Consider the following 56,861-nt stretch of genomic DNA (forward strand, 5'->3'; position numbering starts at 1 on the left):
AGGGAATATTGAGTTGATCTAGTAAAAAAATCTTTCTTTACAATACTTGATTAAGTTGAGTCAAATTGTTCATTTTTTGATTGAGTTGGGTACTGAATTATCCATATTTTTTTTAATTTAATTATTAATGATAAATCATCATATTTATTTTTTAAAAAATGACACAACATTAATTTTATTCAAAAATTTAGAGTAATCTATTTTTACTATTTTTTTAGCAACTAATATATATAAATATACAATAAATGAGAATATCAAAATCATAAAATTGGTCATAAAATACTTTCATTGCAATGATCAATGTAGCCAAAGTTTCAAGGTTCCTAAAATTGCATAAAAGGCTTATAAATATCAAAATAACTAGAATGCAATATCCTAAAATAACCAAATTATTTTAGAAATTTGATCATTTTGGTTAAATGAATTGAGTCTAGTTTTACTCAATACACAATTTTTTTGAGCGCTTTGTTATTTTGTGAAATTAGATTGCATATTCACACTTATTTATTCGAATCAAACTATTTTTTTGGGTCGATCCGAGTCAGGTTGGTTGGGTTGGTTAGGTTGACCCAGCCCATGTTCAACCCTAGCCAAGGCTACCACAAATATGAAATTTAAAAAAAAAAAATTGTACAATTACAAGTAGGGGTAAGGTCGCATCTTAATTTTCTTTGCATCGTAATAGTAATTAAGGCATTCTCCAAATTTTCCTTGTAAAGTAGTGGAGACTTAAGCTACACTAGTGCATTTTTTTACGAACAAAGTAGTAGTGACAGCTAAAGTTGCCACTAGTGTATTTGTGTGGGATGAAAGCTCCACTATTTTTCCGAGTACAACGAGTGCTAAAATTATCGCTATTTTCACCAAATTTGTATTCTATAAAATGTGGGTGCCAACTTTTTGTTGGTAATTTAATATTTTTTTTGTAGTGTATGTCATTGAATGGTTGTACAACTTATTGCCTTTATAATGTGAATCATAGCCAACAAAGACATATTCGATAATTTGATTATCAAACATGAATCTTTCTTGTTGTGCCATTTGTGCATATGCTATACCCCATAAAGACTCATAAGTGATTGCCTCTAAGAGTCTTTCCATTCTATGGTTCTTGAAGGGTTTGTTCTTTGATATTTGATAGTGATTGGACAAATAGACAACATAAACGACTACTTCAACACAAAATTTATTAGGCATCTTTATGAACTTTGGCATGCATCTCGTCATGTTTATAATATTTATACTATTTCTCTCAGCTGCTCTAATCTAATGCAACAATCATACAACTACTTAAGGACATCGACTTCCATGAGTTGGACATTATTTATTGAACTCCTATGAATTGAATCCACCTCCTCAATCATAGCTCAAAGCTTTGATGTCATGATTGTTGAGACAAAATCTCTCTAAATTGTTTTAATGATAACAAAATTATTTCAAAGATTATGATTATCCTTATTATCTAATATGTGCTCTTGAGTGTATCTAAATTAAGAAAGCAGGTTACTCATGATATCAAAGGAAGTGTATCTGATATGTCCTCTAAGCTAGAGGATAAACAAGTAGAGGATAAATCTTTAACCTCTAAGATAAGAGGATATACAATATCACAAAAAAGATGAATACACGACAAATTAAAATAAAGATAAATTTGTACATGAAGTCAGACAGTAAATGGATAAACAAATCAAGAGGATCCAAGACAAAGGATGAACAAACGAAAGAATGAACTACTTGTGTCATTCATCCTCTTACATAGGGAAAATCTAACAGTACCATAATACGAAAAAAATGTGTACTTAACAAGAAAGACAAGACCCTACAACTCTTGGAAATGGGAAAAACCAAAAGTACAAGTCATGTCATAACCTATGGAAAAATCAAACCTCATATACAAGGATGAACTGCAAACTCACCCTCCCAAGCTCTTGCACTACAAGGACAACTAAATGGCATTTTGGTAAATCATATTAATGACCATGGACAATTAAACAAACCTGTAACGATCACTTTATATTTTTCCTCATGGATGGAGCCTCACAACCTCTATTAAAGGAAGAGAAGTCTTTATCATTAAACACACAACTACTCATACGAGCGAGAAATACTCAAAACTAAGAAGAACAATCTCATTGTCTCTTTGCACTTTCTATAATCTTTAACTACATCTGTTAGAGCGTCCTCTTAGAAAATTTTGCAAAAGAGAAATAATCATACTCTCATCACAAACCACTAAATATGTAAATTCCAAGTTCTTCTAAACTTGGTAGTAGTTGTAATTCCAAAAGAAAAATAGTGTAAGCCTGGTGAGGCTGAAAAATGAACACAGAAAAGAACAGATCCCTTTAGAGGACAAGTCATTTTGAACTACAGTGAAACTCACAAGTTTGTGTAGAACTGGACGTAAACCATTTTGGGTGAACCACTATAAATTAAGCGTGTCCTTTTTACATGCTTTAAGTTTTTTTGTTTGTTATATTCATCCTCTCACAGAGGATACATTTTTAAAGCAGTCAACTAGAAATTTTAAAACCACAATATCTCTATTCAATCCCACTTCTAGTGATATTTTAGTTACTTCAATGATCACAAGAGTTTTGATTTCAAAATGGGTTTTCAATTCTTCTTTACAAGATATTTGAAATTTTTGAAAACAATAAGAGAATATGATTTTTGCTTTGAAAAATAATTCCAATTTTTCTACTAAATTCATCGATAAATAAATTGTATGAAATGTTTACTCTTATCAAATGATGGTTGATAATGTGCCCATACAATTAGGTATGCACAAGTTTTAGTGGCTTACTTGCACTTGATGTGACTTTTTTAGGAAAACTATTTCTAGTTAGCTTTCTAAGAATACAACCCTCACACAATTGATTTGAATTATTGAATGAGATCATTCTTGTCACCGTATTCTTTTCTCCCAAAGCTTTAAGGGCACCAAAGTTTAAGTCATTATACCTCCTATGCCAACTCTACGCTTCATCTGAAACACCAATCTTCAAACATTTTGTTTCAATGGTTCTTAGGTTCAAGATAAAGATTTTATCTCTCGACATAACAATCTTAGTGGTTAAACTACTATTTTGATCTATAAACCAAAAATATCTACCTTTCATGATAATTTCATATCCCTTTTCAAGAAGTTGACTCAAACTCAAAATATCACTCTACAATTTAGTCACACAGTAAACATTAATAATCAACTTATAATTTCCATCTTTATAAGAGATTAGAATTATACATTTTACTTCAATTTTTACTTTTGAAGGGTCTTAAACAAGTGTAACTACAAAGTGATTAGAATTTCAATTATACATTCTTACAAGTTCCAACTATTTTCAAGTGTAACTACATGGAAATTACAAAGTGATATGAATATGATGTGTCTCTTTTCTTAAACACTTTCTAAAATGATATTTCAATGATCAAGTGTAGGATTATAGAAAGTATAAAGAGATGATGGAAATTACTCTTGATAGCTTTAAGATACTTGATCTTTTTTTGCAATGTTGTTGTGTTTTGATGATGAAGAGCATAATGCCTTTTATAGAGACTTTGAGATGTCATTTCCAAGTGACAAATGCTTTATGACCGTTGGGGTCTTCAATAAAAAGTCCAAGGTCTTTCCTCATATTTACGGGAATGCCATTCAGTTATCCTTGGACTAGTTCAGTCCATCCTTTTGCACGAGGTTCAAAACTCCTAGGAACTTGGACATGAGTTGTCCTTTTCTTTTTCCTTTCTTCAAGACATGTAAGGGCTACATCTTTGTCTTGTTATCTACTGCCTTTTTGTAGGTTGTTCTGGGTCATTTTCAGCATGTGAGAGAGATATATTGGGTCGCTTTCAATGATGTTGACCATAGACCTATCCTCTAACATAATACAATCTGTCCTCGTACCCATTCAATTTGCCATCTGATTTCTTTATTTCAAATGCTTTATTTATTCATTCTTTAATACTGATTTGTCTTCTCTTTATGAATAAAAAAACATTTGTTTCAGTGAGGATGAGTATTTTGCAACTTTGAAGCTTTATCCTCTTACGAGGTCATCCTCTCATATTCCATTCATCCAGATTTGAATCAGATTTTTCTCCTTTTTATCTTAATGATTAATAACCTGTTTTCTTATATGAATTCACTCAAAATCACATATTAGTTAACCACAATCATAATCTTTTAAATAATTTTGTTATCATTAAAACCATTTGAGAGAGATTTTGTCTCAACAATCTCTCCCTTTTTGATGATGACAAAATTCTTTAGATTATGATTTTAAATATAAAAAGATTATGAGATAAAATGTTTATGCTCCCCCTAAATCATATGTGTAATATTTTTAAATTTTAAAAATAATTACTCCCCCTGAACATATGCCAAAGTTTTGAAATAATAAATTTGAACCATAAAGAGACTTCATATTGATGAGATTGATATTACAAAATGGTGGTTCAAAATACAGAAATATTAACTAGCATAAACAAGAGGATTGAAATAGTGGTTTCAAAAAGTATCCTCTTAAACAAAAAGTTGATTACAGGATGATCAAAATCTATCTCCTCCTGAATTTGTTAACCATCAAAAAAATTGGAAAGATCCATGCACCTATTTGGACGAGGAAAAATTCATCAGAGGAGGACGATGTTGAAGGACGAGGAGGATTGTTTGAGGAGGTTGATGTGGCAAGATATGAGGATGACCTCTTGGGGTTGATAAGATGGTCGGCGATCCACTCCAAGAGGAGGGTAAATGATCAGAGTTTTTGAATGATGAGAGTGATTTGGATGTTTGATCGAAGAATTTGAAGGATTTTTGTAGCCGTTGAAAAAGAGAGGAAAAAGTTATTAGGCAATTATTAGGGGTTAGTGTAGGTTTGAAGTTCCAAGAGAGAAGTAGCCGTTTAACATTTAATGCTCATTGGAAAAAGATGTATAGGTAGTAATGATGATAAAGTAGGCATACTAGGGGCATGTGAATGGTTGTAACAGTCATAAATATTTGTCTGCGCATTAAATGTTGGACAGAAGCCAAGGAGGCCGCGTCAAACAGACTGGCCAATGGATAAGAGGAGCGTGCGCAACCCTGGCAGTTTTGAAAAGAGGTTTGTTTCACCAAAAAGGAAAGAAAAAAAAACTTTCTGGTATTTTTTATCCTCTGATTTTTAAAGGTTCTTTTAAAGATCAGATTTGATCTTGCATCAGGAATAATTTGACCAATAAGCATAAACTAAAGTTAAAATTAAAACAATGATATTCAGGTTAACCAAACATCATCAAATTTTTCTCATCCTCTAGAGGAGAATATTTCTCAATTTTAAGATATGATCCTCAGAGGAAAATTTAAATAAATAAAAATTATTCATGAATAAAATTTAATTTAAATAACTTTGGAAAAATTAATGATGGAGAGTTCCTCCAAGATATTTTTGAACCGGTCCTCCAGGAGAGATTTGGTAAAAATATCAGCCAATTGATTTTGAGTATCAATGAAAATTAATTATATGTCCCCTTTTTGAACATGATCTCTTATAAAATGATGTTTGATTTCAATATGCTTAGATCTAGAATGTTCTATGGGATTTTTTGAAATATTAATAGCACTTGTGTTATCACAAAGGATGAGAATTTTTGCGTACCTTAGAGAGTAATCCTCTAGTTGGTTCTTTATCCACAATAATTGTGAGCAGCATTGTGCACCTGATACATATTCAGCCTCTGTAGTTGATAGAGCAATGGTACATTGTTTTTTGCATGACCAACTTATTAGAGATTTACCAAGAAATCGATAGGCTTCACTTGTGCTCTTGCTTTCAACTTTGTCTCCAACATAGTCAGCATCACAATAAGCTATGAGGTCAATATTTGAGCATCTTTTATACCAAATTCCAAGATTGGTTATGCCAACAAGGTATCTAAAAATCCTTTTTACTACAGTAAGATGAGATTCTTTAGGAGATGATTGAAACCTTGCACAAAGACCTACTGCAAAGACTATGTCAGGTCTACTAGCTCTTAAATACAACAAGGATCCAATCATCCCTATATACTCTTTTTCAGATATTGGAGTTCCTTCATCATCTTTGTGTAGTATGGAGGATGGGTGCATAAGAGTTCCCATACTCTTAACTGAATTCATGTTATATTTTTTCAATAGATCCTTGGTGTATTTTTCTTGAGAGATAAATATGCCAGTTTCTAGTTGTTTGATTTGTAGGCCAAGAAAGAATTTCAACTCTCCCATCATACTCATCTCAAACTCACTTTGCATGAGGTTGGAGAATTCTTCACACATCCTTTCATTAGTGGACCCAAATATCATGTCATCAACGTATATTTGTACAATTAACAAATCCTCTTTAAGAGTTTTCTTGAAGAGTGTGGTATCGATCTGTCCTCTTACAAATCCATTTTCTTTTAAAAAAGAACTCAACCGCTCGTACCAAGCTCGAGGAGCTTGCTTTAATCCATAAAGAGATTTTGAGATTTTTACCACATGATTAGGCTTATTTTCATCCACAAAACCAGGAGGTTCGTTAACATATACCTCCTCATTTAAGAAACCATTAAAAAATGCACTTTTAACATCCATTTGAAATAGTTTGATACCTTTATGAGTAGCATAAGCTAGGAGGATTCTAATTGCTTCAAGTCTTGCTACATGTGTGAATGTTTCATCATAATCAATTCATTCTTGTTGGTTGTATCCTTGTGCCACTAATATTGCTTTATTTCTAATGACCTATCCATCCTCATTCAGTTTGTTTCTAAATTTCCATTTAATTCCAATGATGGGTTTGTCCAGAGGATGGGGCACAAGATTCCACACTTTGTTTCTTTCAAACTATGACATCTCCTCCATCATAGCTTCAACCAATGATTTGTCACAAATTTCTTGATCAATCGTTTTGGGCTCAACTTGTGACATCATGGCCATGTTGTTAGTATTCTCTTTTAAAGAATCTATGGTCCTAACACCATCAACAGGATTCCCAATGATTAGATCATGAGGGTGATGCGTTACCATTTTCCATCCTCTTGGAGGTTGCTGAGAGGTTGGATCAAAATCATCATCTTCGTTTGTACTGTGTACTTGAGAGGATGAATGTTCATCTTCTTCAAATTTATCCATATTTTCTAAACACAAGTCATCAAACTTATCAAAAATAACATGCATGGATTCCTCCACAGTTTGAGTCCTAAGATTATATATTTTATAACCTTTTGACGATGTGGAGTATCCCAAAAAAACACTTTTATCAGATTTTGGGTGAAACTTTCCCAAATTTTCTTTATTATTTAGAATGTAGCAATAACATCCAAATATAAGAAAATAGGACACATTTGGTTTTCTTCCTTTCCATAGTTCATATAGAGTTTTGTATAAAAATTTTCTAATGGATGCACAATTAGAAACATAACATGATGTGTTGATAGCTTCGGCCCAAAAATATTTTTCAATGTTGGCTTCATTTAATATAGTCCTAGCCATTTCTTGTAAAATTCTATTTTTCCTTTCAACAACTCCATTTTGTTGAGGAGTTCTTGGGAAAGAAAAATTGTGAGAAATTCCATTTTCATCAAAAAGATTTTTAAAGGATTCATTTTCGAATTCACCTCTGTGGTCACTTCTCACCGAGATAATTTTTTTATCCTTTTTCATTTTGAATCTTTTTGCAAAAATGGTGAAATGCCTCAAAAGCTTCATCTTTATGTTTTAAAAATAAAACCCATGTAAAACATGTGAAATCATCAACAATTACAAATCCATATCTTTTTCCACTAAGACTTGGAGTTTTGATAGGACCAAAGAGGTCAATGTGAAGAAGTTCAAGAGGATGATTTGTTGAAGCAATATTTTTAGAGTGAAAGCTACTTTTAACTTGTTTTCCTTTGACACAAGCTTCACATACTTTGTCTTTATCAAAATTAATTTTTGGAAGACCTTTAACTAATTCTAATTTTGATAATTTAGAAATAGTATTTAAGCTTGTATGACCAGCTCGTTTGTGCCATATCCATTTATCTTTTTCAATGGATACAAAACAAGATTCAGTAGGTAAATCATCCTGATATAGTTCATATAAATTCTTTTTTCTAAACATGGAGAAGAAAACTCTACCCAAGGTTGAATGCTTAACCTCGCATAAATTAGGCTTAAAAATGACTTCAAATCCATTATCACATAATTGACTAATACTTAGCAAGTTATGTTTTAAACCATCCACATACTGAATATTTTCAATTTTAGCAGAATTATTTTTACCAATAATACATGTACCTTTTGTTTGAGCTCTATCATTGTTACCAAACATGATTGATCCTCCATCCTTTATATCCAAGGAAATAAAGCATCGCTTATCCCCTGTCATATGCCTTGAGCAGCCATTGTCCAAGTATCAAGGCTTTCTTTTGTTGATCAAAGGATGAACCTGTGTTAGAGTTTAAAAGTAACATAGGTACCCATATAGAGTTGGGTCCTTGTTGGTTAGTTTTTCCTCTTGTGAGGATTTTCTTTTTATGATAACAAATAGAATCGTGGTTCCCACGTTTACCACATAATTAACATCTTTTCTTTATGTTGCCAGCTTTCTTCTTATCATGAAGGTTTTCTTCGTAGAATGTAGCAATAACATCCAAATATATGAAAATAGGAAATATTTGTTTTTCTTCCTTTCCATAGTCCATATGGAGTTTTGTTTAAAATTTTTCTAATTGATGCACGATATGAAACATAACATGTTGTGTTGATGGCTTCGGCCCAAAAGTATTTTTCAATGTTGGCTTCATTTAAAATGGTTCTAGCCATTTCTTGTAAAGTTCTATTTTTCCTTTCAACAACTCCATTTTGTTGAGGAGTTCTTGGACATGAAAAATTGTGAGAAATTCCATTTTCATCAAAATTTTTTTTAAAGGATCCATTTTCAAACTCACCTCCATGGTCACTTCTCATAGAAACAATTTTTGATCCTATTTCTTTTTGAATCTTTTTGCAAAAGTGGTGAAATGCCTCAAAAGCGTCATCTTTATGTTTTAAAAATAAGACCCATGTAAAACGTGTGAAGTCATTAACAATTACAAATCCATATCTTTTTCCACTAAGACTTGGAGTTTTGGTAGGACCAAAGAGGTCAATGTGAAGAAGTTCAAGAGGATGATTTGTTGAAACAATATTTTTAGAGTGAAAGCTACTTTTAACTTGTTCTCCTTTGACACAAGCTTCACATACTTTGTCTTTCTCAAAATTAATTTTTGGAAGTCCTTTAACTAATTCTAATTTTGATAGTTTAGAAATAGTATTTAAGCTTGTATGACCAACTTATTTGTGTCATATCCAATTATCTTTTTCAATGGATACAAAACAAGATTCAGTAGGTAAATCATCCAAATATAGTTCATATAAATTCTTTTATCTAAAACCGGAGAAGAAAAGTCTACCTGAGGATGAATGTTTAAACTCGCATAGAGTAGGCTTTAAAATGACTTCAAATCCACTATCACATAATTGAGTAATACTTAGCAAGTTATGTTTTAAACCATCCACATACTGAACATTTTCAATTTTAGCAGAATTATTTTTACCAATAACACTTGTACCTTTTAATTGAGTTTTATCATTGTTACCAAAAGTGACTGATCCTCCATCCTTTATCTCCAAGGAAATAAAACAGTGCTTATCCCCTGTCATATGCCTTAAGTAGCCACTGTCCAAGTACCAAGGCTTTCTTTTGTTGATTAGAGGATGAACATGTGTTAGAGTTTAAAAGTAACTTAGGTACCCATATAAAAATTGGGTCCTTGTTGGTTATTATTTCCTCTTGTGAGGATTTTCCTTTTATGATAACAAATAAAATCACGGAGCCCAAGTTTACCACATAATGAACATATTTTCTTTATGTTGTGAGATTTCTTCTTAGCATGACAGTTTTTGAAAGTATGTCCAACTTTTTTCCAAAAGTTGCATTTTGGCATATCCTCTTGTTTTTAGGCAGGAAATTTTTTTCATATAATTTTCAGATTTAGATCCCATTATCTTTTGGAATATTTTAGTGGATTTAACAAAGTTGAAAATTTCATTTTTTAGTTCTTCAACCTCTATTTTCAAGATTTCCTTTTCTGTGTCATCTTTTGGAGGATGAGTTTTGACATTCTTTCCAATTTAAAAATATTTGTTGTTCAGATAATTCTTAATGAGATAACTGCAAATCTAGAATGATTTTTTTCATAATTCTCATTCTTAGCTTGAAGTTTCTCATTAAGTTTCTTTATTTCATAAAGTTGATTTTTGAGAAAACCACATTTATGAATAAAGTGTTTGAGTCATTCAAAACATTGTCAAATTCTATTTCTAATTTTTCACAAGTAGGACATAATTCTGAGATGACTACCTTTTCAGTATCTGATTTTGCCATGAGACAAATGTTAGCCTCTTTTTCCTTCTCTGGCTCAGAGGATGACTCGTCACTGTCATCCCAAGTAATCATCATAGATTTATTTTGAGTTTCTTTTGTTTAGAGGACACTCAGTTTTGTAGTGTGCCATCTTGTTGCATCCAAAACAAGTTATCTAACTTTTTCCAGTTTTTTCTTTTTGAGGAGATCTTATATCATGTCCTCTTCGATTTATCATCCTCTGAATTCTTCTGGAAATCAGAGCGAGTTCATCCTCATCCTCAAATAGAGGATACTATGAGCTTTCCTTTTTTATGACATCTTCAGTCTTCTTGGAGGATGAACTTTCTATTTGGCTGGATTTTAGAGCAATCATTTTTCTCTTTTTGCTTGGTTTGTCTGCCAGCAGCAATGGTTCATGAGCTCTTAGAGTTCCAACAAGATCTTCTAATTTCATGTTAGCCAACTCTATTGCTTTTGTGATGGCAGTCACCATTGGTCTCCATTCTTTTGGTAAACTCCTTAGATATATCAACTTAAATATATTTATTTCTCTTTATTATTAAATGTGAATATAAATTATTCTTCAAAATGTGATTTTTTGAGATAAAAGTGTGTTTAAAAAGAGCGGAAAAAAAAAAGTTTTTATTATTGTGCTTGACAAGAGTGTGATCTTGCTCCTACGTATCTCCCGGTGCAATGGAGAAATCAAAGCTACGTAGTTCTTGGTAGAAAATGTGGATGTGTTGATTAATTTTAAATAAATTGTATTTTGTTATTTAAAAAAAGTTAATTTTGACAAATACGTAGTTCTTGGTAGAAAAATGTGAATGCATTGATTGCTTTTAAATAAATTGTATTTTGTTATTTAAAAAAAGTTAATTTTGACAAACATAAAAAAAAAAAAAAAAAAAAGACATTTGCTTGATTTGAATAATTATTTTAAAATATGAGTTTTAAGATGATCGAGTTGTACTCGTGTCTAGGGATGGGAATAGGCTAGGTCGTCCGTTAGGGGCCTATGGCCGGGCCTACTTATGGCTTGGCCTGGCCTGGCCTATTTAATAAAAAGACTAGGCTCATGCCATTTTTAAAGCCTATTTATTTAAATAGGTTAAGCTCAGACTTATAAAAAAGCCTATTAGGCCTGACAGGCCAGCCTATATATATTTTATTATTTATTAATATTATTATTATTATAATTATATTTGTTGAAAATATATTTATATTTATTACATATCATGTAAATAGGGATAATATCTTCCATATTTATTTTTGTATTTATTGCCTTGAGCCTATATAAAACAGACTCCGTTGTGTAGTTCAGACACACGGTTTCACCATATGTCTCTCTCATTTTCTCTTATTCAACATGGTATCTAGAGCCTATTAAGAGAGACAACCCTATACCGTGATTACCCCGGGACCCACTGTCCTTCGGTGAGATTTTTTTTCGGTAAACCGTGTCTCAATTCCGGTTTACCCTTTCTTTGTCGCTTTTCGTTCATTTTTTTTCCAGCAAATCAGTCCACTGTTCATCGCGCGGCACTGTTCATCGTGCGCACTATTCATCGCGCGGTACTGTTCATCGGAAAAAAAAAAACATATTCTGCCACTGTTTCGCTGCTGGTTTTTAGGTAACTGCTTATTGATTATGGCTACTTATAAAGATTTTCTTCGGTGGAGAGAGTATTGTCAGAACTCGAGTTCCGCTGTTTCCGCCGCACAAAGTGATAATTCACCTGTTTGCATCTCACCTTCTCATAGCCCATGGATTCTCGATTCTGGTGCATCTGATCACATTACTGGTAATAAGACTCTTTTCTCCTCTCTCACAACATCTGGTTATTTACCTAGGATAGTCTCAGCCAATGGTTCCCAAACACAGTCTCAAGGGATTGGCACTGTCCAAATCCTCCCTACTCTATTAGTTAAATATGTCCTTTATGTACCTGGATGCCCATTTAATTTAATTTCTATCAGTCGATTGACTCGTTCTCATGACTGTGTTGTCACATTTACTAATTGCAATGTTACTTTGCAAGACCGAATATCAGGACGACAAATTGGTGTCGGATGTGAGTCTAATGGTCTTTATTATCTCTCAAACCCATCAACAGCGTGCCCTACCACATATTCTCCTCTTACTATACATGCTCAGTTAGGTCATCCGAGTCTTCCCAAACTTCAACAATTAGTACCTAATCTAACCAAAATATCTAGCTTAAATTGTGAGTCGTGTCAATTAGGGAAACACACTCGTAGTCATTTCACTGATCGAGCTAATAAACGAGCTTCCTCCCCATTTGCTTTAGTTCACTCAGATGTTTGGGGTCCCTCTCGTACTATTTCCACACTTGAGTCTAGATATTTTGTTACCTTTATCGATGATTTTTCCCGTTGTACGTGGTTATTTTTAATGAAAAATAGGTCTGAATTATTTTCTATTTTTGAACAATTTTATAAGGAAATTAAAACTCAATTTGGTGTATCCATTCGCACTTTGCGCAGTGATAATGCCCGTGAATATTTGTCCCATCAATTTCAAAATTTTATGACCTCTAACGGCATTCTTCATCAAACATCTTGTGCTCATACACCTCAACAAAATGGGGTAGCCGAACGCAAAAATCGGCACCTTATTGAAACCACTCGTACTCTCCTTCTTCATGGTAATGTACCATCTCGCTTTTGGGGCGATGCTGTTCTAACGGCGTGCTATCTTATAAATCGCATGCCTTCGTCTGCTCTTGATAACAAAGTCCCTCACTCGATCCTCTTTCCTGGTACCCCTCTTCACTCACTTCCTCCTCGGGTCTTCGGATCTACATGTTTTGTCCACAATCTCACTCCTGGTCTTGACAAACTTTCAGCTCGATCATTAAAATGTGTCTTTCTGGGTTATCATCGGTCCCAAAAAGGTTATCGTTGTTATTCTCCTACTCTTCGACGATATCTCATATCGGCTGATGTCACATTTTTTGAGTCTGTTACATACTATGAGTCGCTTCCTGATCCTTTGTCTGCAACTATTCCTCTGGACCTACCAAAGTCTATTTCACCTTCTCTTTTACCATTAGAGCCTATTACGTATGCCCCACCTGAGACACCTCCTGTGGCCCCTCCCACTGTCCCACTTGAGACTCCTCTTGTTGATCCTCCAACTGTACAACCTCTTCAGACATATCGTCGTCGTCAACCACCATCGGTTGTACATGTCCCTACACCTGTTCTTGATACCGAGGTCACTCCAGACGCTCCTTCACCGCCACCTCCTTCTTTATCGGATCCGACCCTTGATATTCCTATTGCTATTCGTAAAGGTATACGTCCTACTCGTAACCCATCCCCTCATTACATTGGCTTGAGTTACCATCGTCTTTCTCCTTTGCATTATACTTGTTTGTCTTCCCTGTCTTCTGTTTCTATTCCTAAATCTCCAGGTGAAGCTTTATCTCACCCAGAGTGGAGACAAGCAATGATTGACGAGATGTGTGCACTTCAGAGTAGTGGTACATGGGAATTGGTTCCTTTACCGTCGGGAAAGTCTTTAGTAGGATGTCGTTGGCTTTATACGGTGAAAGTTGGTCCTGATGGTAAGATTGATCGTTTTAAAGCTCGTTTGGTAGCAAAAGGGTACACTCAAGTTTTTGGCCTCGATTACAGTGATACTTTCTCCCCTGTGGCTAAGATGGCCTCTGTTAGACTACTCCTCTCTATTGCAGCCATCAGACATTGGTCTCTACATCAACTTGACATTAAAAATGCTTTTTTGCATGGTGACCTTGAAGAAGAAGTGTATATGGAGCAACCACCTGGGTTTGTTGCTCAGGGGGAGTCCTCTACCATGGTTTGTCGACTTCAGAGGTCTCTCTATGGTCTTAAACAGTCTCCTCGAGCTTGGTTTGGTAGATTTAGCACAGTAGTGCAACAATTTGGCATGATTCGAAGTGAAGCTGATCATTCTCTTTTTTATCGTCACTCAACCCAAGGGTGCATTTACTTGATTGTCTATGTAGATGATATTGTCATAACTGGTAGTGATCAACAGGGCATACTCCAATTGAAACAACATTTATCTCATCAGTTTCAAACTAAAGATCTTGGCAAGCTCCGCTACTTCTTGGGTATTGAGGTAGCCCAATCTAAGGACGGCTTAGTAATTTCACAAAGAAAATATGCTATGGATATTCTTGAAGAGACAGGTTTGTTGAATGCCAAACCGGTTGACACTCCTATGGATCCAAACGTCAAACTTCTACCTAATCATGGGGAGCCATTTTTAGATTCAGGGAGATACAGAAGATTGGTTGGTAAATTAAACTACCTCACAGTCACCCGTCCAGACATTTCTTTTGCAGTCAGTGTGGTAAGTCAATTCTTAAATTCTCCTTGTCAAGAACACTGGGATGCTGTGATACGAATCTTGAAATACATTAAAGGTGCTCCAGGAAAAGGTCTAATTTATGAAAACAGAGGACATACTCAGATAGTTGGTTATTCAGATGCCGATTGGGCAGGCTCACCCATTGATAGGCGAGATGCTGTGATATGAATCTTGAAATACATTAAAGGTGCTCCAGGAAAAGGTCTAATTTATGAAAACAGATGACATACTCAGATAGTTGGTTATTCAGATGCCGATTGGGCAGGCTCACCCATTGATAGGCGACCCACTTCTGGGTATTGTGTACTTGTTGGAGGAAACTTAATATCTTGGAAGAGTAAGAAACAAAGTGTAGTTGCAAGATCTAGCGCTGAAGCTGAATACAGGGCTATGGCATTAGTGACCTGTGAGCTCATTTGGTTGAAACAGTTACTCAAAGAGCTTCAATTTGAATAGGCAACACAAATGACATTAATATGTGATAATCAAGCAGCATTGCACATTGCCTCTAATCCAGTTTTTCATGAGAGGACCAAACATATTGAGATAGATTGTCACTTTGTAAGGGAGAAGATCAAATCAGGCGACATCACCATTAGTTTTGTTAATTCCAATGATCAATTGGCAGATGTATTCACTAAGTCTCTGAGAGGTCCTCAAATCAGTTATATATGTAACAAGCTTGGTGCATATGATTTATATGCTCCAGCTTGAGGGGGAGTGTTAAAAATATATTTATATTTATTACATATCATGTAAATAGGGATAATATCTTCCATATTTATTTTTGTATTTATTGCTTTGAGCCTATATAAAACAGACTCCGTTTTGTAGTTCAGACACACGGTTTCACCATATGTCTCTCTCATTTTCTCTTATTCGACAATATTAATAATATTATTTCCTATTTTAAATTCTATCAATTAGGCAATTACTCAGTAAACATTCCATATTCAGTAGTTGTTCCATATTCGGTAGCATTCCATATTTGGTAGTCATTTCATATTTGGTAGCTGTTCAATTAGTCAATCACTCAGTAGTCTTCCATATTTGTTTAAGAGGTAATAATTAGTGTGTTTGTTTCAAAAAAACAATCTATTATTTGACACAAAAAATTATTTTTTAGGGTTTAAAGGATGTTTGTTTCATATTTTTTTAAAATTATTTTAAATAGGCTCCAAGCCAGGCCAGACCCAAAAAAAGCCTATGATAGGCTGTAGGCCTAAAAAATAAATCGTAGGTCAGGCTCAGGCCTTTCAAAGCCTAGCCTGACCTATTCCCACCGCTACTCGTGTCTCAAAACTCAAGGAGTAAAAAAAAAAGTGTCACATCTAATTTAATACTCTTAAGAATATTTTATTATTTTTTGATTTTTAATATTAAATTCCAAAGCTGAAAAAATAGTACAATTTATATTAATGTCTCAAAGATTAAAAATATGTCGCATCTAATTAATTTTTAATAAAAAAAATAATGATTTTTATATTAGGAATTGATTAAATTCAAATATATATTTTATTAAAATAAAAGGAAAGGATCATGATAAAAAAAAGTGTTGGATCTACAAAGGAATAAAAAAGGGAAAAAAAAATTAAAATGCAAATGGACTGTATAAAGAAAATACCCATGGCCCAATCTCTTCAAAACCCTCAGTTGTAAAACAGCCACGAACCAAGAAATAACGGCGCAATCCTACAGAAAAAAACAATGAGCGCCAAGATAAGGGTTGAACTCTTAATCCTATCATTTCCAACGATCAAATTTATAACAATAAAAATAACTTTCATTTTTTTCATTCATAGTTTATATGTTACATTTGGATAATGATTAGAAAATAAAAATGAAAAATAACGAAAATATTAATCCTTCCTCGTTTGCATACCTATATCTATGTTTGTTTGGAGAACAATGATAAAATTCAAATATCTGTTTTTTTATTTATTTATTTACAAATTTCTATTTCAAAACTTGTAACTCTTTCCTCTTCCATTGTTTCCAAATTTCAAACTCTATTAGATAAACTTTCTATTCATAATCTGTTTACAAAAGTATATACAAGGCAAAAGGATGTATAATGAAAGAGTGAAAATGAAGAAGACGTTACAAAAGTATGTACGAGGCAGGCAAAAGGATGTATAATGGAAGAGTAAAAATGAAGAAGACGTGTGAAATTTGTGTTGGGTTATTGGTAGGACAAGCGTGGCATGGATGAGTGGCATGAGGCATGTGTCTTTGCTATAGTGTATTGGTGGGTTGGCATGCAAAATCAGACATACAGAGTTGTTTTGTTGTAAATCAAATTTGTTATTATTTTGCTTTATATTATTTTATTTTTTTTTTGTAAAATAATGATTTTTTAGATTTTTGATAATAATTGGAAAATATTTATTAAATATATTATTATTATTAAAATAATTTTTAATTATTCGGACAAAATTGAGGTACTACAGCTGTCCCTATTTAATTATATTTTGTGTGATAAAAGATAATTAAATATAAGGACCTATTGTATGTAAATTAATTTCGCATGTAAGAGAAAACAGACAAAAATACGTTGATTGGCAAAAATAAATAAAATAATAAAAAACATGACAATGGTTGAGTAAAAAACATATGATCGGCACAATGTGATGACATAAATAATGTTATCATCTTCAGATTGATTAAGCATAGAATGTGATGACATAAATGATGTGATCGTCTTCGAATTGATTACCGATGCGTGATCCGTAGATCGACATAAATAATGTGATCGTCTTCGGATTGATTACCGATGACATAAATAAAATGATGAGTCTTCAAGTTGATTACCGATGACATACATAAAATGATGACTATAAACAAACATGAGTTTACAGGGTCAATAAAAGGAGATAAATTTGTTTTTATTTTATTTTAAAAGAAACATGTTTGTGGTAGTTGCAATACAAACGTATAATGAATAATGTGACACAAAAGTTGTTGAGTATAAATAAAATATGCAGATAAGGTACACATGATTAATTCATTATGCATGACACAAGGAGGTTGTTGAGTATATGTAAAATATGAGTGAAGATGCATAAATCATGTGTGACTATTTGAAAAAATGTAAGATAAATTCTTTTTTTTTTGTTCCCCGATCCTTACGCAACTTTATACACCTCCAAGATTCAATGAATCAATGAAGATAACAATCGTTCTTTACACGATGATTCTAATATATCTTGTGTAATCACCTTTTTGTTTTGTTTTTGTTTTTTGAGGCCAATCAAATTTGCATTGTTTAAAATGTTTACCCTTCATTTTTCTTATACACTCATATATCTCACGTTCCTGTGTATATATTTTCAAGCGTCAAAATATTTAAGATATATTTTTTTATATTTTCATATATATCAAATTCCAATATTTATTATCATAAAATAACATTTTAAAATACTAGAACAACTCAACCATGAAAATTGAATTAGTTTAGAAACAGTGTAAGATACAAAATCGAATGACAAAATGGGAAAATGTACATTCATTACATTTACAACAAAACAATCGGGATTACAATGTATGGATAAGTGATTTTTTATTAATCGGAAAGATAACAAACGTTAGTCATTCTTGTAATTTAGGACTCATGTTGGTCAGCTTCCAAGAATAATAATTGCCTCAGTTTGAACCGCTTTATCCTTTTTGTTATCCTTAACTTTTGCATGGACCACTCTTCCAAGTTTTCAATCCATCGGAATGCTCTAATTTTTGCCTAGGTCGCCTTTCCAGGTTTTCAACCTAGCGAGCAAAATTTTCTATTATTTCCAAAAAACAATTCTAAGTATAATATTTCTTGACTGCATCTGAGTTTACTAGAAGTGGAAGCTCATCTCCATCCATTTCTGCGAGTATTAGAGCTCCCCCAGAGAAAGCTTTTTTCACAACACATGGTCCTTCGTAGTTCGGAGTCCATTTTTCCCGAGAATACTTTTTTATGGGCAATATTTTCTTTAACATTAAGTCTCCTTCTCGAAACTTTCGAGTACATACTTTTTTCTCGTAGCCTTTTTTGAGCCTCTTCTGATATAGCTGACCATGACACAAAGATATCATTCTTTTATCTTCTATGAGATTCAGTTGGTCATATCGTGATTGAACCTACTCTACCTCATCTAGTTTTGTTTCCATCAGGACTCTGATCGAGGGAATTTCAACTTTGATGGGAAGTACCGCTTCCATTCCATACACCAATGAGAAAGGAGTTGCCCCTGTTGAGGTACAAACATAGATTCTATAGCCATGTAATGCAAAGGGAAGCATCTCATGCCAATCCTTATATGTCTACACTATCTTCTGTATGATCTTCTTGATATTCTTATTTGCTGTTTCTACAACCCCATTCATTTTCGGACGATATGGAGAAGAATTATGGTGCTGAATTTTGAAACTATCACACAACTCTTTCATCATTTTGTTATTCAGATTAGTCACATTATTAGTGATTATCTTATTTGGCAAGCCATATCGAAAAATAAATTCTCTTTTGATGAATCTGACAACGACACTTCTCGTCACATTGGCATAAGAAGCGGCTTCAACCCATTTTGTGAAATAATCAATAGCTACTAGGATAAACCGGTGTCCATTTGAAGCCTTAGGCTTAATGACTCCAATAACATCCATTCCCCACATTGAGAATGGCCATGGTGATGTTATAACATTCAAAGAGGTGGGTGGTACATGTACTCTATAGTCAACCAATAGTAACCAACCCTTAAGATTTTTCTTGCCATTGCGTGCCCATTTGCATGAGTTCCGAAAGAACCTTCGTGAACCTGTTGGATGATTTTCTCCGCTTCTGCTTTATCCACACATCTTAGGAGAACCATATCATAATTTCTCTTATAAAGCACATTGCCATTTAAGAAGAAATTCATTGACAACCTCCTTAAAATTCTTTTGTCGTTCTCTTAAATACCCAATGGATATTCTTTATTCTTAACATATGATTTGATGTCATAAAACCACAGCTTGCCATCAAACTCTTCTTCTATTGATAAGCAATACACAGGTTTATCTTTTTGTTGAATTTTTATGACCAGCACGTCCTGATTAGTGCTTATTTTGAACATTGACGACAAAGTGGCCAAGGAGTCAGCTAATTGGTTTTCTTCTCGAGGGATATGGTGAAAAGTAATCTTCTCAAAGTGTTCTGTCAATTCTTTAATGTAGGTGTGATAGGGAATCAATTTGGGATCTCGTGTTTCCCACTCTCCTTTCGTTTGATGGATGACCAACAATGAGTCTCCATATACCTCAAGAAATTTTACATTTGATTTGATAGCTGCTTTAATGCCCATAACACATGCCTCATATTCCGCAATATTGTTTGTACAATCAAAACACAACCTAGCTGTAAATGGAGTGAACTGGTTCTCTAGGGAAATCAAAATGGCTCCAATCCCATGCCCTAAGGCATTAGAGGCACCATCAAAAACCAACATCCATTTATCTTTATCAGATGATTCAACATCTTCAAATAAAGTCATTATGCCTTCATTGGGGAATTCACACTGCATTGATTGATAATCTTCTACTGGTTGTTGGAACAAATACTATGCTAGTTCGCTTCCTTTGATAGATTTTTGTGTAACATATATCAAATCGTATTTTGATATCAACATTTGCCAACGGAAAATCCTTCCAATAAGAGCAGGTTTCTCAAAGATGTACTTAATGGGTCCATTTTAGACACCAACCAAGTTGTATGACATAACATGTATTGTCTCAACTGACGAGCAGCCCATGCCAATGCACAACATTTTCGTTCAAGTAGTGACTACCTTGTTTCACAACTTGTGAACTTTTTGCTCAAATAATAAATAATATGTTCTTTCCTACCATATCCGTCATGCTGCCACAGTGCACATCCTATTGACTCATCAAGTACTGTTAAGTACATAATAAGCGGTTTACCAGGAACATGAGGTACTAAGACGAGAGGTTTTGATAAGTACTGCTTAGTCTTTTCGAAAGCTTTTTGACAATTCTCATTCCATTCAACATTTTGGTCTTTGCGCAACAATTTGAAAATTGGCTCGCATGTAGCGGTGAGATGCGATATAAACCTCGCAATGATTCAATCTACCCAAAAAGCCACGAACTTCTTTTTCCGTGCGTGGAGCTGACATTTCTTGTATTGCTCTTACTTTATCTGGGTCCACTTCTATCCCTTTTTGACTAACGATAAACCCAAGTAACTTGCCCGATCTTACACCAAAAGTGTATTTAACAGAACGGAGTTTGATGATGACTCTTCATCATATGGATATTTTCCCACTTTTTTAGTCTTATTTATCTTCAATCATGAGTTAAATTAAGGAGTTATTTGATATATTTTGTTAATTTTATTTCTTTTATTTAATAAAATGTTTATGTTCTTATTCCATTGATTAAGTAGAGATTTTTCAGAGTTTTGCGTTGTTACTTTGTTTCAGTGCAGTGCTGAATTTTGGGGAGAAATCAACATGGCATATGTGGAGTATTTCAGCCATGTCTAGAGTTGTAGATGCCCAATTGGAGTCACACCAAGTGGAACTGAAAGCTAAGATCCATATCTACAACTTTCATGAAGACATCGGATAGTGACATAACCTTGATAGTAAAACGCAATCCTTTTGTTCAATTTCAGTAATTAAATATAATTCGATAGTAAAACGCAATCCTTGAGTTCGACACTCGGTACTACCGTTTTAATTATTACTTGAAACAATTCAGTGCACTTGCTGAAACACTATCATTTGAACTTCCTTAGTCACACACACAACTTTTGAAGGTTAACAACATGATCTTCTTCGGTCCGAGATTTTGCAATCACATCGTCCACGTAAACCTCTATTTCCTTATGCATCATGTCATGAAACAAAGTTACCATTGCTCTTTGATAGGTTGTCCCATCATTCTTCAATCCAAATGGCATCATCTTATAACAGAAAGTTCCATATTGTGTGATGAATGTAGTTTTCTCCATATCTTCGAGAGCCATCTTGATTTGATTGTACCCTGAGAAACCATCCATAAAGGAGAAAAGAGTATTGAGCAGTGCTATCCACTAGGACTATCGTCTCTAGGACTAGCTTTATTTAAATCTCGATAGTCAACACACATTCGAACCTTTCCATCCTTCTTTGGAACTGGTACAATATTAGCCACCCATTGAGGATATTTTGCTACTGCTAAGAAACCAATATCAAATTGCTTCTTGTCCTCTTCTCTAATTTTAAGTGACATATCAGGTCTCATCCTTCTCAACTTTTGTTTAATTGGAGCGTATTCAGGCTTGAGTGATAGCTTGTGTTCAACTATGTTAGTATCTAGCCCAGACATATCCTGATATGACCATGCAAAGACATCCACATAATCAAATAAAAGTTTAACCAACATTTCTCGTTCACTTAACGCTTTCACCACCCAAGCACTCGGCTTCAAACAGGCTCCCTCAACAATTAGTTTTGATATTGTTGATTTAGGCATTTAACGATGAACCATTATCTACTAGCACTCATGCAAGAATATGATCGTGACACCTCATAGAGATGTGTAATGCTTTATTATGCTTTGTCCCTTCAACTGGTAATTAATTATCGCTAAAAAACTCAAGCAACTACTAGCAGTGATGTTACCGACAACTCCATCAAACTGATCGACGGTGATATCGTGAATAACATAGGTCTCGTTTAAAACCTTCATCAATGCCCTTCTATGTGCTTAAGAGTTCAATAACAAAGAGAGAACTGATATCTTGGAAGGGGTTTGATTTAGCTGATCCACCACCTTATATTCACTTTGCTTAATAAACTTCAAAAATTCATTAGCTTCTTCTTCAAACACCGTCTTTTTACTAGTCTCTTGTCCTTTTATGACATGATACATATCTTCTTTCCCTTTTTCTCCATGAACCTCCTTTTTCCTAAGTTGTTCGGGAGTGTATACTCGACCACTCCAAGTCATTCCACCAATCCCTTAAATGTTAATGACATCAGTTCCTTTAGGTTCACATCCTTCACTTGATTGATGATTAGACAAGTGAGATGTGATTTCGTAATTCCACGGTAACGCCTTGGTATTTCCGTAAGGAAATGGTTGGTGCTTGAACAATTATTGCATTTGGCATGCTAGGGGTTGGCTTAAGATTCTCTTTTTTGTAAAGGATTTCCAATGGTTTTGGGAAAAATATATTATTTTCCACACACGACCCTATGTTGGGACCATGTGGCCCGGCAAAGGATTGACAAAGGCATCCCCGTGGCCCGGCAAATGATTACTCCCTATGTTGGGACCGTCCTCCTTGAAGGTAAGCCATTTTGCATTAATCAATTCTTGCACTTTAGATTTTAGGGCTTGGCAATCTTCAACGGAATGCCCAACGACTCCTGCATGGTATTCACATTTGGCATTTGGATTGTATCATTTTGGAAATGGTGGTTCAAGAGGTTTCATTGGTCTTAGGACTACCATTGAATTTTGAAGTAAGTGAGACAACAATTGCTTGTACGTGACGAGACAATTTTGGTTCCATTTATTTTGTTGGGAAAATGCGGTAGGTGGTGGTTTATAAAACATGTGGTCTTGAAGGGTGATATTAAGGGTATGAAGCTTGTGTGGTTGCGGCCACATATGGATAAGGAATGTAAGGAGTTTGTGGTATCGGGGGCTAGAAGTTTGGGGGTCGATAAGAATTGATGGGTGGAAAATAGGAGACTCTGGGGTTTACCATTATAGCATTAGCGTCCCCTTCTTTCTTTTTTGTGAATGTCGGTTGGGGTCTTTTCATGCCAATTGCTGCACATACGATCTTGTCACTCGTCATCCCACTTTATATCCTTTCTCCTCAATTGCTTTTATTCGCTCTTCTAAGACATGAAATTTTTCCTTTGATTGTGTATCATCCCCAATGTGAGGTTGATGCCAATTCCCATTAGCATCAAAATGGGGTACTTGGGTGCAATATATGGAATATTTTCTGAGGGTAGAGTGTTTTGGGGTGGCACGTAGCCCATAGGAATGGGATTTGTGATTGGTTTAGGTTTTGGGGGTTGATAGTTGAGTGGTTTGGGTTGTTGTCCATGGGGTTGATGACTAAAGGTGAAGTATAACCGGGTGGGAGACTGTACATAGGAAATTGTATAGTTGTTGTACGAAGTTGTTGGGTAGTCGGGGTAAAGCCTGGTGGGTGAGAAAGAGTGGTTTGGTGTTCTTCATTTGCAGTCGGAGGATTCCCATTTGTATTCCCCTTATTGACAAAGTCTGTATAGCTTCTAGGATTTCATCAACCTTGTCCTTCAATTGGTTGACAACCACTCTCATCACTTATTGATTTTGCTCAAGTTCTTCCATGATCTTGGAGTTTGCACGAGTCTGATAAGGGTGTCCGGGAAACAGCTTTATTGATTTTTTTCTTAATCCTTCCTCTGTTGCCTCTCATTCTTTACTTGAATCTCGTATTTAGCTACCATTTCTTTCAGTTGCTTCTTTAAATCTTCAAACTCATTTTTTATGTTCTTCTCAGAGCTTACTAATTTTGTCCACAACTGCTTCCACATATAGGCATCTTCAATAGCTGCATTCTTTTCTTGCTTTCGCACATCTAACTCTTCATTTGCGCCTCTCAAACAATCTTGTATGTCAAGTTTATTTTATTTTTCAATTTTCAACCTCTTGTTGCTTCTCTCGATAAACTGACTCTTACATGTGTTTTCTGATCGTAAGTTCTCGTTCTCTTAAGACACTTTTTCTAACTTCGCTTGTAGCTCTTTTTTCTCCACTTCAGATTTTAACAATGATACTTTGAGCTCTTCTATTTCTTCATTTGTAACAAGGATAGTTCAGGCATTTCCTGATCATTTGAGGGTGTATTATGGAAAGACAGCTTGATTTCTTGGACTCTTTTCTTTACCCATTGTTGATAAGGTTCTTTTGTGCTGCAACTTCTACATCCGAGTACTTTTCCTTTTCTAATGATCAATTCCCAAGCTCGACTTATCCTTCTCAACATTGGTGGGTCTATTATACCCGTATTGTGCAAAACAAAGGCTTCCAATGACTTATCATCTGGTTTATCCAACATGGGGTAGCCAAGTTGTCTCAGAGCTACCATTGGATTGTAATTAATACATCATTTCGTTCCCATGAGAGGTACATTTGGAAAATCTCCGCATTGGCATATTACCTCTTCCACTCCTTGTTCTCTATAGTACCATGAAATTATATCCCTAGTAAGGCTAGCTATACTCTGAGCCCATTCACTATTACTTTTAACCCCAACATGATACCTTTTCTTGAACATGTGTGACACAAACCAAGTATACAACACTAGAACACAACACAAAATTGTTCCCCCCTTCTTCTCGTGTCGCATATGCAGAGAGTAGTATACATTAGCAAGAACCGCAGGAACTGGATTTTGTTCATCTTTGTTAACAGCTAAGAAGACATTGATGGCAACAAAATCTACAAAATTATCAAGGTTTGAGAATAAAACAATACCATAGATAATGAGAGCCAAACCATCTATAAAAGTACTCCATTCTTTTTTAACGGCTAAATCTTGGCACTTTTGCTCTAGATATTTTCTTGAAAACCCCTGAATAGCCTCTTTTTCTTCTTTTGTACTTGTCAATTCTCTTATGTCGATTTTTAACACTTCAGCAATTGCGCCCAAACTCGGTGGTTGCCCGATATATCAATAAGGATTTCCTTTCTCTAGAGAGTAACCCAATATTCGTTCAAATTCCTTTAATGTCGGGGCCAACTGAAAGTCTTGGAAGGTGAAGCATCTTAAGAGAGGATCGTAATACTGAGCCAATGTCGTGAGGGCCCCTGTTTGCACATTCACTGCCAAGATATTTAGGATCTTCCCATATTTGTGAAAGAAATTCTCACGTTGTATAGTTTACATTTGATTGCTCACGTCTCTTAAACTCTTCAAATCAGGTTGCTTGAACTTTAAAAGTAAATTTTTTATTTTTTCCAATCCCATTGTCCCCTTAAATAACATGTGACTAAGGTTTGTATGATTCCCCAAAAATCCTGAAAATTTATGCAAAATGCTATTATGTTTTATTTTTTCCTTAGAAAGAGAAAGCAAAAAATGTCATGAGATATGAATGAAACTATTATATATAAAGTCTTGAATGTATGAGATATTTTTTGGTTCATATGGATATTCTTACAATGAAAGGATCTATTGGCTTATGTAGTGAAACTCTCACAAGGGAGGCTCTATGATTCTAAACACGGTTCCTAGAGCCAATAATCCTATTTTAGAATATTGTCAACAACAATAGGTAAACTATTTGGAGTGACAATAACCTCAACAGGATCAAACTCTAGGTGAGATCTTCATGCTAACCAAACATGATGTACATCTAGAAGGCTACCGTTACGCAATCTTGAAACTAAGCTTAAGTTTTGTTCAAATCCGGGTATAAGGTTCCACTCATAAGTGTGTGTCTTAGTAAAAGTGTAGGTGTTGAATAAGCATAATTCAATAACTCCATAATACTAACAAAATATATATGCATATACAAAATAAATAAATAAATAAAATAAAATAAACTAAAGATATACTAGCTTAAAAGAATATTATAATGTCAGCTAATACTTATTAAGAAATAATAAACACATAAAGAAAACAAAAATGAAAAACAAATAAATATAGAAAAAGTTAAAAAAATATGCACAATTAACTTATATAGGCTTGACTCTCTAAGAATGTCCCTAGTGGAGTTGACAGCTGTCGCAGTATAAAATTTCGAGTTCTTTTCGAATTCAATGGAGTCGCCACCAAAATTTATTTTAAATTAGGAAAAATATTGGGAAACTCTTAAAAATAAAAAAAAAAAATAAAGAAAATGGTATTTGATACCAGATTTTGAGTTCGAGAGTCGATTATAAGTAGGGAAGGTATTAGCATCCTACGACATCCGTTAAAATACGGTTACCTATAATTAATTGTTCAAAATTATATCAACTTAAATATATTTATTTCTCTTTATTATTAAATATGAATATAAATTATTTTTCAAAATATGATTTTTTGAGATAAAAGTGTGTTTAAAAAGAGCGAAAAAAAAATTTATTATTGTGTTTGACAAGAGTGTGATCTTGCTCCTACGTATCTCCCGGTGCGATAGTGAAATCAAAGTTACGTAGTTCTTGGTAGAAAATGTGGATGTGTTGATTGCTTTTAAATAAATTGTATTTTGTTATTTAAAAAAATTTAATTTTGACAAACATAAAAAATAAAATAAAAACATGCTTGATTTGAATAATTATTTTAAAATATGAGTTTTAAGATGATTGAGTTGTATAACTTGTGTCTCAAAATTCAAGGAGTAAAAAAAAATGTCACATCTAATTTAATACTCTTAAGAATATTTTTTTATTTTTTTATTTTTAATATTAAATTCCAAAGCTGCAAAAATAGTACAACTTATATTAATGTCTCAAAGATTAAAAATATGTCACATATCATTAATTTTTAATAAAAAAATAATTATTTTTATATTAGAAATTGATTAAATTCAAATGTATATTTTATTAAAATAAAAGGAAAGGATCATGATAAAAAAAAAAAAAAGTGTTGGACCTACCAAGGAAAAAAAAAGGAAAAAAATAAAATGCAAATGGATTGTATAAAGAAAATACACATGGCCCAATCTCTTCAAAACCCTAATTTTTAAAACAGCCATGGCTTGAGGAAAACAGACCTAGAAAAAACCAAGATGAGCGGCGCTTGAGGAAAATCCAGAAGAAAAAAAACAATGGACGGCCAAAACAATGTACAAGGCAAAAGGATGCAGCCAAAAGGATGTACAGTGGAAGAGTGAAAATCAAGAAGACGAAGACGTGTGAGGTTTGTGTTGGCGTGTTGACAGGACATGTGTGGCATGGATAATTGTAAAATATTTATTAAATATATTATTATTATTATTATTATTATTATTATTATTATTATTATTATTATTATTATTATTATTATTATTATTATTATTATTATTATTATTACTTATTACTATTAGAATAATTTTTAATTATTCGAACAAAATTGAGGTACTACAACTGTCATCCCAAGTAATCATCATAGATTTATTTTTGTAGGAAAATCTTCTTGAGTTCCTTTTGTTTAGAGGATACTCAGGTTTGTAGTGTGCCATCTTGTTGCATTCAAAATAAGTTATCTGACTTTTGTCAGTTTTTTCTTTTTGAGGAGATCTTATATCAAGTCCTCTTCGATTTATCATCATCTGAATTCTTCTGGAAATCAGAGCGAGTTCATCCTCATCCTCATATAGAGGATACTATGAGCTTTCCTTTTTTATGACATCTTCAGTCTTCTTGGAGGATGGACTTTCTATTTGGTTGGATTTTAGAGCAATTATTTTTCTCTTTTTGCTTGGTTTGTCTGCCAACAACAATGGTTCATGAGCTCTTAGAGTTCCAACCAGATCTTCTAATTTCATGTTAGTCAAGTCTATTGCTTTTGTGATGGCAGTCACCATTGGTCTTCATTCTTTTCGTAAACTCCTTAGAATTTTTCTTATCCTCTCTTGAACATAGTATACCTTTCCAAGAGATCTCAAGTTGTTTAGTATGATTGTTAACCTTGGGAACATTTCATCAATTGTTTCCTCTTCCTTCATTTCGAATAGTTCGAAATCTCTTACTCCCATGTTAATCCTCGCTTCTTTTACATGACTTGATCCTTCATGATGGATCTTCAGAGTGTCCCATAGTTCCTTAGCATTTTTGCATTCTTCAACTCTATCATATTCTTCCCTGCTCAAAGCACACGTTAGAAATAAATGAGCTTTAGAGTTTAGGAGTACCTTAGCATTTTCGTCAACCGTCCACTATGCTTGAGGTTTCTCGTCAGAGGTTGCCTCTGTATTGTTGGTTCTGATGACGTGATCCTCGTTTTCAACCACATACCACATGTTGTTATCTTGTGATATGAGAAATAGTCTCATCTTACTTTTCCAGTGGTAGTAATATGTGCCAACAAAATAGGGAGGTCTGCTGGATGATCCTCCTTCAAGAATATACTTAGCTTTTGACATTTTTTTCTTTTGATCTTTTTCTTTTACACTGTTAAATGTGATTTTCTAGAAAACCTTGTTCTGATGCCAATTGTTGTAGCTAAAATATCACTAAAATGGGGGTTGAATAGGGATTTTGCTGTTTAAAAAAGTTTCTCACGTGTTTTGAAATGTTATCCTCTCTAAGATGATGCAAACCCGATGATGGTAATTTAAACCTTTAAATTTGAGCTGAGAAAAATAAAGAGAAAATATAGAGAATGACACACATAACTTTTATACTGGTTTACCCAATGAAGGCTATGTCCAGTCCTCACACACTTGTGAGATTTTACTAATGATCAACCTGATTAACCTCTAACAGAGGTTGATTACACTTTGTGTATTCTTTAGCCTCACCAAGCTTACAATCTTGTTTCTTACAAGTTCCAACTATTTCCAAGTGTAACTCACGTGAGAAGTACAAAGTGATATGAATATGATGTTTATCTTTTCTTAAACACTTTCTAAAAAGATATTTCAATGATCTAGTGCAGGATTATAGAAAGTATAAAGAAATGATGGAAATTGCTCTTGATAGCTTTAAGATACTTGACCTTTATTTTGCACTGTTGTTGTGTTTTAATGATGAAGAGCATATTGCCTTTTATAGAGACTTTGAGATGCTTTTTCCAAGTGACAAATGCTTTATGGCCATTGGGGTGTTCAATAAAAAAGTCCAAGGTCTTTTCTCATATTTACGGGATTGCCATCCAACTGTCCTTGGACTGGTTCAGTCCATCCTTTTGCACAAGGTTCAGAACTCCTAGGAACTTGGACATGAGTTGTCCTTTTTCTTTTTCCTTTCTTCAATACATGTAAGGGCTACATCTTTGTCTTGTTATCTATTGCCTTTTTGTAGGTTGATGTTGCATCATTTTTAGCATGTGAGAGAGATTTGTTGGGTCGCTTTCAATGATGTTAACCATAGACCCATCATCTAACCTAGTACAATTTGTCCTCGTACCTATTCAATCTGTCATTTGACTTCTTTATTTCAAATGCTTTATTTATTCATTCTTTAATATTGACTTGTCTTCTCTTTATGAATAAAAAACATTTGTTTTAGTGAGGATGAATATTTTACAACTTTGAAGCTTTATCCTCTTACGAGGTCATCCTCTCGTATTCCAATCCTCCATATTTGAATCCGATTTTTATCTTTTTTATCTTAATGATTAATAACCTATTTTCTTATATGAAATCACTCAAAAGCACAGATTATTCATTAACCACAATCATAATCTTTTAAATAATTTTGCTATCATTAAAATCATTTAAGAGATATTTTGTCTCAACACTTCTTCCTTGGAATGACCAAACTCTTCATTGTCCACTTCTACGCATGCTTTAACTCTTGAATCATTAATTATTACTCAATATTGAAGCTTTGGTCTTGAGAACTAGTTCTAATGGTTCTTTTCGCCTTCTTTTCACTATTTATTCTTCATATTGAAAGATCCTTCTAATTCTTCAATGGATATTGAGTCAAAATATTTTGATTCCTCAATAACACACACCATCTAATTGAACTTAGAGTTCAAGGAATGAATAATCTTCTCTGTCATACAAACATCTATTTAGTCTCACCCTTACCATGAGCCATAATATGAAATTGATTCATATTCCTTTATCTTCAAAATATCGCCTTAGTTACAAAAGCCCTATTTTCTTCACTTTGTCAATGCTTTGAAATGATTTACCCAAAACCTCTCAATCTTCCTTTGAATTAGTAGCATCAATAATCTTCTCAATCATATAATCATCGAAACATTGATATGAGAGGATTACAACTTCCCCATCTTTGCCGGAGTCTCATTCTCAATTTGTGATAGTCTTTTCGTCGTCTTACGCCTCATCATATCTCATTTCTCCACAATCTCCTATATTTCTTTAGAGCTAACTAATGCTTTCTTGTAAAGACACAATTTTTCATAACAATCTTTTATGAGAAGGGTAAAATGAAAAGTGGTGTAGTCACACCTTCCCATCTCTCAACTATATTCTTTTGATTATCATATAATAAACTTTGATACTATTTTATTAGAGAAAGTTACATATTTTTAAGAGAAAACTCATAACTAATTTAATTTCAAATGCTAAGTACAAAAAAATACAAATTAATAATAGTCTAGACTTACTTCTAAAATTTTCCTAATTAATAAGTATATTTATATAATTTCTATATATTTAATATACTTCTAAATTTTTTACATAGATATTTTAATTTATCTAAATAATACATTCCTTTAAATTTCAAATTACTAATACAGAAGTCTTGTTTTATATGGTAGAAAATAATGAATCGTTGCCTATAAGATTGTCTTTCTATTTCTATGTCTACTTATAGAATTCTTGTCAAACTTTTTATATACTTGCTTCCATTTTCTTTTATTGCATTTATTATTTTTTAATATTGCTTTTGTACACAAAAAACATCATAATACAAAAGAATCATAATATGCTCATTTAAATTTCCTTCAAATTTTAAACTTTTGAACGATTTTATACAAATATATTTAGAATAAAAGGTTCCTTCACCAAAATTTAAATTTTTTCAATTTCAGATGAATTAAATATAAATCTTTTGTTAGCTCAAGATAAAAGTAATGAAAATATAAATCTAAAAATTTAATTTTGATTGAGATTTTCTTTATATATAAAAACTTTTTATAATGTTGTAATCAAATTTAATAATATATATTGACAAAGTTTAAAACTATTTGAAAAATAGTTTGTAAAATCTATTGAAGAAAATGTATGTGTTTTATAAATTTAAATATGAAATTTTAAATTTTATAAAAGACTACAATTTTTTTTTTTAAAAGCAAATTACGGTGAGGTACCTTTAAATATTCTTATATATCAGAAACACCGCTTTACAAATGAACCCGTGAAAGTGACGCTCACCAAATGAATTGAACTGTTTCGAAACCCAACTAGTGGACCCCACACTCGAACTCTCCAATTGCAAAAACTCAGAAATTTCCATTAAAGTTACGGTCACTCTTCCACTCACACTCCACACAATACTCTTCAATTCTCACCAAAAACACACACAACAGAACAACAGAAAGGAAAAAAAAAAATAAAAGAATCAATTTAAAGATGACGATGAATATTAACAGAAGAATCTCACTTTTATTTACTCTTCTTCTTATTCTTACCATTTCCATCGTTGGCGCCAACCACGGCGTTTTCAACGTTAAATGCAAATTCTCCGGCGATCAACGTTCTCTCTCCGTTCTCAAAGCTCACGATTACCGCCGTCAAATCTCCCTCATCACCGGCGTCGACCTTCCTTTAGGCGGAACCGGTCGTCCCGATGCCGTCGGGTCAGTCGTCTTTCAAATTCTTCATTATTCGCAACCTTATTTCTTTTCTAATTATTTCATTTTTTATTTTGAAAAATTTGATAATTTATTGCGAAATTGTGTTTGAAATTTTTGAGTTTAATGGACATGCAACTTCGCTATAACTGTTTTACACTGACGACGAACACGGCAGTTACAATTGTGTAGCTATTTTAGGATGATAGTTACAATTGTATAATAAAATTGATGGAGAAATTGTGTGAATATTTTTTTTAGTTTAATGCACTATGTGTTATTTTAGTATGTCAATTACAATCTTGTGGTGAGATAACAAATTCAATGTTTCCTATTAAATGTCTGTAAAATTCATTGTGAAATTGTGTTTGAATATTTTTTTTAGTTTAATTCACTGTTAGTTTGAATACGACCAACGCGAGCCGTTGATTGTATTGTTATTTTATAATTGTATGATGAGATGACAAAATCAATTATTCTTGTTAACTCTCCGTGTAAAATTGGTTTACTCTGATTGTCGACGGTTCTTTTTCTGATTTTTTTTTTTTGGATGATTGATTGTGAGGTTGTGTTTGTGTTGTAGGCTTTATTATGCTAAAATTGGAATTGGAACTCCTTCGAGGGATTATTATTTACAAGTGGATACTGGGACTGATATGATGTGGGTTAATTGCATTCAATGTAAAGAGTGTCCTACCAAAAGTAACCTTGGTGTATGCTTCTCTTTCATCTTCTTTTTCAGTTATTGCTCCCTCTGTTCCTCTTTCAATGCTCGCTCTTTTAGAAATTGTTTTGGCACTATTTAAATATAAGTCTCATTTCAAATTATTAAATAGAATTTTTTTATTTTTTTCAAGTATATTCTTAATTAATACCACTAAGGGTATGTTTGAGAGTTGGGTTTTGGAGGGTTTTAGAGGGGTGGATGATATGAATAGACGTTATTCTGTCAATATATAGTTGTTGAACTCTTAAAGATATTAAAAGTTTGTTATGTGCCAACAGAACCTAAATCAAGACAATGACGATTTCTGCCTTAGTGTAGTATTGTGCTCTTATTAACAATAGTACTATGGGCAGTAGTAATGGAAGGCAAACGGTTGGTGAGATAGCAGAGTACACATAAGATAGTAATGCAGATGAAGAAGATCAGAGTAAGAGTACAAATGAAATAGTAATGGAGAAAAGGTTAGAATAAGGAGTACATACTACAGAGAGAAGATAATAGTCTGACTCTTGATTCATTTTAGACATACAACTCGAAGTCTCTCCATTTGGAGTTGGTTATCTTTCTGTGCTAGCATCTCTGCGTTCCTTTACTTTCTGTATCTATCTCCATTTGTTCAATGTGTATTGGTATAATGCAAAATTTAAAAATTAATAGACAATAGTAGCTCACATATCACACACTTGGTGATATAGTGTATAAATGTTGTTTTGTGCTTGACAATAATTTTCTTAGGATTCGAATCATAATTTGACCCTTGGAAAAATATTTTTGATGACAAGATAGTTTGTTTTATGTTTTCCTGCCAAATAACGATTTGAGTGCCTATGGTAGTACAACCTCGACTCAACACTAATGTTCTTATTCATACATTTTTTTTGGGATATCAAAGATGGACCTTACGCTCTACAACATAAAGGAATCCTCGTCTGGTAAATTAGTTCCGTGTGATCAAGAGCTCTGCAAAGAGATTAATGGGGGTCTTCTGTCTGGATGCACTGGTAGTAATGATTCCTGTCCATATCTGGAGATATACGGTGATGGTAGCTCCACTGCAGGTTACTTTGTTAAGGATGTTGTACTATTTGATCAAGTGTCTGGGGACCTTAAAACGGCCTCGGCTAATGGAAGTGTTATATTTGGGTGAGTTAGTCATGACAATAATGCTTGCTATTATATGTTTATGGATGTCTCTTTCTTTTGATCTGCTACTGTTAGTGGACGTTAATTTCACGTGACTCAAAAATTTATGGACATGAATCTACACATGTATGTGAACTATGTTTATAGTATTCTATCCAGTTGCTTTAGATGCAATAGAATAAATGCTCATATCTGAATACTGTCTTAAAAAAAGTGATTGTACTTAAGTATAGATGAGTACAGGTATAACTTTCTAAAACTGTTGAATATACATTTTCTTTTGTTTAGAAGCATAAAGTTTTGTCCAAGTTCTCACAAAATCAATATCGGGGCCTGAGAAAACACTTAACTTCTATTAGAGATATGGGTCACGTTCCAGTTAAATATGATTGAGAACGAGAATGCTGACATTGATATTGATATCTATATCCTTGCGCTTCTCCCATTCCTCCTTTTGCTGTGTTCCAAACTGGAATGTACTTCTGATTTGATCAGCAAAGTTGTAAAATGTGAGTCCTACTCAAGCTGAATATAAACTCTGCATGAAAAAAATGTGAATTCAAGCCATGGGCAGTCAAAGAATGTATCAACAGCAACTCTTTCCTGAAAAATAGTTTCCTTTGTTTCAGCGTTGTTAGGCAATCCTAAATGATAATAGCTTCCGTTAATACAATTTCTGTGCTTAAATTTAATTTTTTATTGCTATTAAGAATTCTCTATGTGACCAATTTATTGAAATATATTTGGTTTTAATTTTTCATTGCTATTAAATTTTCCTAGGGATTCTTCTTATGTTTGTTAACTTTGTGTATTGAAATATATTTGGTTTTTATCTGACCAATTTAAAATGAGTTTTTCTGTTTTGCAGGTGTGGTGCTAGACAATCTGGAGATCTAAGTTATACAAACGAAGAAGCACTTGATGGGATTCTTGGATTTGGAAAAGCTAATTATTCAATGATTTCACAACTTTCTTCTTCTGGCAAAGTGAAAAAGATGTTTGCTCATTGCTTAAATGGAGTAAATGGTGGCGGTATATTTGCGATTGGGCATGTTGTACAACCTAAAGTGAACACGACTCCGTTATTACCTGACCAGTATGCCATTTGTTTACTACATTTCTGAATGACATTATTTATTCTCATTGTGTCATTTATTACTCCTTTGGGGATAGCATCTTTTAAGTTTTCCTGTCATGTATATGTTGGAACATTCTGATTCTATATGCTGTGCAAATAATTTGATGATCTGTACTAGTGCCAGAAGAGTATATATATGTATGTCTTATCAATTATCATGTGAGCAACATATGAATCTCCAACCCAGCCTGTCCTCAATTTAGATGTTAGTTTTGAGATATCTGACATTTTAAAATCTATTTTAGGCCACATTACAGTGTCAATATGACGGCGGTTCAAATTGGCCATACTTTCCTTAATCTCTCAACAGATGCATCTGAGCAACGAGACAGAAAAGGCACAATAATTGACAGTGGAACAACCTTGGCCTATCTACCTGACGAGATCTATCAGCCACTAATATATAAGGTATATAAGTGAGTAATGATTTGTAAAATTATGTAACAATTGTATGTAAAGTTTCAGCTTCTTTCTCTTAGATAATTTCTCAGCAACCTGACTTAAAGGTTCAGACTCTCCATGACGAGTATACATGCTTTCAATATTCTGGAAGGTATGATGCATCACATGCATTCACTAACCCTTGTACTAAACTAGGGATTTACCATAATCTTTCTTTCTCGAAACACATGTCTGAAAAGAAAATGTATGCATGCATATCTTCACTGTTGATTGAAGCATATGTGTTTTCACTGTTTTGGTAGTTTACATTTTACATTCCTATCTTTTCACTGTAGGACAAAGTATTCATTGTTCAGTCTGAAATTTCTTGTTACATTCTTATATTCCTGTAGCTGATTTTACAGTGTTGGTTTAAATTTTTTTTATGATTTCTGTTCGAGGGTGAGATTTGAATTTTGTGCTTGTGATGTCATTGACATCAAATACACTGGTATGTTTTTATAGGGTGTAACAGAATAGGTTCTGTAATCATAATGTACTGATTCCAGAACCTTTCATGATTGGTTATGTAACTATAATTCGTGAAGTGCCAACAGATTCAGTTAGGCTGAATCTTATGCTTTTATTATCCTTTATAACTACTCTGATTGAAGTATACAAAAATGACACTGATGTAGGGTGCATTTGAATAAGCTTTGGAAAACGTGCCTTTATGACATAGCTTCTTTTAGTGCTCCTTTTCAGAAAGAGAAATTATATTTTGACACAAATTTGACAACAAAGTTTGACAACAATTATCCACTGGACATAATTAACCATGGTTTTAAACGTCATTAACCACAATTTTCAGGTGTTCAAGTATACATGATATCCATTAGTCATTCAAATTGTGTTCACATATACTTGATTTTCAGGTGTTCAAATATACATTATATCCATTAACTAGATTTGTGTTCAAATACATACATGAAAATCATGACTAATGACGTTCAAAATCGTGGTTAATTATATTTAGTGAATGAATTGTCATACCTTGTTATATCCATTAACCATCTACTGAACATAATTCACTATATACTTGCATTAACCATCTACTGAACATAATTCACTATATACTTGCATTAACCATCTAAATTGTTGTTGAATTTTGTTGTCCCATTTTGTGTCAAAGCAACACAGCTCTTAATAGTTTTTTAGAACACTGCTAACAATGAACTTTTTTATGTTTTGCTTTATCTATTTTGAAAATCTTATCTGATAATCATAAATTATTTAGATAGCCTTTTTTAATTTTATTTATGATATAAACTTAAGCAAAGGGACAGTTAATTAATTAGGTAAAAAGCATTTGTCTCTGGCACAGTTATCAACTGTGATTGTAAGAAAAAAGCATTTTTTGATATAATCTTTTCTAAAGGCGTAATCTACATAATTTTCTGACCAGTAACCATAAACTTGTGTCACATGGTTCTCATAGTTCTAATACACCAACTGCTGATGGTTTTGTGATAATGTAACGACACCTTTCATGAAGTTTCTGAAATTATATTATTTGGTTGGTTTAATTTACTAGCTTTCATATAAGTATGTAGTGCTTCTATAACTGGACTTCCCCCGTTGCATAATCTATGCTTTTATGTCAGTATGAGCTCCATTCAGATGTGTTACAGCTATTTGATTTTATGATGCAGTGTTGATGATGGATTTCCAAATATCACCTTTTATTTTGAAAATGGACTCTCCTTGAAGGTTTATCCACACGATTATTTATTTATTTCTGTAAGTATTTAGAAAATCCCCGTACATCTTTATTGTTATGGTTTTCAGAAGTTAATTGGGCTTGTTTTGGGACCTATCATAACTGTTTTCTTTCGTTATATATTTTGCTAATACGTCATGGCTGTTATCCGTTTCTTAAGTTTTGCAGACGCTTTCTGTCTGAGATTGTACTCAATTGCACTCCAACTACAATTTTCTACAAACATTGATGTCAGTTTTATACTGGCAATTTATATAGTATGATGAGCTGTAGAACATGTACTCTTTCTGAAATCCGAAACATTTTAAAGACACTTTTGGGTGAATGGTTTTACCTTTGACAATGTTCACCTAAAAATACTTTTGTATGAATATGTTTTTTGAGCCTAATTTATTTTAGTCTCTAGAAAACTTCCAATCCTTTTCTTTATTCTTGATCTCCAATGTACTTTTTAAACTTGTAGTTCTGTTGGCATTTCTTGTTTATTTGAAATCTATTGTATTTCAACTATGTAGCCGTTTTGCCCCTCTGATTCATTGTTTAGTCCAGTACCTTTTGTGTGACAGACTTGTAAGCCTTGTTACATTCTTTTTTATTTCCATTTTCTTTTTATCTAGAATGTTGTTTCTGTGGATATCTTACCTTCTTTTTTCTCGAGGACTGAGTAAACTCCTAATTTTCATATCCATAAAGAAAAATCACTGATCTTGTGGTCTTTTTTTATAAATAAGCATCCCTATTGTTGGCAATGCGAATATTCACAAAATGATATGGTCACAATCTCATTTGAATTTTGTCTCATTCTTGTGGTTGGTATTATTAGAACCATAGATGATAGGAACCCAAAATTAGAAAGAAGAAGAAATTGTATTATTAACTGAAAATAGATGTATTACAAATGGAAAATCCACTGTAACCCGAGAGCAAAAGCTCCTCAGAGAAGAGACATTTCTCTCTCTGCCCAAACCATAAGGTTTCTAACAAAATGATACTCAATGCCTTCTTTCTTGCTATCCCTATTCTTTATATAAATGTCATTCCTCTATAACAACTAGACACGTCAGCAAAAGTAACCAACTCCTCTATTCAGCACATTAGTTGGGCTTTAAGCCCAAACCCAGTACCTAACAATAGATGAGTAATTTTTCTTATGTGCTGTATCTGAGAAGTTTCAGTTATAGCTTTGAAACAAAATCAGTGGAATTTCTTGCTTCTCCCATGGTTCAAATTCCAGTGACATCAATCTTATCTCTTGTTCTTCCTCATGTTTTCCATGTGAAAGCATGTGCCTCCTCCATTTTATACTTCCCAATAATTATTTTTGTATGTCTACGAATTTAACATTCATGATCCACATATTAAAATTAATTAATGACGTGCCATCTCTGCAGGAAGAACTCTGGTGTATTGGTTGGCAAAATAGTGGGTCACAATCAAGAGATAGTAAGAATATGACCTTATTGGGAGGTAATCTCTTGAAACCTTTGTGGATGCCAATTAGGCGATATACCACTAGTTTGTTGAGTAACGCTTCTAACTTTTATTATTTAGTGAAGCTTTTGAATTCACCGAAAAATCCATTAATTAGCCTTATATTATATGTAATGTAACTTTAATGGTAGCTTGCATGAACATCTTTATACATACTTCCCGTTTGAGATCAGAATGGTGTATACATATGATTGTATTCTTATTTGTTGGAGGGGTTCATCTTACGTTGCTGATTCACTTCTATTTCTATTTGTTGCAGATTTGGTGCTTTCAAATAAACTTGTCTTTTATGACCTTGAAAATCAGGTTATTGGATGGACAGAGTACAACTGTGAGTGTTGTTTTAATATTTCTTTATTTTTTTCTGGCATTTTAATTATTATTTTTTTTTATTTTTTTCTCAAATTTTTATGGGTAATGCATTATGCCATCATGCAAGTCTTTTGTGTTTTCTGCAGTGTTATATTTAATGGTTTTCTCAGTTTTATTTTATGCTATGCCAAGTGCTGAATAATGAATTATACATTTTCATTTTACCCATTTTCTAGTTACTTGCTTACATGTTAGAGTAGTGTTCTTGCTTGTGCTAAACAAGTGTACATCATTCTCCAAAGTCATCGTGTTTAACTTTCAATTTAGATAAACAACTTAATCAAGCGCTTATACGATAAGCGTTTATCATATAAATGCATATGTTAAGTTATGTTTATAATAAAAGATAAAATAAAGTCAAACCGTTTTTATTTAAACTTTAAATTATTTTCATAAGCTATTATAGAGAGCTTATGGAAATAAGCTTAAAACAGTATATGGACATGTTATAAGTTATTTTCGTACTTTCTCCCAAACAATCTCGTAAGTGGTTATGATGGTAGATAAACAAATAGTATATGGACATGTTATAAGTTATTTTCGTACTTTCTCCCAAACAATCTCATAAGTGGTTATGCTGGTAGATAAACAAATAAACCAATCCTAACAAGTCCTCAATGATTTGCAACTTGAGAATCAAAATGTGACACATTCTACCATGTACCACACTATCACAGATAGTCCATGGTAGACCAACATTTCTAACCACAAGAAAATGAGAAAACATTTTTGAATTACTTGCCTTATTTTGTCTTATATATAACTATTCATTTACTAATATTTCTATGCTGTATCTCAGGTTCATCAAGTATTAAAGTCAGGGATGAAAGGACAGGAACAGTTCATTTAGTGGGTTCCCACTATATTTCTTCCTCTTGCGCTCTAAATATCAACTGCGTGACAATCTTATTTTTAAGTGTTCTACTTCACAGGTTGCTTTATTGAAATGGAATGACTAATACATATAAACCAAAGTCAAAATTTTGGTTAAAGTAATTGAAAATAGAAATAACATAAAAGTGCTCTGAGAGAAATCAACACTGAAGTAACTCCATGATTTGTAAATGTGATTTCAAGGAATCTGTATATTACAATAGCTTACTAATTTTTATGTTATTAGACTTGTCAAAAAATTGTATATGTTATCAGACTATGGTTTCTGGCACGGGTTTCTATGTCAAATCAAATGTATAACTAAAACTAACAACTCAATTGGAATGATAAATATAACTCATCAAGATAGTGTAACCCACTAATTTTGTACCAAGGTAACTATTTCTTTTATTTTGTTAACAATAAAACCCTTTACCATATTCAAATTCAAATGAATAAAACAGTATGCTGGAAACATTATTGCTGACTATTAAATTATTAATTACTTGTTTACTCTAATTCAGAAATACTCGTCTATAATTAAGTTTTCATTAAAATTGCAATTTTATATTGTATACTTCATTATACTTGTTTTGAATGGTATTTGATAAATCGTTTCTTATTTAAAAAAAAATTATTATTGCGTAGTTTTTTTAATTAGTTTTTTGAGTTATGATCAGATACTAATGGTTTTAATTAAATGTAAATTAGCTACTCCTTCGAAGACAAACTTTAATTAATCAAATGCAAATAAACTACTATCTACATTAACGACAACCTTTGAAAAAATTACAAGAAAAAAGAAGGTTAGCTTCGCACAGTATCAGCATCTTCATAATACTTCACAATTAACAATTCAAAACTTGAGCTCAGCATAACATGAAGTAAAGAAAAAACCTGACTTAGAAGTTCACTTACCCATATAAATCCAATTTTTGTAAGTTCTAGCTTAATGTCTAAATTGGAAAAATACAACTAACAAATGATGATGCAAATAAAAATGACGGATAGAGACTTGGATTTACAAAAAGTCCAAATCAACTATACAGAGAAGGAAAAATGACCTCTAGCAATAAAAATAAGCCCGGTACCCCTTTTCCTCCGGATGCAAAAACATACATAGAAACTCCTCCAACCCCCACCCATCAAGTACTGTCCAAGGAAATGACAAAGATAAATAATGAAAAGAATATTGGCAGAAAAACTACCAAAAAATAAATCATCAAAACAATGACTCTCTTTGACTGACTGCTATATATAGCACAAGTATCCCAAACTTCTCAATAAAACAAAGGTTTGGGAAGAGATATAGCACAAAAGCTATGCTACCCCTGCTGTTTTTCGGCTTCTGTTCCGATTCCTTTCTCACCAGGTAGAGGTGATTGATCGACTAGGTCGGTTGATGCTTCTGGTAGAGGCATCGATTTGTCTGTGGTATGTTCTGCCTTGGATTCTGAATTTGAATCTAAGAAGAGGCACACTGCAGCACAATCGTCAACCTTACAGAAAGGGAATTTTGTCCTCCAACCATGAACAGCCGACTCAACCAGTAATCGAGCAGCAGTAGGCCGCGGCGCAGATGCCACAATTTCCACAACTTCTTCGTTTGATAAAACATCCCAAATCTGCATGGAAGAATCATGAATAGTTTGAAACAATCCAAATATTTCATATGAAACAAACAACTATGGAAGAGGGAAACAACAACTAAATCCTTTGGCCTACTAGATAAGTCTATTACATGAATCAAACAATGCCATAATGGTCTATCTATCATGATTTGCTGTCTAATGGTAGACCATTTAAAGCAATTATTTGGCTTATATTTGTCTTTTGGACCATCCTCCATTTGATCTAACCTTGGTGCCCCCACGAGTCTTCTTTACACATGTCCAAACTTCAAACTACCCAAGATAAAGACTCCATAATGGGTGCACCCTACTTTCTCTCCAATGGCAAGGAACAATGTATACTGTATATTGGGGCAGAATGCCAGAACTTTCAGGTGACATGCATGTATTTAGGTTGCATTTAGTTAAAATTGTTTCCAACAACTTTTTCCAGGGTTCAGAAAATTGTAATATAATTGTGTACATTTTTCCTTCTAAATAAAAGTTCTCCTTTAATTACAAATTACAAAAGGAAGTGAATTGTTTTCCACCTAATATATTTTAACAGCAGATAATATTTTATAACCCAATTAGGTGTAGAAAGTGTAAGAAAATTTCAAGGCATAGGACAATTTGGGAGAGTATATATTTTCAAAGGTTAAAGAATTTGGAACATGAGGGATTAATTAGAGTGCCAAAACTTACTACCAGGAGAACCAAAAAGGTAAAGACTAACTAATGCTCATTGGTATGACAGCTTTTTTAACAAAAGGCAAGAAATATACTGCCATTTAGACATGATTACCTTTTTATCCTTCAACAAATTTTATATTACCTCTTAACCTGTGTTTGGTCAGTTTTTTTTTTTATAACTTCATCAAACTTAGTTACTTATGCTTTCGCAATTTATAGCATTACTCAAAGGTAAATCAATATATTGATGGAAATGGCATGAGTTCATTAAATCCCAACAATTCTACAAATTCCAGTTCCAAATAGGTGAAGTATGAACATGTTTTGTCTATAAATATGTGTTAATCATTTATGTGGTTTGCCTAAACAGTAAGAGATCATTTTAAAATGCAATCAACTTTGGTTATCTAAACATACTATGCATGCAGCAGTATAAAACCATTTAAAGTCAAGTGCATTCTAGAATTAGCTACATATGATCTTGAAAGGAATTAGTTTCAGCAAATATGATAGGCCTTACCCCATCAGTTGCTAACACAACAAATTCATCCTTCTCTGTAAGGCGGTGATATGAGACATCTGGAACAGAAATCAATCCAAAGTCCTTTAGGCAAAAGTCTCCAAAAGCCCGTGCCATGGCCAGACCTGGGAAATCAGTATTAGGCAGCCAAACTCGAGGTACCTCGTGTTCATTCGGAAGGGAAAAAACTCTTCCTTTGCGGAGCCTAATCCTCTCTTCTTCCTCTATGTGAAATCAAGTGCAAATCATACATCAAAACACATATAGATAAGCTAATCTGATTGAACTATGGAAACAAATAAGCATTATTGAACAATAAAGTTTGGCTATTAAGAATTATCTTTCATAAGTCAATGGTGTTCAATCTGTTGATTTGAGGGCATAAAGAGGTGGTGTTCTTCAATGTACTTCACCAAGTTAATTCAGAAAACAGTAAAACACACACACTGAAGGGTTTAGGAGAGAGAGAGAGAGAGAGAGATACTTGGAAGATTAGGCTTAAGGTCGATAGTCAACTGAACAGCAATAAGAGAATCCTCATGATCTCGGGTTCCTAATACAGCTCTTGAATCCCCCACATTTCCAACAACAAGATTCAGTCCCTAAAAGAACATTAAGATTAGAAACAAAGTGTTAAGCAAATAAGGAAACTATATAGAGAACATTCTGTTGTTGTTTATGTTGCTTACCTGCTTGATCAAGGTAACTGCTGTAGTCCCACTGCAAAAGCAATCAATATCAGGATGCAGTTTCAGTTCTTTGTCCATAATCTTACTAGCCTTCAAAAAAGATTCTCTTAGTGTCAAGATAGCATTTGTTCCATCAAACTCATGATCAGAATGACTGGGTTTCTCTTCAACCAGTCGAGTTTGCTCTTCAGAAGTATAACTTGTGGCTGCACCATTATGATTACTGAATCCATCTTTATTCTTACGATGGAAATCCCATTGTGCACTAAGCTTTAAAGGGAAAGAATCCCTAACTTTCTTCGCAACCCTATGGCCATAAGGTCCATGACCATCAAAAACACCACAAAAAATGGTGTCCTCATTTGAACAAAAGTTCTGCAATATGAAAAGGACCGTAGTTTCAAACACATAACTAACATATATACCATAAATCTTAGTGGAAATAATAAGAACCAAACTATTAGTAAACCATCTGAATAATAGATAAACTATTATATTGTAAAGTTAATGAGATATTAAAACTATGGTAGGTGGTAAAGATGGATGAGGCAATGTCTACTGTAAAGCAAAAAAGGGTATGATATTGGTTATACTAAATTGGTGACATGAAAAGAAACTACCAAAAGCTTAAGAAGATAGAGAAACATTGTTGGGAAGCAAAATCAACAGAAGTAATGATCAGACACATGCAATAACACATTCATTAAGTGAAGGCCCTATATTCCAAAGCCAAAAGCAACTGATATTTTTCATTCCAAAAGAGAACAAAACTCCATTGACACTTGATCTAAGCTGAAAAGGTAAAAACAATAAACGCGATAATAGAATATAAACTATAAACCGGCCCAGTTTGGGTTTTCAATTAAAATAAGGCTATATACATATTCATGGACATGTTATGGTAAATGAGAGAACTTGAACAAAAATGAGAGATACAATAGTTAATTCCAATTTATCCAAAAAACTATTATAGAAATTAAAGATTCTTTTAATATTTATTTTTTCATAATTGTTTAACTTATCCAAAATAACTCATAGGCCATCATGTTTATTTTCAAAATTTTGTAACAAACACCCACATGATATAAACCTACTCTCAACATTGATCAACTTTAAAATACATAACTTTTTCACTTTCAAAAACAAAAAAACAATTTAATACATGTTAAATTTATTTTTCCATAATTGTTTAAGTTATCCAAAATCGCTCATAAGCCAACATGCTTATCTTCAAAACTTGGAACAAGCACAGACATGACAACCTACTCTCAATCTCAACTTTGATCAACTTTAAAATACATAACTTTTTCACTTTCAAAAACAAAAGAACAATTTAATAGATGCTAAATTTCTTTTTCCATAACTGTTTAAGTTATCCAAAAAAATTGCTCATATGGCATCATGTTTATTATAAAAAAAATTGTAACAAGCACAGACATTATAAACCTACTCTCAACTTTGATCAACTTTAAAATACATAATCTTTTCACTTTCAAAAAACAAAAGAACAATTAAATAGCTGTCAGATTTCTTTTTCCATAATTGTTTAACTTGTCCAAAAAAATTGCTTATAGGCCAACATGGTTATTATAAAAAAAAATTGTAACAAGCACACACATGATAAACCTATTCTCAACAACAAAAACCTTTGCAACAGAGAAATTTTTAACTCTTAAAGCAACAACAACAACAATTTAATATAACCTAAAAGAGAATAAATAGAACAAACCTCCCAAACAAGCATAGCATCTTGGTTAATTCCTTTTCTACCTTGCTTACAATACATAGAAGCAATATCACTTGACCCATTTAAAAACATTCTCCCAGGTATTTTATAATCAAAGGAAGAAGAACCCCTTAACCTTCTTCTCTTCCCACCATCTACATTCGATTCCGGCAAATAAGATAGCAGAGGAGGTGAACCACCAGCACCAACCTCAGATATACAAGATCCCATTCCCAGTGCCCTCACAATGTTCAGAAAACACTCAAAACCTGCTAAACACTCCGAATCTGAACCTCTCCCTTCTCCTACCAGATCCGTTCCATACCGATTCAATACTTCCACAGCCTGTCACAATCATCATAAACATAATCATCCTCATTATCATCATAATCATAATTATCATTATAATCATCATTATTTCAGGAAAAAACACATAACAAAACTAGATATTAAGATTTATAAGCAAATAAAATTGAATGAGAAAAAACAAAGAAATAAAATGAGAGCAGAACCTGAGTCATGATATGATTGTTTGCAAGGACACGCAAATCCAATCGCAAATCAACCTATGTAACAGTAACCTTGAATCGAGAAACGCGTTAATCGAAAATCGAAACGCGTTAATCCAATAAGTTAAAATCAAATTGTGCGAAAATTGCAACAAGAAAAAGGAATTAGAGATTATCGATTTGGCGTTTTTTTGTTGTTGTTCCTCCTTTCGATTTCGGAATCAACGAATCGAAAATCTGGATTGAATTGAACAACGACGAGTTTTATTTCTTGTTGTTGTTGTTGAGGTAAACCCTGAGAGAAACACTACCGTCACGAGTGGGTGCGTCACCGGCAGGTGGTGGCTTTCGTTGAATGGTTTATTTTTCTGACAAGCAAAATAAACAACATCTTAATTTATATATGAAAAAAAAAATATATATATATATATATATATATATATATATAAATAAAGACAAATCATACAGTATTACCAAGGTACCATAAAAAAAATATAAAAAATGGACTAAATTGATACTACTCTATATTTGTTTATTATTTTGTAAATTCTATTATTTCAAACACGATCAAATTTAATAATATCAATATCTATCATTTACATCAGAGTTTGTGGACATTTGTTTATTTATTTTACTACTAACAAATATATAAATTATTCGATGATTGAGATAATTGTCAGTGTAAAAAATATTTACACTATTATTGTATAAAAAAAATACTCCTCTTAGTCAATTTGAGATTTTCATTAGTTTTTGTTAAAAAAAAACATTCACTTTTACTTACTTAGAAAAGAAGATATAGGACTAAATAAAACTAAGTTAAAAGACTAAAAATAAAACATAGTTTTTTTTCTCTTATTCTCCTTCAATTTAAGATTCATTATTTTCATATTGAACTCCATGACTTCCTTTACCCCTCTCTCTCAACTAGTACATTACTTTTTTGCTTGTTCATTGACAACAAGACAACTTATGATCATTTTACTCATAAAAAATAAATTATCAACAACAACGATTCATTTCACTAACAAAATTATGACTCAACCAATAAACAATTACATTGTTCATTGAGTCAATGTAATATTATTTAGAGAAATCAATTAATGATATTGTTTATTTGTTGAATGATGATTTTATTAATTAAATATATCATTGTTGTTAATAGTTTTTGTTGATTTATAACTAACATAATTTGTCTTGTTGTTACTGAATAAACAAAAAAAGTAAGACATAAGTTGCACTAGTGGGAGAGAGACTAACAAGTAAAGAGTAATTGAATTTAATAAAAAGGTTAAACATAGTGTGAATTTTGATATTGATACTAATTAGAGATGTTGGTATTTGAATGATTAACTTTGAGATTTTTAAGACATTTTTTAAAAATAGAAAATTATACAAACGAAGAATGATTAAAAAAAAGAAAAGAAAAATTAATCTTAAATTGTGGAATAAGAGAAAAAAAAAACATAGAAAAACTATTTTTCATTTTATGTACCTTAATTTATTTTTTTTAGTTTCGTTCTAGTTTCATCTTTTTCACTTTAAATGTCCATTTAGCAAAAGTTACTATTTGTTTAGTAAAAACTAACATAAATAATCAACTTAACTAACCGAGATAATATATTAATGATTAAATATACATAATTTTATATAAATCTAATATTTCGTAACTATGTAATTTTAACTAAATAATTGATGTTTTAAAATGTAAATAATATTATTCATTTTCACAAAAATTCATCAAATTTTTTAAATAAAACTCATAAATTAATTATCATCTTCAATATGATGCAAATTTAATCAAATTTATAATCCAAATCTTCAAATAAACTCATATTTTTATTTTTTATATTTTCAAATTTTTGTAATAAAATTAAATAAAGAACTACATAAAAAATAAATAAATAAAAGACTGAAGTGTTATCTGAAAACAATTGTAGGAGAGTGTCTATTTTTTATTATATATATATATTTAAAATTGTTTAATAAAATATTAACTAATTTTAAAATTATATAAAAATTGTGGAATTAATATTTTTTTTATTTAACATTGTATTAGTGAATTTTTTTGTTAATATTTAATTATTAAACAAAAAAACTCATCGGAGAATTACGTTAATAGATCTATTCCATTAAAATTAAAATAAAATAAAAAACAACAAAAATATGTGAATGGATCAGATCGACAACGTGTAATGGCAGGCTTATGAGGAATAAAATAAAATAAAAATAGTGAAAAGGAAAACTAAGAAATGAATACGTGACACGTGGCTTGGACGGTGCAGATTATTGGATTATTCGAAAGTGGATGGATAGGATTATTAAATTCAAGTTATGGAATGAGAAATAAAAAATGAATATGTCGACATTAGTAGCCAACCCAATGATTGTTATAGGCAGCTCAAATTTTCGTCTACGTTTCTCTAGTTTGTACAAATACTGTTTTTCTTCTTATGTATATAGTATTCCTTCCTTTTTCATAATAAGTAAAGCATTTGTAAAAAAACTTATTTTAAAATAAATAATTATTTTAAATTTTAACACACTTTTTTTTAAAGATTTTTTAGTTTCTATTTTGTTTTATCAAAGTACCACACTTTCAATAAATAATACAAAAATGTCCTATTTTTTGGTGCAATTGCTGATTGTAACCTAGAGATGCACAACTTGAGGCAAATTTTTTTTCATCTTTAATAGAAGATCGCATCATGGGAATGCAACCATCTATTAGTATTTTTTTTTTCTTTCTATTTTATTAATATTGTTAATTATATTTTAATAAATTATAAATAATTAAAATATTTAAAAATTCAACATACTATTAATAAAATAAAATATATTAATAAATAATAATAATAATTTGAATAATATTATTAATTTTAATAATAATAATTAAGTAAATTATATTAATAAAAAAATACCACAACTTGAAAAAAAGTATATCAAATTTAAATTTTATTATTATTATTTTCATTAATTTTTATTTATTAGATAAAAGAAAATAGGAGTAACACATCGTTTATTTTAGCACATCTATTTAACTGCAATTTTTTTATCTTTAATTTAATGTATTTTATTTTATTAATATTATTTACTTTTTTCACCAAAAGGGATATTTAATTTTTGTTGTTTATTAGATCGAAATAAAAATAGAAGAGAGTTGTTAAGAAAATCAATTGTTATTTTATCGGCAAAATATCAGGGGTCATTTGTGTGACACATTTAGTCGACCTTTGCAATTTACATCAAATAGATAACTAAATGTGCGAAATTGTGTACATAATATTTTGCTGATAAAATAACACCTTATTTTTTTAACAACTTCTTCCTATTTTTATTCTGATATAATAAAAAAAAACATCGTTAATGTAATTAAAAAATAATAATAAAAATATTTTTTTTTAAATTTAATAATAAAATCAAACAAAATATCAAAGTTAACGTGTCTGAGTAGATGTGCGAAAATAAATAACTTATATTATTTTGACAATTCAATCCTATTTTGAAGTTAAATTAGCACTTAATATTATTTTGTTAACAATTAAATTATTGATTATATAATAAATTAAAAATAATTAAAATATTATAAAAATCAAAATATTATTAATAAAATAAAATAAAACAAATTAAATTGGAGAAAAAAAATGCAGTTAAATATATATGCCAAAACAAACGATATGTTATATTATAACAACTTTCTCCTTTTTTTTTCCGGATCTAATTAATAAAAATTAATGAAAATAATAATAATAAAATTTGAATTTTATGTATTTTTTTTCTTCAATTTGTGGTATTTTTTTATTAATATTATTCACTTTATTATTATTATTGTTATTATTATTATTTATTAATGTATTTTATTTTATTAATAGTATTTTGAATTTTTAAATATTTTAAGTATTTATAATTTATTAACTAATAATTAACATTATTAATAAAATAGAAAGAAAAAAAAATACTACTAATGGTCGCATCCTAGGATGCGACATGCAAATTTTTTACTTCAGCGAGTTGCGAGCAGCAAATGTGCCTAAAAAGTAAGACATTTCTATATTATTTTTTGAAAGTGTGACATTTTAGTAAAAAAACAATAAAAAAGGGATAGTAAAAAAACAAAGTCCTTTTTTTTAATCGTACTATACTTGCATTATTTAGGGTTTAAAATAAATATTGTATTTTGCTATATAGAGGTATAAATGTATTTTTAAAAATTAATTATTTAATTAAATATATAAATATAAAATTATAAATAAAATAATTTAAATAAATCACAAAATAGGGATAAAATCACATTAAAACTTAATTATATTTTTATATATGAGTTATAAATTATACTCCATTCGTTTCATTCTAAATATTTTTTTGTTATTGTTATTTTTTATATTTAATTATTTGTTACTTTATAATACTAAAATAATATTAATTCTTTTTTTCTCTATTAATGTACTTTTACATATTATATCTCAACTCATCATTATCAAACTTCACTATCGACAATTAATAAAAGTATTTAAGTAAATGAAAATTATTTTATAATTAAAATCAACACAACTAATCATTTTCTTAAAAATTGTATAAACTCAAATGAACATTTAAATTGTGACAAGAGAGAGTAAAAAATATGATTTATTTATTTCTTATATAATACTCTAAACTCAAGTATTCACTTTAAAAGTGTAATACATGGAAATTAAGTGATGAAATTCAAGTGACTAATAAGTTTCAGTTAAGAACGAATAGTTAATGAGAATTCGAGTCTGAAATCTATATAGATTAATAAAGGATAAATTATGTTCATAACATGTATAATAGAATTGTTGGAATTCCATTATGAGTGGTTAGTCCCACATTAATTAGAAATGGAAGAAATATTAGATATATAATAGGAATGAACCATAAATCGAATGTCTTAAGGTTTTGGGTTGAGATATGATGTCAATGTCTCTTTAAGAGTCCTAGACGTTTAGCCCATTCTGAATGTTGCGTTTAATTTATATATATTATTTTGTATTTTTAGTGCTACCAAAAATACAACAATATTTCATTTATAAGAATTATATAATTGGTTACAACTCTCGTTAACTCTAGAGCTTTATATTATTGTCAAACTCTAACACCCTAAGATATTAGTTGTCCGTAATTAAAATACAATAAATAATTTTGTTAATTCCTATGATTATCTCAGACCAAAGGAAATATTCACCATCTATATATGTAATTTAATACAGGTCTAAACATGTCTTTGGTCCTTACAATTATAATTTTTTATTTATTTTGGTTCTCGTAAGTTTTTTTGTTTGGTTCACATCCCTGCAAATATAGTTTCATTTTAGAATAGTTCTTCCATCAAACTTCCGTTACAAAAACTGTAACACCGTTAAACCAAAATATAATTAAAACATAACTTTTTTTAACTTAAAAATTAACCTCCCAATATAATTAAATTATAACATTTTTTAACCTAAAATTAACCCCAGATGTATCATTATTCTTCCCTAAAAAACTACACTCCTACGTAAATTAGGGTTCCAAATACAATATTAGTACAAAATTGCAAATGTTTGTTTCTTCTTTTGATTGATTCATTAATTTTCTTTGTATCGATGGATAACAAAAGTGAAATTGAAGCTAATGATTGAGAATTGGTTTAAAATGATGAACCAATTATTTTCATTATCAACGAATTAAATTCCAATTCATCAATTATCAGATCCAATCATTTCTCAATCCCAAACATTCCCAATTCGATTTCCAGTTCTACCAAGAATCTGGTCAACAAATTGAAAAATCTGCTTAACTAAAAAATTCCTAAAGCGGATTTCAGCTTGAAACGATTATTATATAAGGCAAAAATTTAAAAAAAAATGTTGAACCAACAATTTCAAAAGAAATCCACCGATATTATCTTAATATTGTCACTATCTTTGATAAAATAATACATATTGCTATCTTGCAATTAACTTGTCAGTGTCGATGTTCTAAACTTGAACCAACAATTTCAAAAGAAACAATTTTGAAGTTGTTCATTTTAGATTTTTTTAAGGAAGCAGATTGAAATATTTACGGTTAATTTTATGTTAAAAAATTATATTTTAATAATATTTAGTGTTTAACGGTATTACAATTTTTGTAACGGAAGTTGGATGAAAAAACTATTTTAAAATAAAACTATATTTACAAGGATGTGAATCAAACAAAAAAACTTACGAGTACCAAAATAAAAAAAATTTGTATAATTATAAGAAACAAAAACATATTTAAACCTTTAATAAATGAAATATATTAATCTTTATACAATAAATATCATTACTTATATATTGATCTATTCGGATTATTGATGTCATACTCACAATAATCATACAATCAAGAAGGATTTATATTAAAATAATAAAAGACCTGTTTTCCATTATCATAATCTCTATTACAATAATAGGTCTATAATTTTATTCAAGGACTTATCAAATTAACTATTTAACTTAACAGTTAATATGATAGTGCAATTTAATACTTTTTTAAATCTAAAAACTGATTACATGGTTGATTAGATCTTGGGCATATCTAATTATTCCAGACATATAATTTTTGATCAAATTTTATTTGTCTCTAGACTGAACTCCAGATTACTATGACTCGTTCACTTGGAAACAAAAGATTTTAAATTAAATAAATAAATAAATAGAGTAATACTTAGAGCTATTATACTGAAATAAATATATGTAAAAGTTCATTAAGAAAAAAGTTAATCGTTGTGGGGATACCAAAATAGGAAATGGAACCATACCATCTATTGTGATGCGTCGACTGTTATATATATGATGAACATTAACACGTTGTGTTCGATTGTGGATTAATTGTAAATTGCATTTTTGTTGTTGATTGTGCAATTACTGTTACAATTATATGTGCTTATGTATTGCGATGACAATATGAAAGTATTGATGATATGTGGTATGTCTCTTTTGTAATTATGCTAAATTTTGATTGTTGATTTGTATGTTTATTGATCAGATAAACAAGATAATTGATAAGGTTATAAAAAAACTCAGAATTAGTTTAAATATCGATTGTTGTAAAAATGATCAACTAATGTGCAAGTGTACGCAATAAAAAAGTAGTGACATAAGATTGTTTTTACGAGGACTGATTATGTTTGATACGTTAACCATTTTCTAATTAAATAACTTGTTTGAGGGAATAAAAAGATAATCATATTTGATTGTGCAGTTAAAAGTAATTTCATAATAAAATAGGCAAATAAAGGATAGTTAAGTACACAAATCAATTTATAAGTTCAATCTAAGGGCATTAAATATGCTACAAACACATGTATTTGGACCAATATGAATGTAGTGGCTTTCCAACATCAGTTATCATGATTTTCAATAAACTACTACTATTCTTATGTTCGTAACTCAAATGCATCCATGTTTCATTCATTCAATTCAATTTTCTTATGAACTTAAATGATAAGGAAATTTCCTTATAAACATCAACCAGACATTTAATTTCCTAATTCTGTGATTATAATCATATAGAAAACATTTTCAGATCAAATATTAAAGCTCTTGTGATCAGATTAAGCTTCAATATATATTGTAATATATGGTACTCAATTAGAAGACTTTGGAGATGAAAATATGTTTTGGGTAGTTAGTTTTCAGTTAGTTAGTTGTCACTACTTTTTGTTACTCCTAAATTGTAAACAACTTGTATATAAGCAAAAACAAGCAAGGCTGACAAACTAGAGTGTAGAGAAAATAGAATGCAAAGTTGCAGTTTTGCAGACTGTGAAAAATTGGCAGCATAAGTGCATAAATATTGTAGTCATTTTCATCTCATTATCAGTGATAATTTGAAGTCAAATCTAGTCCTCCAAACGTAGAAGTTCATCTTTGAACTAGGTTAACAATTGTGTGTGTTCGTTTAGCAGAAAGCTTTAATTCTGTTAGTCAGAAAATGGAAAACGTTCTCCATTTTACAATCTGATCAATCTCTGTTTTATGTTCAATCATTACACGTTTTTCAGAAACCAAGAACATTCTTGGTTTAGTGACTGATTGATCTCCGATTGATCTCCGATTTAACAACAACTGATATCAAGAACATGGGTGTATTCGATTCAAAGAAAAAATGGCACCAACAAAGTATGTACTTGGAAAATTCGATCAAAATAATGATTTTGGGTTATGACGTCTCAAGATGAAAGCTTTGTTGGTCCATCAAGGTTTGGCAAAAGCACTGGGAGGAGAGAAAGACATGACATCCACACTACCAGAAAAGGAGAAGAAGGATATCATGAACAAGGCTCATAGTGCTTTAATCTTGAGTCTTGGAGACTAGGTTATGAGAGAACTGTTAAAGGAGACCTTTGCAGCAAGTATTTGACTCATATTAGAATCTTTATACATGAAAAAATCATTAGCAAACCGTTTATACTTAAAACAAAAGATATATACTTTCAAGATGCAACTTGGGAGGTCAATTGAAGATCATATGGATGAGTTTAATAAGATTGTATTAGATCTTGAAAATATTGATGTCAAATTGGATGATGAGGATCATACCCTATTGTTGATAAATTAATTACCAAGCTCTCTTGAAAATTTGTGTGATACACTTCTTTATGGTAGAGATTCTTTGTCATTAGACGAAGTACAAGCTGCACTAATCTCCAAAGAATTGAAGAGGAAGTTAGATGGGAAAGAAGAAAGCAGTGGTGAGGGATTGTTTGTCAAGGCCAAGGTAGGGAAGAAGAATAAAAAACATAAGAATAAGTTCAAGAATAAAGAAAATGACAAGTCTAAAATGACATGTTTCTTATGCAAGAAAGAAGGGCATTTCAAGAAAGAATGCCCATATCGGAAAGGAAATAAAGGATCAAATAATGATGATGATTATGGAAATGCATCTATAGCCTCTGAAGGATATGAAAGCACAAAAGTTCTTATGGAAAATTAAACTAAAATCATGGATGTTGGAAGGTGATTATGGGGAACAAATCAACTTGCAAGGTAGTCGGAGTTGGCTCAATCAAGCTGAAGCTGGAAGATGGAACCATGAAGATTTTGTCGAAGGTCAGACATGTTCCAGAGATGAAGAGGAACTTAATTTCTCTACGAATGTTGGAAGAAGTTGGCTTTTCGTACAAAGTAGAGAAAGACAATCTAAAAGTCATAAAAGGATTATTGGTAATCATGAAGGGAACAAGGGATCATGGCATCTACCTTCTCAATGGTCAAGCAGTGACAAGAATGGCAGTAATGGTTGTTCAATCATCAAGCAAAGCCAGCCTGTGGCATCAAAGGCTGGGGCATGTAAGTCTAAAAGGAATGCAAGTGTTGGATAAGCAAGGCATGCTAGGTAGGGACAAGATTAGTATTTTGTGAGCATCGTGTATATGGAAAGATGCATAAGGTCAAGTTCTCTATAGGGAAACATTGCTCAAAAGGAATTCTAGAATATGTTCACAGTGATCTATGGGGCTCTGCAAGATTGCTTCACATGGAGGTAATAAGTACTTCATTACATTTCTTGATGATTATAGTAGAAAATTATGGATTTATTTGTTGAAAAGTAAGGATGAAACATTCAAAACCTTTAAATATTGGAAATCTATGGTTGAAAACATAACTGATAAAAGGATTAAGACTTTAAGGACAAATAATGGTCTTGAATTTTGCAGCGATGAGTTCACTAGTTTTTGCAAAACTCATGGTGTGAACAGACATAAGATTGTAAGACACACACCTCAACAAAATGGCCTGGCTGAAAGGATGAATAGAACCCTGCTTGAAAGGATGAGATGCATCCTGTCAAATGCAGGCATGCCTGCACAGTTTTGGGGGGAAGTTGTCCATACAACTTAATATTTGATAAATTTGAGTTCTTCAACTGCAATTGAACTCAAAACTCTTCCAGAAATATGGAATGGATATGATGCTAATTACATTCACTTAAAAGTATTGGGATGTGTTGCATACTATCTGTAACGCCCCAAATTTTTTGATCCAAAAATTACTTAAAAATATTAGTTTTCTTTTAGAAATAACTATAATTTTTTTTTTTAGAAGTAGTTCATCGTGTAATAATTTAAAGATGCGTCAGAAAATGACTTGATATTTTTTTTGTAAAAGAATGTAATGCAATTTACTAAAATATTATTTATTCGTTTATTTGCAAAATTAATATTTCAGATATTAGATCAATATTCACTTATGCTCCAAAATGAAATAAAGTCTCTTTAATTGAAATTCAAAATAAGCAAGGTTGACTGAAATTAATTACATTTAATTATTTACCAGCAAATAAAATCTCACTTCCGCATTTCTATTAAAAGTCAATAATGAAAAGTAAATAAATTTACAATGTACGACAAAATTTTTAGTAATACAAAATATTATTTTTAAAGTAAAGGTCTCATTTTCCCACGCGCGTGCACCAATCAAACATCATTCATACGACTTTTGATATCATTAGTACCTAAATATTGGTGTAAGGGGTCAGTTCATCCCACAACAAAATTAAACCAAATAATAAATTAACAACCATAAAATATGAATATAAAATCTTTTCGTAATAAAAGATTTTAAAAAATTTGATTCTTTAATAGTTCTTAAAGATGTATCAAAAGTCATAGAATGTATCTAAATAAATCAAGTAGCAATCGTATAGCAAATAATTAGATCAAAATAAAATAACATAAAAATGTATGCAAGTCATGCATGCTCCTAAACATATATGATCCGGATATAACCAGCCACACAGGCGTCCACACAGAAGTCACCCATACCAATGGGAAAAATTAAACCAGCCACACAGGCGTCCACAAAGATGCATATGATATGTCATGAAATGATAATGATGCTCAAAGATACATATCACCACCCAATTAGATAATCACATAAACCACAAGCCACTTAGGCAACCACAAAGATAACAATATTTAAAATCCAATTCACCAGCCACTTAGGCAACCACAAAGATAACAATATTAAAAA

The 56,861-nt window shown here is 31.7% G+C and overlaps 2 protein-coding genes across 2 annotated transcripts; one reads left to right on the plus strand and one right to left on the minus strand.

The window, feature by feature from the left end:
* Window positions 1-31,820: 31,820 nt before the first annotated feature.
* Window positions 31,821-40,409, plus strand: LOC101491634 (aspartic proteinase 36). Its single transcript, XM_004491985.4, has 10 exons — window positions 31,821-32,218; window positions 32,796-32,925; window positions 33,832-34,082; window positions 34,951-35,178; window positions 35,466-35,628; window positions 35,700-35,773; window positions 37,314-37,401; window positions 38,773-38,848; window positions 39,132-39,203; window positions 40,044-40,409. The coding sequence occupies exons 1-10, from the start codon at window positions 31,992-31,994 to the stop codon at window positions 40,187-40,189; spliced, it is 1,455 nt and encodes a 484-aa protein (XP_004492042.1). The 5' UTR covers window positions 31,821-31,991; the 3' UTR covers window positions 40,190-40,409.
* A 537-nt stretch (window positions 40,410-40,946) lies between these two features.
* Window positions 40,947-46,238, minus strand: LOC101491942 (probable protein phosphatase 2C 33). The gene is made up of 6 exons (XM_004491986.3): window positions 45,868-46,238; window positions 45,359-45,700; window positions 43,630-44,004; window positions 43,425-43,542; window positions 42,941-43,164; window positions 40,947-41,742 (listed from the first exon to the last, which is right to left on the minus strand). Exons 1-6 carry the CDS (start codon window positions 45,874-45,876, stop codon window positions 41,443-41,445), a joined length of 1,368 nt encoding a protein of 455 aa, XP_004492043.1. The 5' UTR covers window positions 45,877-46,238; the 3' UTR covers window positions 40,947-41,442.
* Between the last annotated feature and the right edge of the window lie 10,623 nt (window positions 46,239-56,861).

This window comes from Cicer arietinum, chromosome 3 (assembly GCF_000331145.2).
Source record: "Cicer arietinum cultivar CDC Frontier isolate Library 1 chromosome 3, Cicar.CDCFrontier_v2.0, whole genome shotgun sequence".
In the NCBI taxonomy this organism is placed as follows: domain Eukaryota; kingdom Viridiplantae; phylum Streptophyta; class Magnoliopsida; order Fabales; family Fabaceae; genus Cicer; species Cicer arietinum.

What these genes read in the sequence shown, in the direction of transcription:
- LOC101491634 (XM_004491985.4), top strand. Translation starts at nt 31,992, where the DNA reads ATGACGATGAATATTAACAGAAGAATCTCACTTTTATTTACTCTTCTT. An exon ending in GGTCGTCCCGATGCCGTCGG is followed by an intron (nt 32,219 to 32,795) that starts GTCAGTCGTCTT and finishes TTTGTGTTGTAG; the next exon opens with GCTTTATTATGCTAAAATTG. An exon ending in GAATATGACCTTATTGGGAG is followed by an intron (nt 38,849 to 39,131) that starts GTAATCTCTTGA and finishes TATTTGTTGCAG; the next exon opens with ATTTGGTGCTTTCAAATAAA.
- LOC101491942 (XM_004491986.3), bottom strand. An exon ending in ATGCTATGCTTGTTTGGGAG is followed by an intron (nt 44,005 to 45,358) that starts GTTTGTTCTATT and finishes TTCATATTGCAG; the next exon opens with AACTTTTGTTCAAATGAGGA. An exon ending in TTGTGTTAGCAACTGATGGG is followed by an intron (nt 41,743 to 42,940) that starts GTAAGGCCTATC and finishes TCTTCCATGCAG; the next exon opens with ATTTGGGATGTTTTATCAAA.